A 72,089-nucleotide genomic window follows, 5' to 3' on the forward strand; every position below is an offset into this window, starting at 1 on the left:
ATGGCCCACCATACTGACTCATGCCCTATGTTGCAAGAAGATGGGGCTGAACAAGTGAACATGGCTGGAGGCGTGCCCGCGCTTCGTAGACCGTACGACCCATACTCCAACACGTACAATCCGGGTTGGAGAGATCACCCGAATTTCAGCTATGGTAATAGGCCACAAAATGCATTCTCCAATCATCCACAAGGATTTCAGCAACTTTGGCAACAGAAGTCTCAGCCCTCGCCCTCTAACTCAGGAAGTTCTTTGGAGGAAATTGTCAAGAGTTTGACTACGACCACCACTCAACTCCAGCAGGAGACTAGGACATTAGTCACGACTACTGCCCAACTCCAGCAAGAGACTAGGTCCTTAGTCGCGAGCACCACCCAGTTCCAACAGGATACCAAAGCGGGCATGAAAGACATGGAGACTCGCATGAGTCAGATGGCAACCGCCATTAATCGCCTGGAGTCCCACGTCTATGGGAAACTGCCATCGCAACCTGAGGCAAATCCCAAAAATGTGAGTGCAATGACATTAAGGAGTGGCAAGGAAGTGGAGGGGCCAAGGGTCACGGACTTGAAAAGTAAAAGTGAAGACAAGATCGAAAAGGAGATAGAGGAAGAAGGACACATTCGTGGAGGTCCTGGGGTAACTCTTACACCATCATTACCCGTTAAATCTACTTTACCCCCTTTCCCATGCAGGTTGGCAAAGACGAAGAAGGCAGAGAAGGAAAAAGAGATCCTGGACGTGTTCAAAAAAGTGGAGATCAACATCCCCTTGTTGGAAGCAATTAAGCAGGTGTCGAAGTACGCGAAATTTCTCAAGGATCTATGCACCCATAAAAGGAAATTGAGAGGGGATGAAAGAGTGGTGGTGGGAGAAAACGTGTCAGCCATGCTCCAAAGAAAGTTCCCACCCAAGTGTGGAGATCCATGTATGTTCACGATCCCCTGTAAGATAGGGAATACACCGATTAGAAAAGCAATGTTAGATTTAGGAGCGTCAATCAATGTGATGCCAAAGACCATTTTTGCTTCTTTAAATCTTGGGCCACTTAAAGAAACAGCCATCATAATCCAACTAGCTGATTGCACAAATGCATATCCAGAGGGGCTAGTTGAAGATGTTCTGGTTCAGGTAAATGAATTAGTTTTTCCTGCATATTTTTATATCTTGGACATGGGAGATGAAAAATCATTAAACCCGTCACCTATCTTGTTAGGTAGACCGTTTCTTAGCACTGCCAGGACTAAGATAGATGTGAATGAGGGTACTTTGTCAATGGAATTTGATGGTGAAACTGTGAATTTCAATATTTTTGAGGCGATGAAGTATCCAGAAGAATCTAACTCGGTCTTTGCTTTGAGCGTTATTGAGCCTTTTGTGCAGGAAACTTTCGAATTAGATGGCAAAGACGCATTGGAAGTGGCTCTAATCAAGCATCTGGAGTTGGGTGTAACTCTTGATGTGGACCTAAGGGAAGATTTGCTCCATGCTGTTGAGGCCTTACATTCACTACTCACCGTATCCCCAAGGTATGAACTTACTTCTCTTTTTGTGCCAGAAACTCAGACGAAGTTGCTTCTTTCAGTTGTGCAGGCACCGGAGTTAGACTAAAGCCTCTCCCGAAGCATCTAAAGTACGCATTCCTAGGAGACCGGGAGACACTTCCGGTGATCATCTCTGCACACCTATCTCCAAGTCAAGAGGACAGACTGGTACGAATCCTTAGGGAGCATAAGGAGGTAATTGGGTGGAGCATAGCCGATATTAAAGGGATTAACCCGTCCTTGTGTATGCACCGGATAAGACTCGAGGATGATGCAAAGCCGGTGAGGCAAGCACAGCGAAGATTGAACCCTCTGATGATGGAAGTTGTGAAAAAGGAGATACTCAAGCTTCTGGAGGTAGGGATCATTTTCGCTATTTCGGATAGTCCGTGAGTGAGTCCTGTCCAAGTGGTCCCGAAGAAGGCGGGAGTGACCGTGAAGGAGAACCAGGAGGGTGATATGGTCCCGGTCAGGAGAGCTACTGGGTGGCGTCAGTGCATCAACTACCGGAGGCTAAATTCTGTGACTAAAAAGAATCATTTTCTCCTCCCTTTTATTGATCAGATGGTAGAACGGTTGGCGGGTCGTGTTTACTATTATTTTTTGGATGACTTTTCAGGTTACTTTCAGATCGCGATCGCACCGGAAGATCAGGAAAAGACTACCTTCACATGCCCATTTGGTACGTTTGCCTACCGCCGGATGCCTTTCGGCCTCTGCAATGCTCCAGCAACCTTTCAACGGTGTATGGTAAGTATTTTCTCTCAGTATGTGGAAAAAATAATTGAGGTGTTCATGGATGATTTTAGTGTATACGGGGACAGTTTTGATGAATGCCTTGAGAATCTGGCTCTAATTCTGAAAAGATGCATAGAGACGAATTTGGTGTTTAATTGGGAAAAATGTCACTTTATGGTAGATCATGGCATTATCTTAGGACACGTTGTGTCGGCTAAGGGAATAGAGGTAGATAAAGCTAAAATAGACCTTATTTCTGCTCTACCTTACCCCGTATGTGTACGGGAAGTGCGTTCATTTTTGGGTCATGCAGGATTTTACAGGAGGTTTATCAAAGACTTCTCAAAGATAGGAGCACCCCTGTTCAAGTTACTGCAAAAGGACGTGCCATTTGATTTCACGAATGAATGTAAGGTGGCTTTTGATAAATTGAAGGAGTCGTTGACATCGCCGCCTGTCATTCAACCACCAGATTGGAGCGTTCCGTTTGAAATCATGTGCGACGCGAGTGACTATGCCGTGGGGGCCGTTTTGGGGCAAAGAATTGGAAGAGTGCCACACGCGATCTACTACACGTCGAGAGCATTAAGTGGAGCCCAACTTAATTACTCCACGACGGAAAAAGAATTACTAGCTGTTATTTTTGCACTAGAAAAATTTAGGTCATATTTATTGGGTGCAAAAGTAATTGTTTTCTCTGATCATGCAGCTTTGAGGTACTTGCTGGCGAAAAAAGATGCAAAATCGAGGCTGATTAGGTGGATCCTGCTCCTACAGGAATTCGATCTAGAGATCAAGGACAAGAGCGGAGCCGAAAATTTGGTGGCTGACCATTTAAGCCGGTTGCTCACAAATCAAGAAGATCTACCGTTGAGAGAATCATTTCCCGAGGAGCAACTTTTAGCCATTAATTCGTCGGCACCATGGTATGCTGATATTGTCAATTTTTTGGTAGCAAACCAATTACCTGCAGATTGGCCAAAGGCTAGAAGAGATAAATTAAAAAGTGACGCCAAGCACTATATTTGGGATGACCCCTACCTGTGGAGGCAATGCTCGGACCAAGTGATAAGAAGGTGTGTAAGTGCATGTGAGTTTTATTCTATTTTGACTTTCTGTCATTTATTTGCATGTGGAGGGCATTGTGGTCCAAAGCGGACGGCTCGTAAAGTGTTAGAAAGTGGTTTTTATTGGCCTACTCTTTTTAAGGATGCATATTTGTTCTGCAAATCTTGTGATAAGTGTCAAAGGGTGAGGAATATCTCTCGTAGAGACCAAATGAGTCAAACCCCCATATTATTTGTTGAAATTTTTTATATTCGTCTTTTGGTTTCTTGTACATTATACTTGCTGTTGACTATGTTTCCAAATGGGTGGAGGCAAAAGCCACCCGGACTAATGATTCTAGAGTAGTCGCAAATTTTATAAGATCTAACATTTTTGTCCGTTTCGGAATGCCGAGAGCTATAGTGAGTGACAGGGGCACCCATTTCTGCAATAAGACAATCACTGCATTGTTTCGTAAGTATGGTGTGCTCCATAAATTGTCCACTCCATATCATCCACAAACGAATGGGCAGGCCGAAGTGTCGAATAGGGAGGTCAAGTCAATTTTAGAGAAGATGGTGCGGCCTGATAGGAAAAACTGGAGTCTGAAATTGGAAGATGCTCTCTGGGCCTACCGCACCGCATATAAAACACTAATTGGGATGTCCCCATACATGTTAGTTTTTGGGAAGCCCTGCCACCTCCCGGTGGAATTTGAACACAGAGCATTCTGGGCGCTTAAGGGGTGTAATATGGACCTTATGGAGGCCGGGGGACACAGAAAGTTCCAATTACAAGAGTTGGAAGAGCTAAGGAATGAAGCCTATGAGAACGCTGCAATATATAAGGAGAAGAGTAAAATTTTTCATGACCAACAAATGTCGAGAAAGTCGTTTGTCATAGGGCAAAAGGTCCTACTTTATCACTCGAGACTTAAGCTTTTTCCTGGTAAGTTGCGTTCCCGTTGGATTGGTCCATTTGTTGTTACTAATATTTCTCATTATGGTGCAGTGGAAATCCAAAATCTGAAGACGGAGAAAAGGTTCGTAGTCAATGGTCACCGTCTAAAACCTTATTATGAAGGGTTTAATAGTGAGCAAGTGGAGGTTCTATTCCTTGATAATCCAAGTGGTGAAATCTAAACAGTTGAAGGCCATGTCTAGCCAAAGACGTTAAAGAAAGGCGCTGCTTGGGAGGCAACCCAAGGATTACAATATTTGTTGTGATCATTCTTCATTACTCTGCAATTTTTCAGTTTCCTTTTAATGTTTTGATTGTTTTTGTGGTGTTGGACAGAAGAATAGGGGTTCCAAGGCGTGCCCACGCCTTGGAAAGGTTGCGCCAGGTGCCCTGAGCAAATTGGAGACTAGCAGCTCCAAGGTGTGCCCACGCCCTGACAGAAATTCGTTTGGACATCATTTAGATACTGTGGTCAGAATACCATGCCCTCCAAGGCGTGCCCACGCCTTCCAACCCCTCCGATAGCGAAAGTAAAAAATAAAAAAAAAAAATTTTTGACCCAGACCCTCCTTTTTCACTTTGTCTTCTTCTTTGCTTAGTCCTGCCCAGTACCTCTGTCTAAGTTTTTCCCCGCTGAAGTTTCTTTTGTTGTTGTCTTAGTAGCCATTTCACTTCCTTCTCCCCTTGTGTTGTTGGTCGTCCTTCGCCGTGCGCCGCCTCTGCTAGCCGCCGCCGCCGCTGCCTTCCACCAGCAGTCTGCCGCCGCCCCCGAGGTCCAGCAGCTCCGCAGCGAGCAGCCTGCACGGCGTCAGATTCGCGGCCGCAGCAGATCCGCAGCCTCCGCACCACGCGCGACAGGAGCGCACCGCAAGCTTCTCCTAGCAGCGCGCCTGTGCGCCAAACCCCCTGTGCGCCAAACCCCCTGCGCGCCTGCTCCCTTTCCTCTGCTGCTCCACCCTAAGCCCAGCAACGCGCGCCTGCCGCGCGCGACCTCCAGCGCGCAACCCTCGCGCGCGCGGACAGTAACCGCGCCCACCCCACCGCGCGCTCCACAGCGCCTCGCCAGTCGCACAGCACCAGATCTGCGCAGCCCGCCTGCGCGGCCTTCCTCACAGCCGCGTGCCACCAGCTCTCCCTCTCCTCAATTTTTCGTCCCAACAGGGGCCAGGAAAAAGTGGTACCCCTATTTGCCTCTCTTGTTGAATTGGTGACTTCGATTGGGAATTTTAATTGCTAAATTTTCGCTTCCTTCGGGGTTAACAAAAAATTTATTCGGGTAATTGGAGGGACCGTTTGATTGTTGTCTGAAAGTGGGAGACCTAACACCTGCCTTTCTTTGATTATCTATTTTGGGACATCTGTGGGCTCTGGTTAATTTATATTTTAATTCAAGTGGTTAGTTCATCGTTGATTGTTGCCTGTTATTGACTGATATCTTGATTTGAGGGGAGTTGGATCGGTCTTGTTTATTGTTGTCGGCTAATTGGCGGCAGTGGGACATTGGTTGATGTTTGTTGTCTAGTTGTTGTTTAGTGGGGTAATTGTGTCCCCCTTTGCTGTTGAGCTGCTGAGTATTTAGTAATTTTGGTTGACTGTGGTCCCCTATCTGCTTTTGGTGGTTGGTTGGCTATCTTTGAGCTGATTTACTCTGTCTGTGGTCCCTGAATGCCTCCTAAAAAGGCAACCACTGCTGGGCCGTCTGGGTCCCAGCCTCGCAAGAGGCGAGCCCCGGTTCAACCCCTCATTCGGTCCCGTCTGGGCCTGAATAAGAGCACTATGTCTCCTGGGGGAGGGGGGAAACGGTCATTAATCTTACACCGGCACAAGTGGAGCGGTTTAATAACTTGGCACACCGTCCTTTTACTCCTTGTAAGTACTTCCATGCCCCAACCTTGGACCATTTGCGAATTGCACGGGAAGTTGAACAGTTGTTCTCGGCCATAGGTTGGCAAAAATATCTAATCATTAACTACCATACGTTTGAGGAGCTGTGTTGTGAATTCTACTCCACTTTCGAGTTTAACAGAAATGAATTCATCACTTTGGATGAGCCGGAGGTCATTAATTTCAGATTGGGAGGTACTCAGTTTGGTATGTCCATTAATGAGTTTAATCTGACTTTGGGGTTTGTTAGTGAGGACACCATTGCCTCCGGGGCATATATAAACAGTGCGTGTGACTACACCAGACCGTTCTCTACTGACTACATTGACATTTGGAGGGAGTGGTCCACGGATCGTCAGGTTTACAATCCGAGTCAGTCGAAGGCTTCCCATCTGAAGGATCCGGTCTTGAAGGTTATCCACAGGTTCTTAGCTCACAATTTCTCGGGGCGAAAGGATACCTCCAGCACGCTTACCAAAGTGGAATTTTATTTTCTTTGGTGCATGCGCAACAGGGTTCAGGTTAACTTTGGATGTTGGGTGGCCACCCAGATGGAAACGGTCATGCAAAAGCGTAATAAGCCGGTGATTCTGGGTTCACTCATTACTCACTTGGCCATTCGAGTGGGAGTGCTTGATCTGGACAAGGGGCACAACTACGCTCTAGCTCGAGAAATTGAACCCCTGGATTTGCGTAGCTTGGAGCGAATGGGGGTTATTTTCAAAGTGGGCGATATCTATCAGTTTATGCCCCCTGGCGAGGGCGGGGCACAGCCCCGGGTTCCTCCGACTGCCCCATCCACTGAGCCTCAACCGCATCCGGATCAGGCGGGCCCGTCCTCCTCTCATGCTCCCCCTGACTGGGAACCCCAATTTCACTCTCTCTAGAGGTCTATCCATGCACTAGGAGGGCGAGTTGAGGGAATAGAAGACCGGCTTCGAGCACTACAAGTCTTCGCCCGTATTCAGACAGAGAATCAAGCGACTTTCTATGCTCATATTGGCTTCCAGCCGCCGCATCCACCGCCTCCTTAGGCTCCAGCCGCACCTTTTCAGTAGTCAGGGAAGTTTTCGCTCCCTCTGTCCTTACAATTTATTTTTTCTGGGTTACATTGAGGACAATGTAGGTTTTAGGTGGGGGGAGTGGCTTCCATTAGTTCTTTTTCATTAGTTCTTTCTCTTTTTCATTAGTTCTTTTTGCTTTGTTACTCAAAAAAAAAACATGGGATGAATGAAAAAAAAAGGGAAAATGAAAAACATTGTAGTTAGTCGGCTTTTTGGTTTATTTCTATGCTTGTTAGTGTTGGGTCATGTTGCTGTGATGAATGACACAATCAAAGTGAGTGGGTATGTGGTCAAATATGCGAGCCGTGCATTTTGTTTCCCTTGACAATGTCGTTGAATGTTGAATATGTTGGAATTGACCCATTCTTGTAACTTTTGGGGAGCTTTTGAGCCTTGCTTGAGCATATTATTCTTGTTTGCTCTATTTTTGGTTGATTGAGTGGGTATCGCACATGGTATTGGCATTCTAGAACTTGCTATTTTATACATGTCGAGACCACATTTTGTTGAACTGGATGCATTTGAAATGATAAGGGCATTTAGGATTTAACCCTCTTTAGCTATCTAAAACCAAGCCCTCATCTTATTTCCCAATAGTGAACCAGTTTGAGCTTTTATCCTTCGCTTTTGGTTGTTATCCGTGTTTGTTAACCCGAGACCTCTTTAAACTCTCTTGTTTATCCCTGTGTTGTCAAGGGATGGCTGAAATCCATCATTTGTGCAAAGCAAACAAAATTTGGGGTTGCAAGTGTTGTTAGATTGGGAGCTATATGATGCTATCCTTGTATAAAGAGGGAGAAATTGGAAAAAGGCCACTAACCAGAAGACTTTGTCTTACAGGGCGTGCCCACGCCTTGCAGGACTTTCTCCCTTAAAAAAAAAAAATTCTGAGGAGACCTCGTGAGCAGAGGACTATGGGCTATAAGGCGTGCCCCCGTCTTGCGAGCCGTTTACTGCAAAAAAAAAAAAAAAAAGGGCACTTGCACAGTGTGTACAGCAAATGAAAATTGCCTTGTTTGTGATACTCCTCCGGTAAAGCACTGTGGTTATTGGTGAGTTTCGGACATTCTCTTGACACTTTACCCCCTATATGTACCTTCTTACCTCGCCTCTCACCTGAGCCCCATTATTACAACCTGTCCGGTGTGTTCTAATTTCGGCGATATTGTCAGGGATCTGAGGTGCTTGTGTCAGTATAGCTTATTGCATGACCTTTGCTCTCTCGGTTGCACTTCTGAGCTCCGAAATGCTTGAGGGCAAGCATTGTCTAGGTGTGGGGGGATTTGATAGAGCCGTTATTTGGCACGTTTTGCAATGTTATTTTGTCATAATTTTGGCTATTTACTGTGCTAAGTACTGAGGTTTAACTTATATTTCATATTTGTATGAATTATAGGTGGCCGGCATTAAAAATGATCTCTTGAGGCAAATTTACAGAAGATCTTTCGTCTCAGAGCGTGGCCACGCCTTAAAAGGTAGACGTTATCGAAAAGCCGGACCCTGGTCCACGTGAACCGCGAGGAGCATGGGATTAAAACTCCAAAAGGCTAGCTTTTGTTTCAATCAATTGGGTCAGATGTGACTTGGCTCCTGGCGGCTTCAATTAAAAAGAAACTCCAATGAGAATGAGGAAATTAGGTCCACATGGACCAGCTATGCGGGATAAAAACTCCAATGAAGAGAAGAGCTTTGCTCCGCGTGGATTTCCCCTGCGGCGCTATATAAGACAACAAGAAAAGGGACCCGGGGGGCGCTACTTTTAGCTTTAGATTTACTTCTGCAAGATTTGTGAGACGTTTGCTTTTTCTTTCTTTCTTCCCTACGGGAGTTTGAGTTTTTCCTTTTCCCAGGCGCTAGACGTCCTTGCCCCTTTTGACTTTTCACTGGATAATTTCTGCGTAGCTTTTGGCTTGTACTGGCGGCTTCAACACGAAGCCAGAACCACGCGAGCTTCATCGTGAGAGCTTTTGTCTCTTCTTAGTAGATAATTTGACTTGCGGCTTTGGCTCTGCGTTACTTTATTTCCTCCATCCTCTTCGGCAATTAATTGAATGAATTCAATTAAATCACGCGGGATTGACACGATGAGGAGCGGCTAATTTTCTCCTCTACCCAAAGGTTGACGCGAAGGCGCGGTCCATAATATCTGTGAGATCTAATCGAATCTTCATTATTTCTTCCAATTTATTGCTATTCGTACGTTTTCTGAATTAATTGTTCATGGGTATTGTATTAATTGAATATCAATGGCCGGGTATTTGATTTAATTTAATAGCCTACTGCCACGTTAATTAAATAGAATCCGTAATTGTTCATTTAGTTAACACCCCATGGCAACCACCATAATTGGCTTTATGATGGGAAAACGCAAGATCTAGCTTAAATAAACCCTCTTAGCGTGTTTATTGGTTAGGGTTGGGTTCTTATAGTTTTAATGCAATTGGGTAATTAAATTCCTATGGTCGTACCTGGGGTTGTTATCTGGTTAGGGAAGCAGTTAATGGTCGTACCTTGACTGTCGAAAAAGTAAGGAAGAATTGGTTGTCAGAGCTTATTGATAACTATAACCAACCTAGTGATGAATGGATGAAATACCTTTGCATCGATGAGCATTTAATTGGACCGTGCCTGAGCAGTTGAACCTTTGGGTAGAATTTTATTAATTGCTATTTTTAGTGAATTGTGCTTTGTGAGTTGGTTTTGAATTTAGTTCGCTTTATTTTTATTCTTATTTTTATTTTAATTGTTTGCCTCCCATTGAAAATCCCCCAATTCCATTCTACTAATTTGGAAAGAAATAATTTCCTACCCGCTCCCTGTGGAATCGACCCTACTTGCCATTGTACACAAAAGTAATACTCTTATGGACTAATCTGGTATATCGGATCAAGCAAACTCTTCGGGAATATGGTGAATCAAGTAACCTATTGCACACTTAGGGTCCCTGCTCCAGTACTTGGATTTGTTCTATAATTATTTGTGGTGGTAATTAGGACTTTTTAGTAATTATTATTGCACAGGTTCGGCACCTGTCAGTATCTGTAAAAATTACGAGTACATGGTCCAACAGAGGAGTAGATATTACTTACTGAGCGATTTGTCGCTTAACCCACTTTTTACCATTCTTGCAGATTTGAAAAAGTATGAGTTGGTTACGTAGAGGACCCCGAGGATGACTTTTATTAGCTTTAAAGGAATAGAAGTTGGCAGGCTAGCTACTTCTAGTTATCGGTCTTATTTATTTTCGATTCCGTTGTTTCCATTAGAAAATAAATGTACGAACGTATTGGATATTCGCAGACTACCTTTTATATGAGATTTGTACCGCACTTTATTTTAGTTATATTATTTCGTACTTTTGAAGTTTAGACTAGTTAAATTATGCCTTGTATTCTTGAACGGAATTCGAGAATATGGCGGATGCCACGTGACAAGCACGTGCGGGTTCGGGGCGTGACATCATCAATGCAGATCAACAACATGAAATGCTATTCTCTTAGAGTCCGTTTGAATTGCTATTCTCTGAAGTTTTTGTTGAAAAATATACTGTAGTGATTTAATGTATGTGAGATAAAAAGATAATTAGAAAATATATTCGTGGAAAACGTAAAAATTTTGTGAAGAAAAATAGCAATCCAAAATTATGAGTTCAAGCAAAAGATTTCACTTTTGACAGCCAACAATGATTAAGACAAATTTTCATGGATTCTATTTTTACCCCAGTGAGTTCTTGAGAAGTAAAATTTAACATATACTAGTTTTGTAACTTAATAGAAATAGCATGTAAAAATCGAAAAGCCTCTTGCTTCAACTATTTAGTTTTCTTGTGACTTATTATAGTTTGTTAATTATAAGCTAAAAAAGTTGTATAGAGAGCCTTTTCAATAAAATGAAAATCTTAATTTGCCTAAGATAGTTATGTTACTTATTTTTCTTCTGTATATAATTTTAACACCTATAGAAGCAAGAACTATTTATTTTCTCAACAATTCTTAACAAATCAAAATTTTTAATTTGCTTAAAGTAGTTGTGTTACTTATTTTGACTGTCGATCGCATTTTAACACTTAAAAGCACTTACTTTTTTGTTTCCTCACAAACTATTCTGATCACCTCCTTCACCCATCCTCTGAAGCAAACCATTTAATGATTTCCAGTGTGTCATTCTATATTATATTATTCATTCGACAGTTGTACTCTTTTTTTTTGGGAGATAGTTATATTATTTTTACTTATTCAGTGAATATTATTTCCATGTCTTAAATTTAGGGGAAATTAACAGATAAAAATAATCTACGCTGTTCTTGCCACCAATGAAATTAATCCTTAGCTCCACCACTGGAACCACCAAATAAAATTGATGTGAATTTCACCAATAATGAGAGTTTCACCAAATAAAATTTGGGCTTTGTTTATTTGTGCCTCAGTAAGTGTTCTCTGTACTTCGAAGAAAATGGCTAGTGCTGATTATTGATCTAAACAGGGATTTTGAAAACTTAAATGAGAACAAAGGTGGAGGTCATGGATGATATTAAAGGTGGAAATTTGGTCCAGGACGACCGAACTATTGCATGTTCTTCATGGTGCTGAATCGGTAGATTGCTTGCCATGTTTGTCCAACATGATGAATTCAATCTGCCGCTAGTCATATCTCCTCAACTATTAAAACAGATATCATCTTACAGATGAATCAGTAAAGAATGAGTTTCTGAAACGTTATTGTCTTGACTAGTTCATGGAAGAGTACAACATAATCCACAATCAAACTTGATGATCTCAGATACGAACTACTAATAAGGACTTTGGTATCCCCAGTTGCTTCAGCAATTCTTTGTGCAGACCCTTCTACAGATTGTCTGCACCAGTGCACTTCAATCACTTCCAGTGTACCTGTGTCTGCAAAATCATAGGGGATTTCCAAAGATCTCAAGCAATAATCGATAGTTGGGTATCCAGATTGAGCAAAACATTCCATTGCATCAATTAGTTGGAAGTTGAATTAAGAAACACATCATCTCACAAATGAATCGAGAGAAGAACAAGTTACTGAAATTTGATTATCTTACAAGTTCGGGGAGTAATACAACAGAATCCACAATCATACTCTTGACAGGTGCCGAACCTGTGCAATAATAAGTACCTACTCGAGAAAAATACAGATTTTGTATATAGCGGTGAGTAGGGTCGAATCCACAGGGACCGGGGATAATTCGTTTCTTCTAGAGTCCAAGGTATGGGGGGTTTTGGATTAAATGCTAACTAAATAAATTAAATGCAGAAAATAAATAAAAGAAATAATTATTGGAGAAACTCTAGCCAAGGGTACACTTCAGACATGGTTCAGGCACTGATCATTGATTCACAGATAATTCCACATTTATTAATAGATTAGTTATAGTTGTCATGCACGCGATAAACAACCAACCCTTCCTTAATTTCTCGATAGCTAAGGTACGACCGTCAACTATTTCTCTAACCAAAAAACAACCCTAGGTACGACCGTAGGATTTAATTTCTAGATTGCATTAATAATTAGAAAGGCCCAATCCTAACTAACAAACACGCTACGAGGGTTTGTTTAAGTTAGATCGTATGTTCCCCTGACGTAAACCCAATTACGCCAGTTGCTACTGAGATAAAGATAACGAACAATTACGGATTCAATTATCCCTATTTAGCAAAATAGCCTATGTGAATAATTAAATATTGCGCATCTATTCAATCACTCACACGAGCTATAGCAATTAAAAGCAGGAAACATATAAATACCAATAAATTAAGGAAGCAATTAAAATAAATTAGATCTCACAGTAATTGTTGAACCAAGTCTTCAGTTGTCCCCTTGACTAGAATTAAGAGGTTAGTCCTCCATTAATGGAGAACAACCATGCGAAAGAACTAAGAAAAGAAAAACTAAAACTATGCTAAAAGCCTAAATTAAAAACTATTGATTGATAAAAGTTCTCTGTACGTTTCCCCTTTTTAAAGCCAAAAGGAAGTCTAATGCTATCTCTAGTGGTCCCCACACCAAATTCAAAGTCTTGTACGTTTCTTTTCCTAGAGTCCAAATGACTCATGCTTCTTATCCGTGGTCCCCGCACATGTGGACAAAGCCTCCAAAGTACTTGTTGTTCCAAATCTCTCTACGTTGCTTTCTTTGAAAAGCCCAAATGACTAAATGCCTTGCACTAGCTTGTGGTCCCCACCAATTCAAGGACCCAAAGGTTGAAGCCCTTAGAAGTCTGCATTTTTCCATACAAGTCCCTCCTTTTTGGTAATTTTCTGCTTCACTCCTGAAATTGATTCCAAATACCAAATATGAGTAAATATCAGCAATTAACACAATATTTGTCAGGAATAGAAGGGGAAATCAATAATAAATTTACTAACAAATTATACCCTATCAACTCTTATCATCTCAAATATGAACTACTAATAAGCACTTTGATGTCCCCAGTTGCTTCCCTGATTCTTTTTGCAGACTCTTCTGCAGATTGTCCACACCAGTGCACTTCAATCAATTCCAGTGTGCCTATGTCAGCAAAATCATTCGGGATTTCCTCGAGGTCTTTGCAATTTTGCAAGACAAAGCCGTTCAAGTTTGGGAAGGTGATCACAAGTGGCATTCCATTGAGAAACGTTCAGATTGTCTAACTTCAAGAATTTGAGTTCCTTGAAGTGTTCTTCCTCCATGTCCCATATCAGCCCCTCAAAGGCATCACGAAGTAATTCGAGAACTTCCAGGTTGGGTAGTCTCCCAATTGTTGAGATCTGACTCCATGGTAGACGAAAGTTTGAAAGAGTCAATTTCCTCAGATTGGACGGGAGAATGAATTCCCTGGTAATAGCGCTCCCGTAGTAAAATACATTGAGTGACACCAAATGAGTTAGAAAATCTAATCTTGGAAACTGATAGGAATTCTTCGGAGAACCCTGTGGTTGAAAGAATATGCATCTCAGTTTCTGAAGATTTGGCAACCTCTTTATTATTGATTCTGTATCTTCACCACAAGAGAGAGAGAGACGGGAAAAGCTGACCAAATTTCCCAACTGAGAGCAGCCTTCAAGCCCTTCATCATCCAATGTGAAAGCAACATGCATATTCACATGAAGATGCCTCAACCTTGTCATGTGCCAAATAGTATCTGGTACGACATTTGCCAAATAGTACAAGGGGACACAAAAGGCATTTGCTTTTTTCCATACATGTGAAGAAATTCTCAATATTTAATGACTGCTATAAGAAGAAAATTAGCAAAAATCCTAACTCTCTAATTATCCAAATCGAATGGTAGATTAGGGCTATTATAATCTCTTAATTGGCATTGTTTGAATTGGTCTTGCTAAAGAAAAATTTATGTAATAGTACATAAAAACACTGCAAAGAAACTAGTCCCTTTTGATTATTTAGCTGCTGTAGATATATTTGATTTTTCAATAATTACAGAAGAATGCGTGGTTGAATTGTTATGAGTTAGCCCAGTGAAAACATTTTGATCGTGATGTGAATTGCTTTCAGATACAAAACTTTGGAAGAAGCTTGTTTATTGCTAATTCGATTTTGGTTAGCTTATAAGTAGTTGTTGGGAATTCACACTACTGGTTATCATTTATACATTTAAGAGTCAATTCAATATTGATATCTTTAGCTTACAACAAAATGGAGGAGATTTACATTGTTGATTACTATTATTACAAGTTGTAAGCCAGTATTACTCTAGTTGGTTTACAAGCAATTCTTGGACATTCAAATTAGTAGCTGCTGTTTTTACACCCAAGGGTTAAAAGTATTATTGTAGTTTGTTTAAAACCAATTTGTGGATATTTACACCAGTAGTTACTACTTTAAGTGCTGGCTAATCTTGTTACTCTACAACCATTTGTTGGACAGTGGACATTGGTTAATAAATCCGCCTTATGCATATGCAAACAAACTTATTAAAGATACACTTGCAAGCTAGAGTTGGCTTGATATTATGAAGGCATGCTCAAGGATTCTTAATTAGGTTCGAAAATTTTGCATTAAATTGGGTTAAATATAAGAAAGCCTTTTATCGTTTGTTGAATGTTTAACTTTAACCCCTTAATGTTTAGAAACCTACATTCTAACTCCTTATGATTTTAACTAAATTGAAAGTTGGATAGAAACTATCTAAACTAATGGTTGCATCTAAGATGTCAAAATTGTCCTTTATAAATAATAAGATTTAGTACAAAGATCTAATAATGATTTTCTTTGCTGGAAGAATGTAGTTGCTAAAGGAATCAATAAGATTGTTTACCACAAGGGGTAGGAATGTAGTTTTCGAATCATAAAGAGTTAAGAATATACATTAAAGGACTTATTGAAATTGTTTATCAGGAAGAGTTAGAATGTAAGTTTGTGAAGTTGTTAAAGGATTAATTGAGATTGATTACTACGAAAGGCAAGCATATAGGTTTCTGAAGCATAGAGATTTAAGAATATAGATAGCATGTTCATCAATTAAGGCATTGCAAAATAAATAAATAAATAAAATAATCATGCAATGTACCCTTCCATTGATATGCAGGCATGACAAGTAATTTTAGGTTAAGCATTTTGTTTGTTTAGCAATCTATTTTTCATTTGTATTGTTGAGAACTTCTTTCACATACGTAATTTGAGCATTTGCACTCTTTTTTAGGTGTGTAATTACCATTTTTTAGATGGCTTGAAAAGGTCTGAATGTTTGTCACTCTTTGTTATTCATTAATATAAGTGTAAAATGAAAGTCCATAAGTTGTTAGAGTCTATTTTTTTTATTTTGTTAATGCTAGAAATTATTTGACTAGTTGAGATTGTTAAGTAATTCTTGTAACAAGTTTAGTGCACTAAATTACTTACAATCTACTCTTTGTTTGATGGGCAATGAGAGTCAAGGGTTAAAGTTAATACTTATGTCAGAATATATGTTACCTACAACTGTTGATTTTCTTTTTAGGTGTTGTCTTTGTTTTCTTTTTTGCCTATCAAACTGTAGTTTGGGAAGCTATTTCTATTTGAAATTCTTGTTAGTATGCTTTCACAATATTTCATTTGCAACTCCGGAGCAAATTTGGAAATTTTTTTTTTTTTTTTTTTTAGCTTTAGTTGGAGTGTGAGTTGTTTACATTGGTTATTGCTCATGGTCTTATAATTGGTATTCGGCATCTATATATATTTGCTACGTATTATATATCTTTTTTTATTTCTAATTTATTGTCTTTTATGTTATTTTCAATAATAATACAGGAAATTTTTTATTTTACCGCATAGCTATTGAAATTGCATGCCATCCACATTCTTCAAGTCTATTAATTCAAGTCTTATTTATATATATATATATATATATATATATATATATATATATAAGTCTGTTCTTGTTTCGTTCTTATGTTCTTGATTTTTTTTGTCCAATTTTTTATCCAGTTAATTAAGTTGATGTTTTTCTTACCAAAGTATTCAATGATTAACCTTGGTACATTCATAATCTTTAACTCTTTTGTAACTAATATATATGGTTATGTAGTTGTAGATGCAAATTTGGAAACGTCAACTTCTCTAAACTTCAGGTGAGTTTCATATTGTCTTCTACACACAATCCCATTAAATCAAATCACTATGTTTAAGATAGACGCCCCCTACATTCTGCCAATTTTGATGTTGGAGTGTACTGAATTTCTCTAAAACTGAGTTGGGGAATTATAATATTGTAATAATTTCCTTTTGCACTTCTTCTTTGATTACTGGAACACTCCTGTTAGTGACGCTGCAGCTTCAATTCTCTAATGCATTACTGGATAGACTTAGTGACCGTTATTCATCATATTATGGCTTAATAAGCCATAATATGGACGAAAGGATGATGCACGGACTAAAATTATAATTAGTATCTCCACAGAATTCATGTCATGATGTACCGATTAATATGAGCATCTTGCTAGAAGTAAGGCTGCACACGAATCAAGCTACTCGCAAGGAGCTTGAGTCGAGCTCGGACAACATCGAGTTCGAACTCATCAAGTCGAACTCAAGCTCAAAAATACTCAATTCATTAGCTCCTGAGTCGACTCGAATTTATATGCATGTATATATATATATTATTTTAATAGTGAAATTATATATATATCCCTGATGCATTACCAACGAAACCAACTTAAAAATATTGAATTCACCTTTCCAAAGATGTCAATTAGCTTGAAGTTGAATTAAGAAACACATCCGCTCACAACTGAATCGAGGAAAGAACAAGTTGCTGAAATTTGATTATCTTACAAGTTCGTAGAGTAATACAACAGAACCTACAATCAAGCTCATCATTTCAAATGTGAACTAATAATGACTTTGATGTCCCCAACTGCTTCCCTGATTCCTTTTGCAGACTCTTCTGCAGATTGTCCACACCAGTGCACTTCAATCACTTCCAGTGTACCTATGTCTGCAAAATCGTTCGGGATTTCCTCCAGGTCTTTGCAATTTCGCAAGACAAGCCGTTCAAGTTTGGGAAGGTGATCACTAGTAGCATTCCATTGACAAATGTTCAGATCGTCTAACTTCAAGAATTTAAGTTCCTTGAACTGTTCTTCCTCCATGTCCCATACCAGCCCCTCAAAGGCACCAAGAAGTAACTTGAGGACTTCCAGGTTGGGTAGTCTCCCAATTGTTGGGATGTGGCTCCATGGCAGGTGAAAGTTTGAAAGAGTCAATTCCCTCAGATTTGGTGGGAGAACGAATTCACTGGTGATAGCTCTCCCAACGTAAGATACATTGAGCGACACCAAACGAGTTAGAGAATCCAGTTTTGGAAACTGACCACAATTCTGGGAAGAATCCCATGGGTGAAAGAATATGCATTTCAGTTCACGAAGATTTGGCAACCTCTTCACTATGTTCTCTGTATCTTCACCACAAGAAAGAGAGAGACGTGAAAAGCTAACCAAATTTCCCAACTCACAGCAACCGCCAAACTCTTTATCATCCAACTTGAAAGCAACATGCATGTTCACATGAAGATGCCTCAAACTTGCCATGCTCCACATATTGTCTGGTAAGACAACCTGACCACGTAACCCCTTCACAACAAAAGTTTCCAATTTTCGGAGATTGGCTATGGATTGTGGAATAGAACACATATACCCACTAACCGCCAAATACCTCAAATGAACCAATAGTCCTATTTCAACAGGAAAGGTAATACCAATGTTGATCATTTCAAAGTCCAACGTGCGCAGAAGTTTGAAGTTGTGCCAAATGAATGAGATGTCGGAAGGACATATAGGCTCTGAATCAGTTGAGGGAAAGAATATTATAGAGCGGGTGCCCAGCCCAAAAGGTACTGAGTCAAAAAAATGATCTCGCTCCAAAAATATGCACAACCGATAGGATTCATATGTTACGCGATCAGAATAATGGCCAAAATCGAATTCAAAACCAAAATCTGAGCTGGGAAAAGAAACATATGGCTCATCAGACCTGGTTATTACCTTGAAAAAGTTCTCTTCTTTGGCTTTTAACTGACAAAAATCACGTAACAGATCATGCAAGCGGCATGTTTTCACCTCTCCATTGGATTTTTTTTTGGAGATTTCCACCAGGCTTCTGCTAATCAACTCCATCAAGTAACTTTCAGCAATACCTTCCAAGCTCTTCAACTCAGAGTCATGGATGAACCCTTCAGCAAGCCAAAACCGTATCAACTTGCTAACAGGAATATCCTTGTCTTCAAGGAAAACTCCCAAGTAAAGAAAGCACGGTTTTAGATATCCCGGCAAGTGTTTGTAACTCAATTCTAAGATTTCCATGCACCGAGCATTTGGATCTTCCATAACTTCAGCAATCAAGCTTTTTGCAATTTTACCCCACGATTCTGAGCTCTTTTCTATCCTCTGGAGGAGACCAGATATTGCAACCACAGCAAGAGGCAATCCTTTACACTTTTTGGCAATTCCCTTTCCAACAAGCAACAATTCTTCGGGACAACCTTTACCATGGAATACTTTCTCTACTAATAAGGTCCAGCTTTCATCATCAGAAAATAAGCGTAGAGAATGAGGATCACTATCTGGTTCAATTTGCATGGCCACATCACGAAGGCGGCTCGTAATCAAAATTCTGCTTCCATTGGCATCATCTGGGAATGAATTTCTTAGATCATTCCAAACTCCAGCATCCCACACGTCATCCATAACAATGAGAAACCTGTTTCTTAGTAAGCACTGATGCAATTTTAATTGGAGATATTCGTTAGTCATTTGACGAATTTCATCCGTAAGCCCGACAATGCCACGCAAAATCTCCAGCAACAGTTCTCTTCTTTCATATACGTGTGAAACAGTACACCATGCAAGGCAATGAAAGTGATCCCTAACATTTGGATGGTTAAACACTTTCCAAGCCAGAGTTGTCTTGCCAATACCAGGCATTCCAATAATGGAAACAATGCCACGCCGTGTGGATCCTTTGATGAGCTGATCAATCGCATATTGTTCTTCATCTCTCAGATCGACCACCGTTTCATTGCTTGCTGCCCGTGATATCATGTTGGGTGGAACCTGGATGATGTGTTTGCTACTTTGGACTCCGGCATCCGAGGTTGTCAACTGAATACTAGAGGCTTGCTTATTAACAATCCTCAACTCCTCTAGCAGATCATAAACCAAAAAGAAGTGCTGCCATTGAGCATCAACCTCAATTGAGTCAATAACATGCTCAATTTTATATGCTATATTGGCAGCATGAACACCGAAATCTTTCAGTTCTGGATTGTCCTCAATATCCGACTCTGAAACTTTCATGAGAAAGGAACCCAATGACTCGAAATGTAGATGAATCTCTTTTATGTAATTCCTGACTTGTTCAATTGATGCAGGATCATATTTCAGCAGCTCCTTTAGGTTTCTGACGAGGAAATCAATGAACCCTGGCATGTAAGTCTTGGGAATATCAGAAAATGGAAATTCGGGACTTCGCTCTCTAAGCTTAGTCCTGAGATGATTCTGCTTATCTAGCAGCTGAGAAGATGACATGATCATATTGTTGATGGGTCCTGTCATCCCTGCATCAAAAGTTTCAGTTTGTGGGAAGATCACGTCCACGTCCTGTGTCTCCTTCTTTAGCTGGTTGCAGAGAAGTGTGAAAAGATTAAGCCGCGCGAGTAGTGCAATTTGATCTTTGCGATGAGCCACGGAATTTGCTGCCCTACTACTCTCCAGTGGTAACTTCTCAAATAATGCTTCTGCTTTGAAAGCAACAATGTTAAGAAGCAATAGGAGAGTTGAGTTCCTCACCGTGGGTTCTGTTATCTTCTTCGCCTCAAATAACTGGTGGAGAGATGCGACCTTGTGGTCCACTTGTTGAATGAGAGCCGCGGTCTTATTCCCATATTCTGCATTATATTCTGCCTCTCCATGAGGATGTTCTCCCAAACGTTTTATCAATTCTTTTGTCATCCAATCAGCATCATCTTTAGCACGATTGAGCAGATCTTTAATTTGGAAAGTGCTCCCTTGAATGTTACGGTGAAGCATCCCCTTGAGGAAAAGCTCCGTCTGGAGAAGACAAACATGTATAAGTAGGTCAGGAAGTCTAGGCTCAGCTTTTTGACAAAGATGTATAAGCTTCGTCTGTTTGAGAGATCCCGTCTCCGTGAACACCGTATGAACTTCTGCAAAGAAAATTGGGATCGTTTGGTCCTCCTCTTTCTCCTCCAGTTTGGTGAAGACTAACATCTTTAACTGCTTGTAGATCACTCGATAATAGTTGTCTCCAAGATCTCCGATCCTCACCCTGGGGGCAACATAATTAAAATAAAGAGAGCAAAACTTGGGCTTAACTCCTCCAATTTTATGGAGAGCTACAAGGAAATGGAGATGGAACTCCATGAATCTGGGATTAGTTGGATCGATCTCTTGTTGCAAATCATCTAGCGGCATTAGCGTAATATTTTTTATTCGAAAATTCAATTTTCTGCGGGAAATCCGGTACTTAAAAATGTGGATTGCAATGCGTACCATTACAGATGCAACACGAGCCATAAAATCATTGATAATATTTACATCATCACCACCTCCTGCTGCTGCTGCTGCTGCTGGGAAGTCCAGAGCCCCGAATACATTTGCCAAGTATACTCGGATGAAGTCTAGCTTTTCCAGCGCGCCTGGGAATGGCAGGCCCGTCCTCGTACTCAACAAAGTATCGGCTAGAGGAAATACAAGTGAGAACCAAAAAGAAACATCAGATGGTGATTCCAGTTGACGCGACGACCTCCCGGATAAAACCAAAAGGTGTTCAACAGCTTCTCCGATCTCTTCGATCACATTGCAGGTTTTCTTGTAATAATCTCGGAGAATTTTGTCGTCCACCAGGGGCAGCTTCATCTTGTTGTTGTTGTCTATAATTAGCAATTCCCGGCCAATCTCCTGGGCTGCAGCTTCGATCTTGAATCCCATATTAAGCAGCACCCGCTCTGCATGTTCATCTCTTACAAGCTTGTGAATTGCTTCCCAAATAGAGCTCAAAAGCTCCCAATCCGAGATGGTTACAGGTCCGAGTGTACGTCCCGGTAACGCATGCAAGAAAAAATCTATGATATCCCAGCCGTCCCAGCAGGGAACACCCATCTCCAGGTCCAGGATTTTCATCTCTTACTTGAGCAAGGATACCAAGATCTGTCTATCAGACTGGTCTGTCTGTGTAAACAGAAATTCTTCAAATGGAGTAGCAGCTACGCAAGAGACTTCCGAATCGCATCGGGGGCCTCACAATTTTAGGCACTTTCCATTTCAAACAATTTCCACAAACAGCTGTACGACTGTTCAACTCCCCCAAGCATCGGGGACCTCGCAATTTGAGGCACTTTCCATTTCAAACAATTTCACGGCCAAGATTAGATTGGAAAATTTAGCGAATCAAGACTCTCACTCTTCCAATGCTTTACTTGTTGGTTGACAATTTAAAAAAAGAAAGAGATTTTCTCCTATCATCAAGGGATCAAGTATGTCCTTGGATATTCAGAATATTCATAGGTATTGGAAATTTTTTTGTCTCGTTTGTTGTGATAGCAAGGGGATACAAAAGGCATTTGCTTTTTCTATACTTGTCAAGAAAATTAGCAAAAATCCTGACTCTCTAATTATCCAAATCGAATATAATTTCTTAATTGGCAAATAAAACTTTTAGTTTGATGAGCAAAGATGCAGGATGGACTAAGATAGAAGTCCAATCAGACTGTAGATTTGTGGCGGATCAAATCAATGCAAGCAATATTCAAGACATTAGCATTGCAACAGTCCTAGAGGATATTGAGGAGATGAAGGAAGAAATTGAACAGTGTAATTTTTCTTTTGTGTACAGAGCAGGGAATATATGTAATCATGCACTAACTCAACATGCAATCAAATTAGTGCATGATACAGGATGGAATAATGAGTTTCGAGTATGGCTAATGGATATAGCAAGAAAAGATACGAGGGTAGTTGCCCATTTTTATAACTAATTCTTGTAGTATCAAGTGTTAATTTATGTAAGTACCGTTTCTGTTTTTGAAAAATAAATAAATAAAACTTTTGGTTTGAATTAGTCCTGTTCAAGAACAATTTAGAAATCGTTATGCCAGAACAATTTAGAAATCGTCATGGCAGTGTTGTGTGTAAGAGTAAGTAAAAACACTATAAAGAAAAATTGTCCCTTTTGATCGTTATTTAGCTGCTGTAAATATATTTGATTGTTGAATAATTGCAAAAGAATGCGTGGTTGAACTGTTATGAGTTCGCCCAGTGAAAACATTTTGATCGTGATGTGAACTGCCTTTAGATGCAAAACTTTGGAAGAAACCTGTTTATTGCTAATTCGATTTTGGTTAGCTTACAAGTAGTTGTTGGGAATTCACACTACTGATTATTATTTACACATTTAAGAGTCAATTCAATATTGATGTCTTTAGCTTACAACCAATTGGAGGAGATTTACACTGTTGATTACTATTATTACAAGTTGTAAACCACTATTACTTTGGTTGGTTTACAAGCAATTCTTGGACATTCAAATTGTAGTCCAGCAGGGAGTGGATCCTGCAGGCTATTTCCCACCGGACCAAATCCCGGAGGGCAATTTAACACTTTTAAGTGCTGCCAATCCTATTGCCTTACAATTATTTGTTGGACATTGAGCTTTTTTTTTCTCTTTTTTTTTTTGTGGGGCATTGGTTACCACACGGGCCATATGCGTATCCAAACAAGCTTATAAAAATCATTCATGACGCTGATCCTTGACTTTTTACCCCATGGACAAGAATCGGGTGGAATTCCATGTAGGTTTTGATAATACAAGATTAACGAGAGGGTGATAATTGTTTATGCAATACGGGGGATGAACAGCATTGGGAAGCAGAGAATGGATATTTCAATGATTTTTTTTTATTTGAATGATGTAAATTGTGAAACATAAGACACCCATTTACCATGGATTTGGAGCCCTCCGGTTTAAACCAGTTGTGCAGATCTAACAACATTTGGTGTAAGCTAGTACAATTTCAGTGAAATTATGATTTTTTTTACACAAATTTAGTTGTATAAATCACAAGCTCAAGTTTTACACTAAAGTTGTATGAATTTATACCAAATGGAGTAGTAATTACACAACTAATTTTTATTGGATAACAACTCAATTTGTAAAGTCTCGAATCCTGTTTACCAGTACAAGGATATGGTTCTATTGGTTAAAGTTAAATTGTAAGTTGTTGACATTCAAAAGATGAACTAGATGGTGGCACTGGAGCAGTCTAGATGAATTTTTTTGTTACACGTTGCAAGTTTTAAAACCCAAAAGATGTGCAATCTGAACTAAATTGTCTAGAAGAGGTTGGGGTAAATATTTTGTGTCATTTTTTCAACTTTTAATTTTGCCCTTAAAAAATTAATTTTTACCCTAATAATCTAATCACATTTGCTAATATAATCACTCATAACTCCCAGTGATAATGATACATTAAGTTTTTTTTTAATATAATTGAGAGGTTTCGAACTTGACATCTCACATAACTCTCATAAATATTGTAAATACCAAATTAACTATGACTGTATTAAAGAAAAAAAATTAATAATAAATTGTAATTTTTTTGAAGAATTTATGTAAAATTTAATTTTGTAAACATAAAATTAATATATTCATAAAAATTAAAAATTATTTCTAAGCTGCACACACATTGGGTGCTCTCTTAATGAGAAGTGTATGACTTCTATCAAATTATTAGGAAGGGAATGAATTATGATTATGCATTAAATCAGGCGCGACAATGTACCACTCTTTGTATTGAGCGTCATCACGCAATGTATGTAATTGCTTTTAACCATGATTCTACAGAACTTTCTCCTTCATTATTAAATTGCCTTTTCAACACTTTCCCAAAAATATATTCCTTGGTTTTTTGTTAAATAACATGCCGTCTGTGTCCATCCCATCCCATCCCAGCTTTAGCTTTTTCTTTTTCTTTCTTTTTCCTTCTTCTTTTTAAAAAGAGGATCAATAATTCCCAACTTTAGCTTTTTGTCTTTTCTTTCTTTTTCCTTCTCCTTTTAAAAAAGATGATCAATAATTCCCAACTTTAGCTTAAAGACGCACTATTTTTCAAAGGAAAATGATATTCAGTCCAATCGGATCAAGCCATCCAGCAGGCATGAAATTATGAAATTGCAACTTTTAAGGCTTGAAGAGGACATGGTGGCCGTGGTAGCTGGAAAGAGGAACAACTAAACTATACTCTTGTAACATTCATATATGAACCATTTGACAGGTGTTGAGATTGTACAATAATAATTATCTGCTCAAATTAAATACAAATTCTGTATCTAGTGGTAAGCAGAGTCGAATTCACAGGAACTGGAGAAATTCGTTTATCCTCAAGTTCAAAATATGGGGAGATTTTTATAAAAATATGAATGACTAAACAAATCAAATAAAAAGGCCTAACTAATAATTTACTAAAAATGAAACAATAATAAATAAATTCTAGCCAAGAAATAATTTTGGATGCAATAATAATTTCATTCACTCACTGATAAACAAGTTATAACTGCCAAACAAGCAATGACAATCAATTTCTCCTTACTGTATCGGTGATCAAGGTACAACTGTTAATCACTTCCCTAATCAAGAAATAATCCTATGTACGACCGTAGAGTTCAATTTGCCAATTACCTTAAGAATTAGAAAAGTCCTGTTCTAATCAAATAATACACTACGAAGGTTATTTTAAGTTAGCCTATATGTTCCCCTGACACAAACCCAATCATGCCAGTCACCACTAATTTAAAGCAATTAAATAATTATGGATTTAACTGCTCTAACTAGTTTTAGGTTATTAGATTAATTAAAGGGAAAATTGTTCAAAACGTCCCTCATATTTTGTAAAATAACTTTTTTCGTCCCTCACTTTTAAAAGTGTAATTTTATGTCCCTTACATATTCACATTGGTCAAATTTAGTCCATAACTAGATTTCCGATCATTTTTTGGCCAGAATCCATCATGTGCAAGGCACGTGATCATTTTTTAAGGGTAAATTTGTCAAATTATATTTTACATAATCTGATCTATAATCCTCCACATTTTATAAAATAAATTTTTTCGTCCCTCACATTTTATAAAATGATTTTTTTCATCCCTCACATTTCACAAAATGAATTTCTCCATCCCTCACATTTCAAAAAATAAAATTTTCATTTCTCACTAATTATGTGTGTGAATACATTTTTTTTCAAACACATGTATATGTGTATTTGATTTTGCTTAATAATAATAGCATAAACACATGTATGTAATTGGGCCCAACTTGTGGGCTATCTTCTCTTTTTGTATGATTATGATTAATATTTACCAATAGAATCTTAATTTACATATTCTTATTGTATTTTGACCAAAAATAGCTTTATTGCCAACTTGACAATGAATGCAAGATTTTTACTAGCTAATACCAGATGAAATCAAATGATCACGTATAATATATGGTATTCATATTGTTAAGTGAAATCAAATAGACACATACATATATTTATGCTATTCGTATTATTAAGCAAAATCAAATAGACATATACATGTGTTTAAACAAAATGTATTCACACACATTTTTTTTTTTTAGGGTTTCCCTCACACACATAATTAGTGAGGGATGAAAATATTCATTTTTTGAAATGTGAGGGATGGAGAAATTCATTTTGTGAAATGTGAGGGATGAAAAAATTATTTTATAAAATGTGAGGGACGAAAAAATTTGTTTTATAAAATGTGGAGGACTATAGATTAGATTATGTAAAATATAATTTGACAAATTTACCCTTCAAAAATGATCACATGTCTTGCACGTGATGGATTCCGGCCAAAAAATGATTGAAAACCTAGTTAGGGACTAAATTTGACCGATGTGAATATGTAAGGGACATAAAATTACACTTTTAAAAGTGAGGGATGAAAAAAGTCATTTTACAAGATGTGAGGGACGTTTTGGACGATTTTTCCTTAATTACATATCGAATGCCCTTGATATTCAAACAAAATAACAACCATAAGAAATTAAATCAGAGAATATATGAATATCAGTAAATAAAAAAAATAAAAATAATCAATTGAATCTCACAATTTTAGATGAACTAAATCCTTCATTGTTCCTTGACTAGAAAAAGAAATTTAGCTCCACATCATAGAAAAGAAACCGCGTGAATTCATCGAGAACCTTCGCAAAAGCGCTCAACAAAGAAAACTAACTAAGAAGAAAAGAAAGCCAAGCGGCTCCTTTTTCCCACAAGGGGTCACGGTCCTTTTTGATTGTTCCCTGGGCCAAGGTGGCCCAAGGTGGTAATCAAACGGGAAATCGGCTGTCTTTTTCTCTTTATTTCCTAATTGAAGTCTACTACTAAATAACAACTAGTCTTCTAAATAAAAAAATAAATCACAAAAGAAAATATTCGAAGTTTCCTAATTCAATCATAAAACTAATAATGAAAATTCAAATCTTCCTCTAAAATTGCCCAGACTTTGAATTGAACTTGGAAACAGGCTCCGAACATGTGAATCCCAAATTAATTGAAAAATTGTCCATTTTATGCATATTTTGCTCATTTTCCTACAATTAGCACCATTAACCAAATATAAGTAGAATCAATCAACTAAAACAATATTTGATTAAAATTATGGGAAAATAATCATAAATTAAATAGCAATTCTGCACCTTATCACCATTTCGTCAAAATTTTCGATGGTATACCACAAAGAAAATTATGCTGTCAATTTCTTAGGGACAAGAAAAGTAGATAAGGCAAGTGTTTTTAGATGTTTCGATCAGATAATTATATCATCAAAGCAGATAGAAAACATGAATTCTGTCCTCGAGTTCAGAATACTTAGAGCCCATTTAGATTATCATTTTTTAGAGTTTTTATAGAAAATATACTGTGACGATTTAATGTGTAAGAGATAAAAATACGATTAGAAAATGTACTTATGATAAATGTAAAAATTTTTTGAAGAAAAATAGCAATCCAAAATTATGAGTTCAAGCAAAAGATTTCCACTTTTGACACCCCAATGATTAAGACAAATTTCACTAGAGGTGGATTTACACGGATTTGCACTGGGAGGCACGGGAACATGGAAATTGTGTAATTGCGCTTATAATTTTCATGGATTCTATTTTTACCCCCACTAAGTTATTGAGAAGTGAAAATTTACATCTACTAGCGTTGTAACTTAATAGAAACAGCATGTAAAACTATCAAAAAACCTTGTGCTTCAACTATTTAGTTTCCTTGTAACTTCTTATTGTTTGTTAATTATAAGCTAAAAAAGTTGTATAGAGAGCCTTTTCAATAAAATGAAAATCTTAATTTGCCTAAGATAGCTGTATTACTTATTTTGCTTCTCGATATCATTTTAACACCTATAAAAGCAAGAACTATTTATTTTCTCACCAGCTCGTAATAAAACAAAAATCTTAATTTGCTTAGAGTAGTTTTTTTTTTTTCTTTTTTTTTTCGGAGACGATAAACCTATTCTATCCTACACCAAGAGGGAGGGGGCGGACCTAAGGAGGTCCAGGGGTAATTCGGAGGGGATTGAACCACCACCGGACTAGACGGGTGCACAGCACACCCGCCTGAATTTTTTAGAAACAAACCACTTAGATGTGGCATTTTTTGGTGGGAGGCAAGATTTGACCCCACCCACTTAGGTAGTGGCCACCAGCCCAAAGGCTGGTGGTTGCTTAGAGTAGTCGTGTTACTTATTTTGACTCTGGATCTCATTTTAACACATAAAAGCGCATACTTTTTTGTTTCCTCACCAACTCTGCTGATCACCTTCTTCACCCATCCTCTTCTTCTCGAACAAATGCAAACTTTAAAAAAACTTATCTACAACAAATGTAATAGGTTTGATGTAATTTATGAAGCAAACCATATAATGATTTGCAGAATGTCATTCTATATTATATTAATCATACGATGGTTGTATTATTTTTTTCCCTTGGAGATAGTAGTATCATTTTTTATTTATTCAGTGAATATTGTTTCCATGTCTTAATTTTAGGGGAAATTAACAAATAAAAATAATCTACGTCGCTCTTGCTGCCAATGAAATTAATTCTTGGCTCCACCACTGAAATCACCAAATAAAATTGATGTGAATTTCACCAATAATGTGAGTTTCACCAAAATTTGGGCTTTGTTTATTTGTGCCTCAATAAAGTGTTCTCTGTACTTCCAAGAAAATGGCAAGTGCTGATTATTGATCTAAACAGGGATTTTGAAAACTTAAATGAGAACAAAGGTGGAGGTCATGGATGATAGTAAAGGCGGAAATTTGGACCAAAACGACCGACCTATTGCATGTTCTTCATGGTGATGAATTGGTAGATTGCTTGCCATGTTTGTCCAACATGATGAATTCAATCTGCGGTTAGTGACGATCTTCCAAATAGCTCTTTTCCTAAGGATCATTCTAGGATTGGTCGTGTTTAGTTTTAGCTTTGCACAAAATCACTTACCTCTGCAATCTAACAAGAGATAAAATTCCTTTCTGGGAAAAAGTTTGACATAATCTTCATTGGGAATCTGCATAACTGCACAAGGGTATCTAAGGCATGTAAAATCCCCGTTTACCCTCATGTTTCTTGTCACCCATGTTGGCGTCTAAGGTGAATTGTGCATTTTCAGTTGACTGTAACAATACTACAGCCATTTCCATGCTGAGAACTTAAAAAGACTGGAAAACGTATTTCAGGGAAACAGGTATGAAGTTATGGAGTTGCAACTGCCTAGCGCTTATGGGGTGCAGCAACTGCGGCTGTCAATAGTTTATGATAGAAGGATAAAATGCAGTAAACGTCGAAACCAATCTGCAATACTCGAATTTCAGCATGCTCAAAAAAGTTAAGATTACGGTAGATGTAATCTAGAGGACAAATACCAACTTGAAGCAAAATGAATTCAACTGTGCAGATGTTTCAAACAAGAAGGAACAGATGACCTTGATATTTTTCAGCCAGTCGTCTGTCCTCAACTATTAAAAGAGATATCATCTCACAAATGAATCGAGAGAAGGATAAGGTACTGAAATTTGATTATCTTACAAGTTCGGGGAGTAATACAACATAATCCACAATCATACTCTTATCATCTCAAATATGAACTACTGATAAGCACTTTGATGTCCCCAGTTGCATCCGCAATCCTTTTTGCAGACTCTTCTGCTGATTGTCCGCACCAGTGCACTTCAATCACTTCCAGGGTACCTATGTCTGCAAAATCATACGGGATTTCCTCGAGGTCTTTGCAATTTTGCAAGACAAGCCGTTGAAGTTTGGGAAGGTGATCACAAGTCGCATTCCATTGAGAAACGTTCAGATTGTCTAACTTCAAGAATTTGAGTTCCTTGAACTGTTCTTCCTCCATGTCCCATGTCAGCCCCTCAAAGGCACCAAGAAGCAATTTGAGAACCTCCAGGTTGGGTAGTCTCCCAATTGTTGAGATATGACTCCATGGTAGACGAAAGTTTGAAAGAGTCAATTTCCTCAGATTGGACGGGAGAATGAATTCCCTGGTAATAGCGCTTCCGTAGTAAAATACATTGAGTGATACCAAATGAGTTAGAAAATCTAATCTTGGAAACTGATAGGAATTCTTCGAAGAACCCTGTGGATGAAAGAATATGCATCTCAGTTTCTGCAGATTTGGCAACCTCTTTATTATTGATTCTACATCTTCACCACAAGAGAGAGAGAGACGGGAAAAGCTGACCAAATTTCCCAACTGAGAGCAGCCTTCAAGCCCTTCATCATCCAATTTGAAAGCAACATGCATATTCACATGAAGATGCCTCAACCTTGCCATGTGCCAAATAGTATCTGGTAAAACAACCAGACCACGTAATCCCTTCACGACAAAAGTTTCTAGTTTTTGGAGATTGGCAATGGATTGTGGAATAGTTTGCATATATCCAGTAACTGCCAAGTACCTCAAATGGACCAGTAACGAAATGTCAGCAGGGAAGGTGATACCCAGGTTGATGCATTCAAAATCTAACACCCGCAGAAGTTTGAAGTTACTACAAATGAATGAGATGTCATATGGACATCTGGGCTCTGAATCAGCTGAGGGGAAGAATATCAAAGAACGAGTGCCCAGGCCAAAAGGTCTTGATACAACAAAATGAACTCGCTTCAAGAAAATGCACAATCGGTAGGCCTCATATGTTACAGGATCAGAATGATGGCCAAAATCAAATTCAAAACCAAAATCTGAACTAGGAAAAGAAACATATGGCTCATCAAACCTGGTTACTAGCTGGAAGAAGTTCTCTGCTCTGGCTTTTAACTGACAAAAATCACGTAACAGATCATGCAAGCGACATGATTTGACCATTCCGTTGGATCTTCTTTTGGAGACTTCCACCAGGCTTCTGCTAATCAACTCCATCAAGTAACCTTCGGCAATACCTTCTAAGCTCTTCAACTCAGAGTCATGAATGCAACCTTCAGCAAGCCAAAACCGTGTCAACTTGCTAACAGGAATATCCTTGTCTTCAAGGAAAACTCCCAAATAAATAAAGCACGGTTTTAGATATCCGGGTAAGTATTTGTAACTCAATTCTAAGATTTCCATGCACCGAGCTTTTGGATCTTCCATTACTTTTGCAATCAAGCTTTTTGCAATTTTCTCCCACGATTCTCTGCTGTTTTCTATCCTTCGGAGGAGACCAGATATTGCAACTACAGCTAGAGGTAATCCTTTACACTTTTGGGCAATTTCCTTTCCGACTAGCAACAATTCTTCCGGACAAGATTCACCTTGGAATACTCTCCCTACTATTAAGTTCCAGCTTTCATCATCAGAAAATAAGCGTAGAGAATGAGGATCACCATTTGGTTCAATTTGCAAGGCCACATCATGATGACGGCTGGTTATCAAAACTCTACTTCCATTCGCATCATCAGGGAATGAAATTTTTAACTCATTCCAAACTCCAGCATCCCACACGTCATCCATAACTATGAGAAACTTGTTTCTCAACAAGCACTGACGCAATTTTAGTTGGAGATCTTCCTTACTCATTTGACAAATATTCTCATTAAGCCCATGAATGCCACCTAATATCTCAAGCAACAGTTCTCTTTTCTCATATTCTTGTGAAACTGTACACCATGCCCGACAATGAAAGTGAGACAGAACCTTTGGGCAGTTAAACAGTTTCCAAGCCATTGTTGTTTTGCCAATACCCGGCATTCCCACAATAGAAACAATACCCAACCGTGCGGATCCTTTGGTGAGTTGATCAGTTATAACTTGTTCTTCATCACTGATATCCACCACCGTTTCCTTGATTAATGGGATACCATCCTGTGCCATCTTGTTGAGTGGAACCTGGCTAAGGTTTTGGTAATCTCGGTCTCCGTCATCAGAGGTTGTCAAATGAATTCCAGAGGCTCGCTTATTAACAATTCTTAACTCCTCTAGTAGATCAAAAACCAAAAAGAAATGCTGCCACTGAGCATCAATTTCAATCAAATCAATGACATATTCAATTTTATATGCTATATTGGCAGCACAATTAAGAAAATCTTTTAGTTCTGGATTCTCACTAATATCCGACTCTGAAGCTTTCATGAAAATAGAACTCAGAGACTTGAATTGTAGTTGAACCTCTTTTATATGATGCTTGACTGGTGCAATTGATGAAGGATCATATTTCAGCAGCTCCTCTAGGTTTCTGAGTAGAAAATCAATGAATCCTGGCCTGTAAGTTTTGGGAAAATCAGACAACGGAACCTGGGGACAAACCTCTCTAAGCTTAGCCTTGATACGCTTCACCTTATCTAACAGCTCAAGAGATGAGAGGATCATATTTTTGTTGCCTTCTGTCATCATCCCCGTAGTAAATATTTCAGTTTGTGAGAAGAACATGTCCATGTCCACTGTCATTAGGTGATTCGAGAGAAGCGTGAAAAGATTGAGCTGCTCAAGGAGTGCTATTTGACCTTTCCGATAAACCAAGAAATTTGCAGCATTACTACTCTTATTTAATGACTCTGCCTTCAAAATGACAATGTTAAGAAGCAGGAGGAGAATTGAGTTCTTTACCGTAGATTTGTTTATCTTCTTGGCCTTGAATGACCGACAGAGAGATGCTACACTGTAGTACAGTTGTTCAATGAGAGCCAAAATCTTATTCCCATATTCAGCCTTCCCACTTGGAAGATTCTTGGAATATCTTCTCACTTTTCCCAGCTTCTGACAGACCTGATCTTTCATTTGATCGAGCTGATCTTCAATTTGAAAAGTGCTGTTCTTAATCTTTGGCAGAGCAATCTCCGTAAGGAAAAGCTCTGTCTGGAGGAGACAAATCATCATAACTAACTCAGAATGCAGAGTCTTAGGACATTCATCCCGTTGTTTCTTGAAAACAGATGCCATTACTACGAGCACTGCATGAATTTCAGCAAAAAAAATTGGAAGAAATTGATCCTCCTCCTCTAGTTTACTGCTGACTAAAAACTTCACCAGCCAAGACACCTCGTCGAGAACTTGTTCAGCCCCCGATTTCGTGGCAACATAGTTGCAAAATTTGCGGCAAAATTTCACCTGATGTTGTCCAGTTTTATAGAGAGCTATAAGGAAATGGAGATGGAACTCCATGAACTTGGGATTGGTAGGATCAATCTCATGCTGCAAATCCACCGCAAATTTAGATAGCTTAATCCATTTTTCCTCTTGGATTGGGCCTGGGTTTGTCCTGTAAGAAAACCAGTAATCACAAGTGTGAATTGCAAGGTGCACAATCTCAGATGCAACACGATTCATGGAAGCATTGATGTCAATAACGTCATCACCACCTGCTGCTGCCACTGGGTAGTCAACGTCACTGCATAATACATCATTCAAGTAATTCTGCAGCGAGCGCATCTCACTGGCCAAAGCATCGAGCGGTTTCCTCGCATTGAAATCCGTAGAAGTCGGTTCGATAGAGCCCATACGCGATGCTACAGAGGATACAAACCTTGACCAAAACCAAACATGGGGAGAAGGGCGGCGCAGTTGAAACGAAAATCCTGACAAATGCTGGTCAAGATCTTCTCCGATTTCTGCCATCAAATTCTTGGTTTTTGTTTCGTAATCATAGAGAAATTGCAGATCCACCCTGACCATCTCCATCTTCTTCTCGTCTATGAGTACAACGTCCTGAGCAATCTCCTTGGCTGCAGCTTCAATCTTGAATCCCAAATTAAACACCTTATCTGCCTCATCATCACCGTTTCTCAGCATGTCAACAGACTCCCAAAGCGTCCTCAAAAACATCCAATCCTGATTGACATCATCGAACCTGTCAACATCATTGCCAAACTCATCAGTCCAGTGATATCTATCAAAACTTCTCCTTAGCCCTTCCAAGGTAGAATGTATGAGATCAAAGCTGGAACCAGCGGCAGCCATCTGCAGAATTTTGATCTCTTGACTTTTGGATACAAGTACAACTATCTACCAGATTTGTCTATTGAAGCATAATTACTACTCATGGTTCAAAGTTGCGAATTTTAAAACATTTAATATTCTAAAAATTATGAATAATATAAAAAAATATGATAAATAAAAATAATAAAAAATTAATAAAAGTAATAAAAATTTGTGTTGATTTGAGATGATTCGGAGTAACTTGGGTGATTGAACCATTTCTATCCATCTCGAAAATGTTTCGATCGAATTCTCGACGATCCATTATTTTGGAATTATCTCGTCTCGGTATAAGAAGAAGGAGAGCCCTGTTCGAGTGATAACGCCTCCTAGTCTAGCTTTGAACCATGTCACTGCTAGCAATAATTTTATGTAGGTGGTCATAGTCAAAAGAAGGCCTTCCCCGGTACGCACTGCTAGTAGCATTCTTTTATTGAATAGTACACCGAGCATTATTGATTAAAGTACTGCAAATACTAAATACAAATCCATACATAAATAAAACGATAAAGAAAGTTATGGTTATGCAATTGATTGATGTTATATACGTATTAGGTTGGATCTTGTCTCTTCTTGATTTCATATTATTAAAAAGGGAAAATGACCGGTTTCATCCCTTACATTTCACAAAAATATTCTTTTCGTCCCTCACTTTTAAAACGAAGCAATTTGGTCCTTGACATTTAATAATTAAACCTATTACATCCTTGAACCCAATTATCAATCTGAATCAAATCATCTATCAACTTAATTACAAATTTTGGGGGGTATAATTTGTAGATCACTTGACTAACTCAACTTGATATTCACGTGAATTTTAATGAACCCAAAAATAAAAAATAAAAAATTATAACATCTAAAAGAAGAATTAATCTTTCTTACAATGTCATTGTATACACTGATGGGTTTATGTACCTGCCACATCATTTCAATTTAAATTTAAACGCCACATTTTGTATTTGTGATATACATCTAGACTCGCAAGCGTATATACTAACGGTACATGAAAAGATTTACAAAAAAAAAAAATTTGTAATTAAGTTGATAGATGATTTGATTTAGATTGATAATTAGATTCAGGGATGTAATAGGTTTAATTTTTAAATGTCAGGGACCAAATTGTTTCGTTTTAAAAGTGAGGGACGAAAAGAATATTTTTCTGAAATGTAAGGGATGAAACAGGTCATTTTCCCTATTAAAAACGATAAAGAGTGTTAGTTGAAATAATTTTATAAGATGGCGATTTTATTGTGATTTAACAAACTCTCAATAAATGCTTGGTTAAAGAATTAATATTCTCGTGTTAGTCTACTTGTTTAATTCATGTTTTAGATTTTAGTCTTCAATTTGTTTTAAAAGACAGAGTGTTATTCATTTTGTAACTTACATATGTCAATTATAATTATAATTTTAATTAGAACTGAGTTTCATTTTTGTTAGAAGTCTACGTTTGTTAGATTTTTACTACCATATTTAATTCTCTTAGCCTGAAGAATATTGATTGATTTAAGAATCTTTAAAAAAATTCAGTATGGATTATTAAGGAATTGAGAATTTCATACTTTGACTTGACTGGTCCATTTTTTTCCTTTAAAATATCTTTTTTTTTTTGACTTATTCTTTTGTCATGACTATACTATTACTAAATAATTGCTATTGGTTTACATTAATGGCTAGTGGCTCATCTCACGGATCATAGAAATAACTTTTATATTTCTTACTTATAATTTGATGAAATTATATTTTTGAAATATATCTCAAAGTTTTTTTTTTTTGAGCAAAATGTATTTCAAAGTTGGTATTACCTTACGTGAAAATTCCAAAGAAATCATTTAAAATATGATCTCCCTTTGTGTGTCTTATATTCTAAGAGCAATTCAAATGAATCTAGTGGTTTGCAATAAACGATTTTCCATCATTATTGCATAATTCCATGCTAAACCAAATTCCATTGGAGGAAGTTTACTTTAATAGAATTTTATTCTTAACTAAAACATCCAAGTCAATATTACAGAAAAACCTCCAAAAGTTGTTTAGGCATTAATTGTTGGAAAAAAAAAATCTAATCCACCAAAGTACCAAATCATATTGCTGATTCATTCAATCGGTCTAGGGATGGCAACGGGGCGGGGGACCCCTCCCCCATCCCCCGCCCCGTTGCCTATTAATTCCTCCCGACCCCCGCCCCGTCCCCCGCCTCCCACTCCCCCCGCCCCGCCCCGCCCCGCTTCTCCCGCGGGGTTAATAAAATTTTATTATAGTTAAATTTTAATAAATAATCAAATACTAAAATATCAACACATCATCAAGTTATTATTCATTGTAATTTTACAATTAAAACTCATAAAACAATCAAGCAAAAGTTATTTGAATACAATCCAACATGTTGAAATAAATACAACTAAAATAGTTAAATTTTCACTTTTGGTACAAATACAATCACTAATTCATTATTGTGTTTGTGCTTTTTTTGAGAAAAAAGTGTTATTCTATTAAGTGTAATTAGAAATTTAGTATAAATGTATTAGTACATTTAGTATAACTAATTAATAAATTCTATTAGTAGACATGTCTAATTATTCGTATAATTGATAATATAAATTATATTACATACACTAATATACATTATATAATACATCTATCTAATAATATCATTATCATAAGTTTATAACTAATTAAATTACGTATTATATATAATTATATTTATTTATTTATATATATAATTTCTAAACGGGGGGGAAAAAATTCCCCCCCCCCACCCCCGCCCCAACCCCAGCCCCGAGTTCCGCCCCCATTGCCATCCCTAAATCGGTCCTTCTTTTTTGTCTTTTTTTTCAAAAAAAAAAAATTCTTTCCCTTTTTCTTTGTTTTCTCACAATTGGCGCCTATTCAGTTTGGGACTTTGGGAACACAACGTAGTCATTAATGGGCGACAATCGCCTTTTTTTTTTTTAATCTTTGTTCTTTTTTTTCCTAATTCATGTTTAGTTTCTAAATTATCCAACTAAAGTGTTTTTTTTTCTTGTTCTTCACTAATTCTGGAATCAATTTTTAAAACTCTATTCAGGATAAAAATTTACATCAGCAAGTTTATTTTTCTAGATGAAATTTAAAGGCCTATATTTTATGAATAACGACAAAAAATGAGAAAAAAGGACCTTGGGAGCATGACGTAGCCATTATTGGAATAGAAAAAGGACCTTGGGAACATAATTGTGTTTGGATTGCATTTTTTTAGATTTTTTTTAGAAAAATTACTGTAGCGATTTGGTGTACGTGAGAAAGAAATGTATTCATGGAAAATGTAACAATTTTTCGACGGAAAATGGCTGTCCAATCACGTCATAAATGGGTCACTTATTCTATCAATACTGATTTAGAATTAGATATATGTCAGCAATGTCCTCCTTTGGATGTATCTTTTGAAAGCAGTAACATCACGGAAAAGAAAAACAAAATCTGATTCTGAGGGATTTGAACTTTGAACTAAATTTAGCTGTGTCTACGTTCCTTGTATAACTATCTTAAATGCCTCCACTGATATGGTGATAGGCAACTTGTTTAATATAATGTTAAGTAATAAGACAGCGAATTTATAAAAGTTTCTAATCAACTTGGTAGGAATTTATAAAAGTTTAAGAAGGTTGATATACATGAAGTTAGCCATGATTTTGAAGAATATGGCCTAACTAATGCCTGATCACTAATTTTAGTGGAAAATTTTTCAAGTAAATTAACCTATTGTGAGGAGGCCTTGGTCTGATTGTTAAGGTTGCGACCTCAGGAATTAGAGGTCTTAGGTATCTAATCCCCCGGTTTTGAAATTCCACCATTCTTCTGCTAAAAAAAAATTTAAAAAAAAGGTGAATTAACTTATAACCTTTAACCTTTCCAAATCAATTTCTATTCCGCAAGAGATTCTACTTCTAAAACAAAACTTAAAGGTTGGTATTACATAAAAAGCTCCAATAATACTTAGAATTACATTATTGTTTGGAAATAGATTAAAGTCTTTAATATTACTAATAAGGGCATTTTAGGAAAGAAAAACTAAACCAGCAAATCACCAAATCATATTGGTGGTTCTAATGTGTGTGTGTGTATGATTATGTGTTGTGTCATGGGTGACCTTTTTTGCCCATGAATTGCAATCATATCAGTACAGTTTATGCCATTTTGAAAAACTTGCAATTTGTGATTGCCACTTTCAGGTGACTTCTTTCGATGAGGTTTTTCATTAATTATACTCCTCCTTTTCCTAAAGTAAGTTAGAGTAAATTATAGGGATAATTTCAGAAACCTCCCCTGAGGTTTCTGACATTTACACTTACCTCCCCTGTGGTTTGAACAATTACACTGACCTCCCCTAAGGTTACTAATCCTTTACAAATTCAGTCCAAATGATTAAAATATTGTTTTAGAGAGTGAAATTAGAATTTTGTACCTGATTTGCCATTTGTGCTACATGTCCAATGAATGACAAAGTATTACAAATTAATTAATAATTAATAAACTTTAAGGAGCGTAGTTTATAGGCAAATACGTATTACTTATTTAAAGTACCAACTCTTTACGGATATTTTACTTTCAAACATTTACTTTATTACAAATATTTATTCTCAAATATAGATTTGTATTTACTCTCAAATATTTAATTTTCGTTAAATAAAAAACCTACCAGTTTTTCTTCCGTAGAAATATTAATATAACACTTTTTCAATTTTAGTTATAAATATTTATGTATTTAGCATAAATTAAATGATTCAGGATAAAATACTCATAAAGAGCTAATACTTTACTCATGTAATGGATGAAAACCATAAAAAAATTAATACTTTATGGGCCATTTCTTTTTTTTTAAAATATTTAATTTATATCAAATAGATAACCTACTGATTTTCTTTTTGCGAGAATATTACTGTAACACTTTTTAATTTTTAATTACAAACGTTAATATATTTATCATAAATTAAATATTTGAAAATAAAATATCTGTAAAGAGCGGGTAATTTAAATAGCTTATGTTTATTTGCCTATAAACTATGAGTACAACGTCCTGAGCAATCTCCTTGGCTGCAGCTTCAATCTTGAATCCCAAATTAAACACCTTATCTGCCTCATCATCACCGTTTCTCAGCATGTCAACAGACTCCCAAAGCGTCCTCAAAAACATCCAATCCTGATTGACATCATCGAACCTGTCAACATCATTGCCAAACTCATCAGTCCAGTGATATCTATCAAAACTTCTCCTTAGCCCTTCCAAGGTAGAATGTATGAGATCAAAGCTGGAACCAGCGGCAGCCATCTGCAGAATTTTGATCTCTTGACTTTTGGATACAAGTACAACTATCTACCAGATTTGTCTATTGAAGCATAATTCCTACTCATGGTTCAAAGTCGCGTTTGCGCACACGGTCGTGGCTCGGATCATTTCACATAGGTCAATATGGGCTCGGATCATTTCACATCGGTCTTGACATATTGATTGCAGTATGATGAGATGCAAATTTGAAAATATTTAATATTCTAAAAAATTATGAGTAATATAAAAAAATATGATAAATAAAAATAATAAAAAAGTAATAAAAATTTGAGTTAATTTGGGATGATTCGGAGTGACTTGAAACGACTGAACCATTTCTATCCATCTCAAAAATATCTCGACCGAATTATCGGCGATCCATTATCTTTGAATCATATCGTCTCTCGATATCAGAACGAAGAGCATGTTCCGGTGATGACTCGTCCTGGTCATTGTTTTGAACCATGTTACTGCTAGCAATAATTTTATGTAGGTGGTCATAGACAAAGAAGGCCTTCCCCGGTACGCGCTACTAGTAGCATTCTTTTGTTGAATAGCACACCGAGCATTATTGATTAAAGTACTGCAAATACTAAATACAAATCCATACATAAATAAAACGATAAAGAAAGTTATGGTTATGCAATTGATTGATGTTATATACGTATTAGGTTGGATCTTGTCTCTCCTTGATTTCCTATTATTAAAAATGATAAAGAGTGTTAGCTGAAATAATTTTATAAGATCGAGATTTTATTGTGATTTAACAAACTCTCAATAAATGCTTGGTTAAAGAATTAATATTCTCGTGTTAGTCTACTTGTTTAATTCTTGTTTTAGATTTTAGTCTCCCGTTTGTTTTAAAAGACAGTAGTGTTATTCATTTTGTAACTTACATGTGTCAATTATAATTATATTTTTAATTAGACATTTGTTCCACAATCCTACCAAGCATGTTAAAACTAAAACAATCAAAAGAACTGAGATTCATTTTTGTTAGAAGTCTACGTTTGTTAGATTTTACTACCATATTTAATTTTCTTAGCCTAAAGAATATTGATTGATTTGAGAATGTTTAAAAAAATTCAGTATGGATTATTAAGGAATTGAGAGTTTCATACTTTGACTTGACTGGTCCATTTTTTCCCCTTAAAATATCTTTTTTTTGACTTATTCTTTTGTCATGACTATACTATTACTAAATAATTGCTATTGGTTTACATTAATGGCTAGTGGCTCATGTCATGGATCATAGAAATAACTTTTATATTTCTTACTTATAATTTGATGAAATTATATTTTTGAAATATATCTCAAAGTTTTTTTTTTTTTTTAGCAAAATGTATTTCAAAGTTGGTATTACCTTACGTGAAAATTCCAAAGAAATCATTTAAAATATGATCTCCCTTTGTGTGTCTTATATTCTAAGAGCAATTCAAATGAATCTAGTGGTTTGCAATAAACGATTTACCATCATTATTGCATAATTCCATGCTAAACCAAATTCCATTGGAGGAAGTTTACTTTAATAGAATTTTATTCTTAACTAAAACATCCAAGTCAATATTACAGAAAAACCTCCAAAAGTTGTTTAGGCATTAATTGTTGGAAAAAAAAATCTAATCCACCAAAGTACCAAATCATATTGCTGATTCATTCAATCGGTCTAGGGATGGCAACGGGCCGGGGTTGGGGCGGGGGACCCCTCCCCCGTCCCCCGCCCCGTTGCCTATTAATTCCTCCCCCGTCCCCCGCCTCCCACTCCCCCCGCCCCGCCGCGCCCCGCTTCTCCCGCGGGGTTAATAAAATTTTTTTCCGCGGGGTTAATAAAATTTTATTATAGTTAAATTTTAATAAATAATCAAATACTAAAATATCAACACATCATCAAGTTATTATTCATTGTAATTTTACAATTAAAACTCATAAAAACAATCAAACAAAAGTTATTTGAATACAATCCAACATGATGAAATAAATACAACTAAAATAGTTAAGTTTTCACTTTTGGTACAAATACAATCACTAATTCATTATTGTGTTTGTGCTTTTTTTGAGAAAAAAGTGTTATTCTATTAAGTGTAATTAGAAATTTAGTATAAATGTATTAGTAAATTTAGTATAACTAATTAATAAATTCTATTAGTAGACATGTCTAATTATTCGTATAATTGATAATATCAATTATATTACATACACTAATATACATTATATAATACATCTAACTAATAATATCATTATCATAAGTTTATAACTAATTAAATTACGTATTATATATAATTATATATAATTATTTATATATATAATTTTTTTTTTGCAGGTGGCGGGGCGGGGCCCGTTTCTAAACGGGGGGAAAAAATTCCCCCCCCCACCCCCGCCCCGAGTGCCCCCCGCAGGGCGGTTGCCCACGGGCACCAGCCCCCATTGCCATCCCTAAATCGGTCCTTCTTTTTTGTCCTTTTTTCAAAAAAAAAAAAATCTTTCCCTTTTTCTTTGTTTTCTCACAATTGGCGCCTATTCAGTTTGGGACTTTGGGAACACAACGTAGTCATTAATGGGCGACAATCGCCTTTTTTTTTTTAATCTTTGTTCTTTTTTTTCCTAATTCATGTTTAGTTTCTAAATTATCCAACTAAAGTGTATTTTTTTCTTGTTCTTCACTAATTCTGGAATCAATTTTTAAAACTCTATTCAGGATAAAAATTTACATCAGCAAGTTTATTTTTCTAGATGAAATTTAAAGGCCTATATTTTATGAATAACGACAAAAAATGAGAAAAAAGGACCTTGGGAGCATGACGTAGCCATTATTGGAATAGAAAAAGGACCTTGGGAACATAATTGTGTTTGGATTGCATTTTTTTGGATTTTTTTTAGAAAAATTACTGTAGCGATTTGGTGTACGTGAGGTAAAAAAGTGATAAAGAAATGTATTCATGGAAAATGTAACAATTTTTCGACGAAAAATGGCTGTCCAATCACGTCATAAATGGGTCACTTATTCTATTAATACTGATTTAGAATTAGATATATGTCAGCAATGTCCTCCTTTGGATGTATCTTTTGAAAGCAGTAACATCACGGAAAAGAGAAACAAAATCTGATTCTGAGGGATTTGAACTTTGAACTAATTTTAGCTGTGTCTACGTTCCTTGTATAACTATCTTATATGCCTCCACTGATATAGTGATAGGCAACTTGTTTAATATAATGTTAAGTAATAAGACAGCGAATTTATAAAAGTTTCTAATCAACTTGGTAGGAATTTATAAAAGTTTAAGAAGGTTGATATACATGAAGTTAGCCATGATTTTGAAGAATATGGCCTAACTAATGCCTGATCACTAATTTTAGTGGAAAATTTTTCAAGTAAATTAACCTATTGTGAGGAGGCCTTGGTCTGATTGTTAAGGTTGCGACCTCAGGAATTAGAGGTCTTAGGTATCTAATCCCCCGGTTTTGAAATTCCACCATTCTTCTGCTAAAAAAAAAAAAATTTAAAAAAAAAGGTGAATTAACTTATAACCTTTAACCTTTCCAAATCAATTTCTATTCCGCAAGAGATTCTACTTCTAAAACAAAACTTAAAGGTTGGTATTACATAAAAAACTCCAATAAAATTTAGAATTACATTATTGTTTGGAAATAGATTAAAGTCTTTAATATTACTAATAAGGGCATTTTAGGAAAGAAAAACTAAACCAGCAAATCACCAAATCATATTGGTGGTTCTAATGTGTGTGTGTGTGTATGATTATGTGTTGTGTCATGGGTGACCTTTTTTGCCCTTGAATTGCAATCATATCAGTACAGTTTATGCCATTTTGAAAAACTTGCAATTTGTGGTTGTCACTTTCAGGTGATTTCTTTCGACGAGACTCTTCATTGATTATCTTCCCCCTTTCTCTAAAGTAAGTTAGAGTATATTATACAACTATTATCGTTACGACAACAAAAAAAAAAAAAACTTGCAATTTGTCATTCATTACAAATAAGTTATACAACTGTGTAGCAAACATCTAATAGAGTATTCCATTGCTGTTGATACCAACACGTGCACCTCACTTGTATCAAAATCCGAGGCGTTGTTTTGCATCATACATTTTGAATTTTGTTAGCCAAATCTTGGTCACTGAAAACTGAAAAACCATTCTTGCCCCCCGCTTTCATGCCCACGAGTGCTTTTGTGAATATGAAGGTACGGCATTAAATTTCTTTAGATAGTTATTTACCTTGATTAGTACGTGTTGATCAGTATGATAAATGAAGTACGTGCACTTCAAAGCTAATTTAAATTACCGTAAGACAGCATAAATCCCAAAAACTACAAAGCCATTCGTAAACAAAAAACTGGTTGCCTAGGGTTGAAAATTAATAAAATTTCTGCTTCCTTTTCTTTTGCATTTCAGTTACAAAAAGCATCAGCTACAAACTTTATCAGATTTATATGCTGTTGTTGCCTAAGAGGGATGTTTTTCATTTCCTTTTTTTTTTTAGATGGTTCTATCCAAAGTAGGCATTATAGTTGGAACGATTGTCATCATTGTACTAAGAAAGAAGGGTTAATTCCACTTTGTCCCCCCAAACTTTGGATGATTACTCACTTAAGTCCCTAAACTTCAAAATGAGACACTTAAATCCCTAAATTTATAAATACCTCCCACTTAAGAAAAAATATTAACAAATCCTGAATGCCGTTGGTGGTCGAAGTGTCTCATTTTATAAGGGTTTAGGGATTTAAGTGTCCCATTTTATAAGTTCAGGGACTTAAGTGGGAGGTATTTATAAGTTTAGGGACTTAAGTGTCCCATTTTGAAGTTTAGGGACTTAAGTGGATAATCGTCCAAAGTTCAGGGGGACAAAGTGGAATTAACCCAAGAAAGAATGTTAAACTTATTACCGCATAAAAGTTTCTGACTCTTTATGTCAGGACTGCACAAAATTAGTGCTACTAAAGGAGCAGATTACACAAGCCTTGAGCAGGTTTCCCACATAGAGACGGAGTTCTTCTGAAACCATATCTTGGAGCAGCAAGAAGGCAATGTCTGCGTATTTTTTATGGCCATTTGCCCAAACCTGACCTTTTCCCATGCTTCTTAAATCAAGAATAACTGGATCTGTCCCAGTAGCACATCTCTGCATTTTTATGAATTACAGGGAGAAGAAATCCAAGATCAGTTTTTAACCAAGTTATTTGACAAACTATATCATACCATTTGTATGATGACTTGTGGCAACAATGACATAAAAGTGAATTTGGTAAATCTTAGAATCTCAGCAACTAGGTTATGCTCTCCAGGATTCTAAAAGACAAGCTCTGTTACAAAATAAAGGTAAAATATAAAAAAGTCCCATGTGGTAAATCTAATACACAGAAAAGCCTTCCGTGATTTCAAAATATATAACACGACACCCCGTACTTTGAACTAAATTGTAAAGGTGACGGAATCCGTTAAAACTTAACGGAAATGACTTATTGGAATCTAAAAAAAAATTTTATACCTAATTTTTAACAAATATACCTGTTCTACCCCTTAACCCTCAATTCTCTCTATCTAGAGAATAAAACAAATAATTTTTTTGAGTTGTCTTTTGCTTAATTATATCAAGGCATTTTGGTCATTTCGTCCATTTCCGTTAAGTTTAACGAATTCCGTCACCTTTACAATTTAATTCAAAATACGGGGTGTCGTGTTGTATATTTTAAAACCACGAGGGGCTTTTCTGTGTATTAGATTTACCACAGGGAGTTTTTTTGTTTTTTACCCCAAAATAAATAGCATGTGATGAATCCCTCTAAATATGGGTAAAATAATTATGCTCTCCAGCACATCTCATTGTTGTCACCTTGCTTCTTGAGTATGGTTTGAGGACAATGTACATCATTTAGATAGTAACTGGGCAGTTTTCCCTTTCGAAATAAGAAAAAGGTAGCAACCAGATTTAAAGATAATTGAGAGCACAAAGAAAAGCTCAGAATTCAGATTGAAATTCTTGCCTTGGCACCCCCTCACCCCCTCATTAAGAGTCAATTGCATTTGCATATGCACTGAAACATTATTAGTCAATTCTACAAGTTCCTATAAACTTCTTCCCCTCATTAGTTTCAACTACTGCTCTAATTTTGATTACTCCACTCTTGTAGAGCAAAAAATGAACATTCTAGGAAGGGATGTTTTCTAATAAGCTTCTGTCTTGCATGCTTTTCACAAAATTCTGGACAGGAAAGACAAATAACTATCATGCTTTTTCTTTTGCAGGTTCAAAATAAACTCTTGATGCTCCTATTAAGTAACATCGGAACTGTCATTTCCAGGATCTATAGGAAGACATGTTGGATAAGGCGGCCTGAACAATGCTAACACTTGAACACTTGAGTCGTGCTTGAAAGCACTGTCCTAAGAAACTATTTCAGAGTATTGAAACGTTTCCCCAGGATTAAACAAGTCTTCCTCTAATTTGTAAGAGGGATGTAGAACCAGCAAAATATGAAACAAAACCAGCAGGTGAAATAAGAATATTAAGAAGAGCAGATGGAGAAAGGGAGGAGAGAATTTGCGAAGCATAGACTTCGTTCTTCGGTGTGTAAATTGAACCTGCCAAATGGTTCTATTTATAGGCTTCATGATGATACAGAATACGGAAGAGGTAAGCTGATTTCTCGTGAGAATAGGCGTGCATCCGTGCCAGACTTTATCCTTTGAAGTAGTCAAAGGTCTATCCTTTGTTGTGAGCTATTGGAAAAAGGCTATTGGAAAATGTCAGACCATCGGAAGGCTACTTGACCGAAGATGTCTCACAATCTGATTTCTTGAATTTGGCCTTCAGCAAAATCTTGTCTTTGACCAATTCTTCCCTCAAAATAGGAACAAATATTTCTGATGAAGTTTTATCAGATGAGACCGTAACAAACATAAAAAAAATCTTTTGGAATATCTATTTTTACAACAATCTCCCACCTATTTCAAAAGATTTTAGACAAAAGAGTATGAACATCTGCTGGATTTGTTTGAGCTTAATGTAATCAGTTTGGTGTCTTTTGGACTATGAACCAAACTTAAATTGATAAAATATGTCTTACAGAATTATTGGTGAAAAAATATCTTTCTATGAACCAATAATTCTTGTTGTATGACAGAGATCTTATCAATCACATTACAACCCATAATTTTGCTGTTCAATGCAGTTTTGCGCATTTAGGCCATGCGCCTGCCTGGCTATTCATGAGAGCTCTAAAGATTTGGCCAAAAAATCTTATAGGAGCGGCCCCACTCCACTCTCATATAGGTGAATTTATCAAGTGTATACTGCTATAGATACACCTCCCTAAAGAGACATAAATTCATTAAGAGTATTAAACTCAGCCTCACGATTGCTAGCAGTTAAAGCACTCATCTCAGAAGGGACTTAAATTTCAAGTGCTTTACTGTCAATATCGACTTGTTATTACCCATATGAACCTATTTCATGGGATCACCAATCACATAGGTTGGGTTACCATCTCTATTGACAACCGTTGGCCTAAGTCCCATCTCCCTTGTAGTTTGAAGAATTAATTTTCTTCCTACAGGTTTAGTCAGAGGATCGGCCAAATTCAACTCTGACTTCACAAAATCAATGGAAATAATTCCATCTCTAAGCAGCTGCTTTACGACATCATGTCTCAATCTCATGTGTCGACTTTTACAATTATAAGATTTATTTTTTGCAATAGCAATTGCCGCTTGACAATCACAGTGTATAGACACAGGAGGCAACAGTTCCTTAATAGGAGGAATATTGGCTAAGAAATTTCTTAACCAATCTGCCTCAGAACCAGTCAGCTCCAGAGCTATGAACTCCGATTCCATAGTTGACCGAGCAATGATTGTCTGTCTGGCTGACTTCCATGCTACTGCACCACCACCAAGGGTGAACACATAACCACTAGTGGATTTTGTGTCATTTGAATCAGAGATCCAATTAGCATCACTGTAACCCTCTAATACAGTGGGAAATCCACTATACAGGATACCAAAATTCATGGTACCTCTCAAATATTTCATTAGTCTGACTAATGCAAACCAATGCTCACGATTGGGATTGTGAGTATATCTACTCAGTCTACATACAGCATAAGCTATATCTGGTCTAGTGAAATTCATCAGATGCATCAGACTCCCAATAATCTGAGCATATTTAGACTGAGCAATTGGGTCACCATTATTTTTCTTTAACTGAGTGTTAGCGTCATAAGGAGTACTAACAGGTGTCACATCATAATTTTCAAACTTCCTAAGAAGTCTCTCTGTATAATGTTCTTGTGTCAACATTATACCATCACCTTTCCTTATGATTTTAACACCCAATATTATTTTGGCTTCACCCAAATCTTTCATATCAAAATTAGAAGACAAAAAATATTTAGTACTATTTACAATATCTAGACTAGTACCAAATATAAGCATGTCATCCACATATAAACTGATTATCACATATTGATCATTTATAATTTTGACATATACACATTTATCCACTTCTACAGATGAAAATCCATCTTTCATCAATACTTGATCAAATTTCTCATGCCACTGTTTAGGAGCTTGTTTTAGGCCATAAAGAGATTTAATTAGTTTACAAACCTTATTTTCTTGTCCAGATACAATACATCCCTCAGGTTGAAACATATAAATTTCTTCTTCTAAATCACCATTTAAAAAGGCTGTTTTGACATCCATTTGATGAATAACAAGTTTATGGATAGAAGCTAAAGCAAATAAAACTCGAATAGACGCAATTCTAGTTACTGGTGCAAATGTATCAAAATAATCAATATTTTGTTTTTGAGAAAATCCTTTTGCTACTAAACGAGCTTTGTACTTTTCTATAGAGCCATCAGAGTTATATTTTCTTTTAAAAATCCATTTGTAACCAATAGGTTTTGCACCAGGAGGTAAGTCTACCAAAATCCAAGTTTTATTTGACAAGATAGAATCTATTTCAGATTTAATTGCTTCTTTCCAAAATTTACACTCAGGAGAAGAAATAGCATCGGAGTATGTTAAAGGATCATTATCAACAAGAAAGGTTTGGAATTCATTTCCAAATGAAAATTCTTTTCTTGGCCTTTTGCTCCTTCTTAATTCCTCAATTGGAATAATTTCCTTACTTATTTCAACAGGTGCATGAGAAATTTTACTAGACAGTGGAAAAATATGTTCAAAAAATTCAGCATTCTTTGTCTCAATAATTGTATTACAATCAAATATATCACTTCTTAACACAAGAAATCTATATGCAGCACTATGTTCAGCATATCCAATAAACATACAATCAGAAGTTTTAGAACCTATTTTCCTTTTCTTAGGTTCAGGCAACAAGACTTTAGCAAGACACCCCCAAACTTTTAAATATTTCAAATTTGGTTTATAATTTTTCCATAACTCATAAGGTGTTTTGCCAGTCTTTTTATGTGGGATTCTATTTTGTAAGTGACATGCAGATAATATAGCTTCTCCCCATAAATTATCTGGAGCATGAGAACTAATTAACATAGAGTTCATCATTTCTTTTAATGTTCTATTTTTCCTTTCAGCTACTCCATTAGATTCTGGAGAATAAGGTGGAGTTATTTCATGTATTATGCCTTCCTGTTCACAAAGGTTATCTAAAGTTAAATATTCTCCACCCCTATCTGATCTAATTCTTTTTATCCTTTTATTAAGTTGATTTTCTACTTTAGACTTATAGGATAAAAAGGCATTATAAGTATCATCTTTATTTCTAAGTAAATAAACTTTGGTATATCTAGAATAGTCATCTATAAAGGTGACATAATACCTTTTCCCACCTCTAGTCATTGTTTGTTTTAAATCACCTAAATCAGTATGAATTAAATTTAATAACTCAGTTTCTCTATGGACAGTTATACAACTTTTCTTTGTTATTTTAGCTTCTGCACATATTTCACATTTGTCCATATTATCATTAATACCATAAATTAGACCACATGATTGCATTTTCTTTATATAACCAATATTAACATGTCCTAATCTAGCATGCCATAAAGAAATGGAATCAACAATATAAGCAGAAGAAGATGCATTTTCATTTATCACATTGGAAATATTAAGTACAAAAAGTCCCTGATTACAATAGCCTTTCCCTACAAACACATTATTTCTTGTCATTACAATCCTTTCAGATTCGAATGATACTTTCACCCCAACTTTTCCAAGCAAAGCCACAGAAACAAGATTTGCCCGAATATTTGGAACATGCAGCACATCATTAAGAGCCAAAGTATTTCCTGAAGTGAGTTTCAATAGTACTTTGCCCTTACCCAGAACTTTAGCAGTTCGTGAATCTGCAAGGTAGACTATTTTTTCATCATCCCCTATTGAAGTATAGGAGGAAAACGCTTCTCGATTTGCACTTATGTGCCGAGTAGCCCCAGAGTCTACCACCCATTCTTTAACATTAGCTGCAATGTTCACTTGAGAGATGACAGCAGCAATTATATCATCTCCTTCGGTTAAGTGCACCTTAGGAGGGTTACCATTTGCTCTGTCACCTTTATTATGTCTGCATTGGACTGCATAATGTCCTGGTTTTCCACAATAAAAGCAATTGCCTTTCTTCTTCTTAAAGTTGGGATTGTTAGGCTTGACATTAAAATTTTTGGGCTTGTAGTTCTGGGATTTATTGGCGTACCTTTTATTATTGCTTTGCACCAAATTGGCTTTGTAGGCCATCTCCTTTGCCTTGGTAGCTCTCAACTCCCTTTTGCTTGAATCCTCAATGAGGATGTGTTTCACGAGCTCATCCATGGTATAGTTTTTCTCCTTGTGTTTCAAGTTGTTTTTATAGTCGGCCCATGACTCAGGTAGCTTTTCAATCAGCATGCCAGCAGCGAATTTTTCAGGAAGATTGATGTCTTCATTTTTCAAGTCCTCTAGCAGCATTTGATATTCAGTGATTTGGATTTTCATCTCCTTGTCATCCGTCATTTGCCATTGGTTATATTTTCCTACGACGAATTTTTGCTTGGTTGCATCTTCGGCAGTAAACTTTGTTACCAAGCCTTCCCAAATTGCCTTGGCTTCTTTGCTGCTACAATAGACGTCAAATAATTCATTAGAGAGTGTTTGAAGGATAGTGTGTCGACATACCTTATTGGCATATTGCCATGCTTCTTGAGTCTTGGCATCCGCAGTTGCGGAAGGTTGAGATTCAGTGAGCGCATAAGCTACTCCATGAATGTCAAGTAGAGAGTGCACACGTTCTTGCCATCTTTTAAAATTTTCATTGGCGAAAATTTCAATTTTGGATACATCTGGAAAGGGCTTGGCGAATGGTAGTGCCACTGCAACAGTTGCTGATGAAGGCTGCGGGGTGCTAACATTGTCAGATGCCATAGTTTCTTAGATTGTTGGATAAGGCGGCCTGAACAATGCTAACACTTGAACACTTGAGTCGTGCTTGAAAGCACTGTCCTAAGAAACTATTTCAGAGTATTGAAACGTTTCCCCAGGATTAAACAAGTCTTCCTCTAATTTGTAAGAGGGATGTAGAACCAGCAAAATATGAAACAAAACCAGCAGGTGAAATAAGAATATTAAGAAGAGCAGATGGAGAAAGGGAGGAGAGAATTTGCGAAGCATAGACTTCGTTCTTCGGTGTGTAAATTGAACCTGCCAAATGGTTCTATTTATAGGCTTCATGATGATACAGAATACGGAAGAGGTAAGCTGATTTCTCGTGAGAATAGGCGTGCATCCGTGCCAGACTTTATCCTTTGAAGTAGTCAAAGGTCTATCCTTTGTTGTGAGCTATTGGAAAAAGGCTATTGGAAAATGTCAGACCATCGGAAGGCTACTTGACCGAAGATGTCTCACAATCTGATTTCTTGAATTTGGCCTTCAGCAAAATCTTGTCTTTGACCAATTCTTCCCTCAAAATAGGAACAAATATTTCTGATGAAGTTTTATCAGATGAGACCGTAACAAACATAAAAAAAATCTTTTGGAATATCTATTTTTACAACAAGACAAAGCAACAGCAACAGAATCAATAATGCTTGCCAAAATAAAAGAAGAATAGCACAACTGTCGATGGTGTCACTAGACAACTATGCATCCAATAAAACAACATTGTTGGTCCAATTGAATATAGTGTTACTAGACTTGATATGAGATACGCAATTTTATTTCAGACTTCTCGTAATTTCATCTGAGAAGAAAAGAGAAATGGAATCCTGCATCTGCTGCTTAAATAAGTTACTCCTGCTTCTCATTCCCACAGCAATTTTGAAAACTAAGCTTCTTGGTTTTGTAACTTATTGTCACAATAAAGCTACACCTGTGTCATGAGTTAGGCGAAGAAGTACCTGTAGGTCCCAAATTACTTTGTAACTGACTCCCCTATTTGTACCTCCAGTGCATTTCAACAGATCCCTAAACTCAGTCCCCTCTTTCTCAAGGAATGCCCAATAGTTCTGAGAAAATTAAGAAAATTTATATGAAACAATGAAACCAACAAACAAACAATGATGTAAAACTCTGAAAAAAGTTTAAACGAATAAAAAAAATGTCCAGATTCAACAAATATGCCACATTCTACAAATCTTGTCTGTTGAATATTTAAGGTTTTGCAGTTAATCATACATTCCTAGTAAATAGATTCAGAAGAAGCATATCTTAAAAAGTATTGATGAAAAGAATAAACACGCTTCTGCTTACATCTAAATCTTCCTCAACTTCCTGGACCACATAAGTATCTAGATAAACTTCAAGATCTCTTGATGACTTGACATGAATCTCCACAAAGATAACATGCTCTATTGGTTTTATTCTTCTCATTCGATTTGGTAGTTTTCATTTCCTGTTTTTAGGACCCTTTAGGCTCGCCTCCCCTTCTCAACATATGCTTACTTCAGGGAAGCATTGCTATAGAAAGACAGCTATATCCTGACAGTGAAAAGCAAGAATAATGAAGATTACCTCCAGGGTCATTCGCATGAAGCGCTTGGTTGCACTGGTGATTCAACAGAGCAGACTAGTCTGTAGTAGGAGACACTCTCAAGTTTCAATCATCGCAAGTGCACTTTTTTTGAAAAGATTATATCCGTCCGAGAATTACCATTGTCATTCTGGTGCTGCACGTTGTTACTGGAGCAATGCAACCAGCTTTCTCAGCTAACAACGTTAACTCTGTTCTCCATAACAAAACCTGCAGGTTCAAAATACCTGTTCAATTTCTTCCAACATGTATCTTCCAAGCCACAAGTTCTAGACTTGCTCTCACATAATTGACTATGAAATTTTTACAAAGTCCCGACCAGATCTATCTCAAGCACACATATCTAGGTTACATGTCAAAGATGTGCAAGCAAAAAATTATGATCCTCATGATTCGTTAACAATGTTAACCTGCAAGATTCACCAGCAGAAAAGAACTAGAAATAAAAAAACCCACAATCATTCTGCACTTTTGGTCTTTGCAGCAGAAACAAAAAGTTAACGGACCCCCAGCTCTAATTGTTGAACTTAGCATAGTGATGAGAAGTGAGTGTATAAAACCAAAGGAGAAGATGAAAACCAACTAGAAAAATGAATTTAACTGACTAAAGACGTAGTATCAGTAAGAAACAACAAAAGCCACTGACGTAAAACTGTCAAAGAAAAGTTAGTCAATGACCATCCAGATTGATCAAAACTTTCCAATTCATATTCTTTTGGTAAACTGAAGTTCTTAATACTTTTCAGCTAGTCACATTTCCTCAACGAAGAAATATCATCTCAGAAATGAATTGAAAAAACGAATAAGTTACTGAAAAATAGTGACATGTACTTGCAAATGAGTGGAAGATTGCAATGATGGAATCCATAATATGTTCACGATCTAACATATGAACTACTGATTAGGACTTTGATCTCCCCAGTTGAATCCCCAATCCCTTTTGCCGAATTTTCTGCAGATTGTCCGCACCAGTGCACCTCAATCATTTCCAGCATAGATATTTCTGCAAAATCATGGGGAATTTTCTCAAGTTCTTTGCAATTTTGTAAGACAAGGCGTTCAAGTTTGGGAAGGTGATCACAAGAAGCATTCCATTGGGCAACGTTCAAACTGTCTAACTTCAAGAATTTAAGTTCCTGGAACTCTTCATCCCCCATGTCCCATATCGGCCCCTCAAAGGCACCAGAAAGTAACTTGAGAACTTCCAGCTTTGGTAGCTTCCCGATTGCCGAGATACGATTCCAGGGTAGGTGAAAGTTTGAAAGAGTCAATTTCCTCAGATTGGACGGGAGAATGAATTCAGTGGTATTAATAGGCCTCCCATAGTAAAAAATATTGAGCGACTCCAAATGAGTTAGAGAACTTAATCTTGGAAATTGATTGCAATTACTGGAAGACTTCCGTGATTCGAAGAAAATGCATTTCAGTTTGCGAAGATATGGAAACCTCTTCATTACTTGTTCACTATCTTCACCACAAGAAAGAGATGGACGGGAAAAGCTGACCAAATTTTCCAACTGATACCAGCCTCCAAGCTCTTCATCATCCAATTTGAATGCAACATGAATGTTCACATGAAGATGCCTTAAACTTGTCATTTGCCAAATAGTTTTTGGTAGGACAACCTTACCACGCAACCCCTTCACAATCAAAGTTTCTAGTTTCCTGAGGTTGGCTATTGATTTTGGGATATACTGCAAGTACCCACTCACTGCTAAATATCTCAACCGAACCAGCAGTCCAATTTCAACAGGAAAGGAGACACCAATATTGATGCTTTCAAAATCCAACACCCGAAGAAATTTGAAGTTGTGACAAATGAATGAGATGTCATAGGGACATCTGGGCTCTGCATCAGTGGAGGCAAAGAATATCAAAGACCGAGTGCCCGGGCCAGAAGGTCTTGATTCAACAAAATGATTTCGCTTCAGAAAAATGCTCAATCTATAGGCCTTATATGTTACAGGAGCTAAATGATCGTGAAAATCAAATTCAAAACCATAATCTGAGCTAGGAAAAGAAGAATATGGTTCATCAGACTTCATTAACAGCTGCAAGAAATTCTCACTTTTGGCCTTCGATCTGCAGAAAACAAGTATAAGATCATGAAGGCGACATGATTTGACCTGCCCGTTGGATCTTCTCTTGGAGACTATTACTAGGCTTCTGTTAATTAGATCCACCAAGTATGCCTCGGCAATATCCTCCAATCTCCTTGATTCAGTGTTTGGAATGAAACCTTCAGCAAGCCAGAAACGTATCAATTTACTCACAGGAATATCTCTTTCTTCCAGAAAAACACCCAAATAAAGAAAGCATGCTCTTAGATGTCCTGGCAAGTGCTTGTAGCTCAGTTCAAAGATTTCATTGCACCGAGCTTCTGGATCACTCATTATTTCGGAACTCAAGCTTTCTAAAATGTTTTCCCAAAATTCTTTGCTCTTTTCTGTCCTTTGCAGAAGACCTGAAATTGTAACAGTTGCTAGAGGTAGCCCACCACACCTTTGAGCAATTTTCTTTCCGATTGGCAACAATTCCTGGGGACAACCTTCTCCTTGGAACACCTTTCCTTCTAACAAAATCCAACTTTCATCCTCAAAAAGTGAGCGAAGTAAATGAGGATCACCATTTGGTTCAATTTCCAAGGCCACGTGACAATGACGACTCGTCATTAGAATCCTGCTTCCAATGTTGTCATCTGGGAATGAATTTTGCAAGTCATTCCAAGCTCTAGCATCCCACACATCATCCATAACTATGAGATACTTGTTTTTCAACAAGCATTGACGCAATTTTGATTCAAGATCTTCGGTAGTCATTTGGCAAATCTCATCAGAAAGCCCATGCATGTCATGTAAAATCTTGAGCAGTAATTCCTTCTTCTCATATACTTGGGAAACATAACACCATGCACGACAATGAAAGCGGCGTGTAACATTTTGATTGTTGTACACTTTCCTAGCCAATGTTGTCTTTCCAAGACCTGGCATTCCAACAATAGAAACAATACCTCGCCTTGAGGATCCTCTGGTAAGTTGATCAATTATAACCTGCTCTTCATCACTGAGATTTACCACCATTTCTTTGATTACTTCCCTTGCACGCTCCTGCGATACCATATCGATTGCAACGCGGGAGACAATGCTTTTTGGGACTTTGGCATCAGAGTATGTCAAGCGAATTCCAGTGGCCAGCTCATTAATAAGTCTTAACTCCTCTAATTGATGATGAAACCAGAAGAAATGCTGCCATTGAGCTTCATCCACAATCGAGTCAATAACATATTCCACTTTATATGCTATCTCAGTAGCACGATCACCAACATCTTTCAGTTCTGGATTCTCATGCATATCCGACTCTGAAACACTGACAAGAAATGAACTCAATGACTTGAGATGTTGTTGAATCTCTTCAACATAATGCTTCAATGGTGCAATTGACACAGGATCATATTTCAGCAGCTCCCCTAGGTTTGTGTATAGAAAATCAATGAACCCCAGTTTGTGAGTCTTGGGAAACTCGAACAAGGGAAATTGGGGGCCAATCTCAATAAGCATTCGCTTACGATGCTTCAACTTGTCTAGCAGCAGCACAGATGAAAGGTTAATTTTCTTGATCATCTCTTTTGCGTCTCTTTTGTTGGCAAGATTCAAGTAAGATAAACTTGTTATCTCCCTCAAAAGTGATTCAATTTGTACAAAGCTTATGTCCATTTCCTCTCTGTCCATCACATTCTTAATTGGTTTCAAAAAAATGAGCTGCTCAAGAAGGAGTGCTATTTGATCTTTCCCATCAGCCACGAAAGTCTCAGCATAATTACTCATGAATGGTAGTGACTCCGTTAAGAATGAATCTGCCCTGAAAATCACAATCTTAAGAAGCATTCGGCGAATAGAGTTTTTTAACATAGATTCTGAGATCTTCTTGGCCTCAAATGACTGACAAAGAGATGCAACCTGGTCGATCACTTGTTCAATGACTGCAAAGGCCTTTTTCCCATGTTCTAACTTCTCGTCAAGTAAATCTTGGTGATCCCTTCTGAGGTTTTGGAGGATCTGACTGAATTCATGTTTGGTTTGGCTTTTCTGAGCTGAAATCAAGGACAAAGTGCTGCTGCTGAGAGATTCATGGCGGAGTAGCTTCTTCAGGAAAAGCTCTGTCTCAAGAAGACAAATTTCAATAAGCAACTCAGAACATGGAGGAACAGGAAGACGAACATCCTCCTCCGAACATGGAGGAACAGGAAGAAAAACATCCTCCTCCTCCTCCACCTCCATTCCCTCTTTCCGTGCTGCCTCAAACAGAGATGCTATCCATAGTAGCACTGCAGTAATTTCTCCACAGGAACTTTGTACTACCTCCTTCTCTTCCACCTCCTCGTGTAACATATTGCCAAGAAAACAGGTTAACAAGGAAGACACACTGTCTCGAATGTCTCCTACTCTCCAATTGAAATAATATTTACAAAAACAACAAACAAGATCCCCAACCTGATATCTTCCTATTTTACAGTGAGCTATAAGGAAATGGAGATGCAATTCCATGAAGTAGGGATTAGTAGGATCAATCTCACGCTGCAAATCCTCCACCACCAGAAGTTCAGCAAACTTGATCTTTTTCCTCTCTTCAAGTGGTGAGTCTGTTGTTGTTGTTGTTGTTGTCATTTTGTAATGGCACCAGTAATTACAAGACTGAATTGCAGTGCGCACAATCACAGATGCAACATGATTCAGGAAATTATCAATAACGCTTCCATAGTTATCACCAGCTGTTGCAGCGAGAAAGTCAAAACCACTACCACATGCACCAACAATGTAATCACGGATCCAGTCTAACTCTTTGTACCAGGCATACACTTGTTTTCGAAAATGCATAGATTCTCCATCAGTAGAATCAATAGTCAGCAACATAAACCGCAGATTCCATATTACAGAGACGACAAAACTTGTCCAAAACGAAAAACAAACGTCACCACCTCCATCGGGAAGAGGACGAGTACAGTTTACCTGGAATGAGCATAATGACAAATGGTCGACAGATTCTTTAATTTCTGTCATCAAGCGCTGAGTTTCTCCTTGGCAACAATGGACTAATTCCAGGACTTCCTCATGATTCAGGTTCTTTATCTGCTTCTTCTCTTCAAGGTTCTGGGCAATCTCCTCAGCTGCAGCTTCAATCTTGAGCTCCACAGCACATGACACCTTAGCAGCATCACTCCACTGGTGAATGGATTCAAGAACTGAGCGCAAAAAACTCCAATCCCTGTTGAGTTGATGGATCCCATCAATGAGGGAGGCTGAGCGGGTGGATTGCAGTGGCGAGCTCAACAACTCCCAATAGTATCTGATCCCATAGTTGACACAGCTACAATCAGCACCTTGCAGCAGAATTTGATTTAGTAACTCCTCCAACGCCATAGAAATGCGAGCAGCAGCCATGATCTCAATCTCAATGTCGATCTTTAGATTCTTGCAAGTACGTATCAGCTTTGTTGCAATGATTGCTACTTCACTTTCTGAATTATTAGGGTACTTTTCACTGTACACTTTTTTTTGGCTGACGTCCAGTTGGCTCTCTGTGTTGGACAAGGGGCAAGGGTCCTGAACTCTATAAATTACATGTTTACCATTATAATTAATCAGAGTCTAAACCATCCAAATTTTTTTTTTTTAATATTTACCATTGTAATCAATTTTTGGCAAAGTCTGAGTCATATAAATCGGGTAAACATTTGCTTGCACTATTCTATTAGGTGAGTCATATAAATCGGGTAAACATTTTGTAGTGCATTCTTTAAAATTGAATTTTGGGCCAAAGTTAGCCCTTAACGGTTTGGAACCATTGCTGCTATAGTGGTCCTGTCCCCCATTCCTCACCACTGGCAATTGGACCGATCTCTAGTCATTGACATTTTTTTGGTCAAAGGACCAAATCTATTTTTCAGAATTTTTAAGAACTAATTTGGTTAAAATCTGAGACATTATGGACAAAAATCAAACTAAGCTGCTCAAAACTTAGTTGGTTTCGGCTCGATTAAAGTTTGTTTGAATTTTGTACGCTAACTAATCAAATCAAACATGAATAACATTTTTTGTTTGATAAACTTTCAAATTCGACTCAATCTTGGCTCTATTAATATTAAATAAAAATTTACATGATTGAACTTAACAAAAGGTTGTTTGAATTTAGCCCAATAAATAATTAATCCAAGTTTCAACAAAATTTCAAACTTTGCATAATAAACAGACAAACTTGAACATTAAAGCATTGGGTATTATTATGTATGTTTACACTCCCAGACAAGATTAATTACCACAATAATACTGTACAGAAATTTTAAAGTTCAAAACTATAGGGAAGGGACTTTAACTTATGGCCCTAGTACTAAACCCAAACCAGTGATGAGTCCAAACTTCTAATGCATAATTATCGAGGGTGCAGAACGCAATTATCTTCAAACAAGTTCACAAGACAGGTGGGCCCACGACCACTAGCTTTTTTTTTTCCAGACACGATAAATGTTATTCTGCACCTACTCCTACTCTACACTAAAGGGAATGGTGGATCCAAGAAGGTCAATAGGGAATCCGGAAGAACTGAATCGCCACCGAATCAGACGAGTCCCTTTGCATCCGTCGATGAAATTTTTAGAAAATTCTGGATTAGAACTAAGGATGGCAACGGGGCGGGGTTGGGTTCCCCCCCCTCCCCCGGCTGCCTACAAATTCCCCTCGCCCCCCTTCCATCTTCCGTCCCCCGCCGGCCCCACCGCGCCCCACTTCCCCTGTGGGTGCCCCCGCAGGACTAATAAAAATTTGTTATATAATTTTATTATAGTTAAATTTTAGCAAATAATCAAGTACTAAAATAACAACATCACCAAATTATTATTCATTGTAATTTCACAATTGAAACTTATAAAAACAATGAAACAACAGTTATTTGAATACAATCCAACATGATGAAATAAATACAACTAAAATAATCAGGTTTTCACTTTTGGCACAAATATAATCACTAATTCATTATTATGCTTTTACTTTTTTTTTGAGAAATAAATGTTATTGTATTAAGTGTAATTAGGGATTTAGTATCAATGTATTAGTAAATTTTGTATAACCAATTAATAATTTCTATTAGTAGACATATATAATTATTAGTATAATTGATAATATCAATCATATTACACATACTAATATACATTATATAATATATATAATTAATAATATCATTATCATAAGTTTGTAACTAATTAAATTATGGGTTATTATCACTTTACCCCCTTAACGTTTGGTGTTACTATCAATTTCCCCCTTAACGTTATCTTTTAATCACTTTATCCCCAAGACTAATGGTCAAACTTAACAGAATTTGTTAATTAAAGTGAAAAAACATGTTTAACCCTTAAAATTATTATTACTTTACCCCCATAAACTATAATCTCATTATTAATTTACTCCATAGAGTTATTTTTAGGCAATTTATTCTATCATTAAACCAACTTAGCAAGTTAAAAAATTTTAAAAAAATATCCTCCTTTTTGTATAATAAAAATAATAAAAAATTTAGAGTGGTTATTCTCCTTTTTAGTATCAAGAAAAAAAAGTCAAAGTATTAATTTATTTCTTCTTGTCAATCTTATTAATGTAAAAATAATAGAAAGATGGAGAAGGGGAGGGGGAGGGGGAGAAGGAGAGAGGGAGAGAGGGAGCTCAATTCTTTTTTTAAAAATTACAAATAAGAAAGAATTAAATACTTTTATTATTTTAAAATTATTTCACTTTTCTGTTTACCATCAAATTTCAATTCTAATCCTGATAACATTAACATAATACGATAATGTTAGACTTTTCTTTATTTTTTTCTTTGCAAAATCTAATTTTCTGTATTCTTCTTTCCTATCTCCTTTTCTTTTTCTAGTATTAATAAGTGTGAAAAAAAAAATTCAAGAAAACCCTTTTATTTTTTATGTTTTTTGATCTCTTAAAGTGAAAAAAAGGAAGAATAATCATTCCAATTTTTTGTACTTTTAATTATATATAAAAAAGGTAAATATATTTAAAAAATTTTGGGTAAATATAAAAGGGTATTTTTGTCCAAAATTTCTTAACATATTGAGTTGAATTATTTATGGGAGTAAAGTGACTAAAAGATAACGTTAGGGGGTAAATTGATAGTAGTGATATAGTTTAAGGAGGTAAAGTGATAATAATCCTTAAATTATATATTATATATAAAAATATATTTTTATATATTTATTTTTTAAAAGCAGGTGGCGGGACGGGTTACACTCCTCCGTCTCGTTTCTAAGCGAGGGGAGGGGGGAAATTCCTCCCATCCCTGTCCCATTAGCCCCCCGCAGGATGGGTGCCCGCGCCCACCCGCCCCTATTGTCATCCTTAATTAGAACTTTTCTAACATGTGGCCCTCAATTCTCATCGTTAAGTATTTCTAACATATTACATACAAAAGATGGGGCAAAGTTGAAAATACTAAGTTCTGGGAACTCCTCTTCCCTCATGTCCCATCTTTGCCCATCGAACGCACTAGAAAGCAACTTGAGAACTTTCAGGTTTGGTAGTTTTCCAATCTGAGAAATACAATCCCATGGTAGGCAAAAGTTTGAGAGAGTCAATTCCTTGTGTTCAATATCTGCCATGGCCTTTTTCCCATGTTCAATCTTCTCAAGGGGGAAATCTCAGACCTATCTTCTCAAGTTTTAGAGGATATGATTGAATTCATCTTTGGCTTAGTCTTCATGAGATGAAATCATGGACAAAGTCCATCTATTGTTGCTAAGAGAGATGTGATGGAGTAGCTTCTTCAAGATAAACTTTGCCTTGAGAAGACATATCTCAAAACATGGAGGAAAAGGAAGATAAACCACCACCTCCTCCTCCATCTTCTCCTTCTCTCTCTTTGTACTACATCAAGCAGAGATGTTGTCCATAGTAGCACTACTTTAATTTCTTCATACGAACTTTGTTCCATCTTCTCCTCCTCCTCGTGTGACATACTCTCAAGAAAACAAGTTAACAGGGAAGACACCTCATCTCGTAAATCTTCTTGTCTCTGTTAGAAATAATATTTGCAAAAACTATCCACAAGATTCCCACCCCTAACATACTCCAATTTTAGACAGAGCTATACAGAAATGGAGGTGCAACTCGATGAAGTAAGGATTAGTAGGATCGATCTCATGTTGCAAATCCCCCACCACTGGAAATTTAGCAAACTTGATTTTATTTCCCTCTTTGATTGGAGGGTTTGTTTTAGTTGTTTTTGTGCTGTAGTGCAGCCAATAATTACAAGACTAGATTGCTATGTGCACAATCACAGATGCAACATGATTAAAGAAGTTGTCAATATTAATTACATAGGGCTCACCTCCTGCTGCTAGGGGTGGGCAAAAAAATCCGTCGATCCGAAAATCCGATGAACCCGATCCAATCCGATTCAAAAAATAGGATATTCGATTCGATTTTTCGTAGCGGGGCATATGAGAGTCGAGTACCCGCAATAAATGGATACAAATACAGAGCAAAAAAATAAAAACCTGACAAGTGTCGAGCCTATACAATAATAATATTTACTCAAGGAAAATATAATTTTTGTATATAGTAGTGAGTATGGTCGAATCCACAGAGATTGAAGATAATTTTTTTCTCTTCAAGTTCAAAATATGGGGGGATTTTTATAAAAATACAAATAATTAAACAATTCAAATAAAAAAACCTAACTAATAATTTACTAAAAATGAAACAATAATAAATAAACTCTAGCCAAAAAATAACTTCGGAGATGGTTCACTCAATTGATTATAGATGCAATAATAATTTCATTCACTCACTGATAAACAAATTATAACCAATGTTGTCAAAATCGCAATCCGGATCGTAGGATCTTACGATCCAGATAACTAAAATCGATCCGGATCCTATTCGGAATCGTAAATTGCATTAATCTACATAAGATCAAGTACGATCCTATGATCCTACCTCGATCCTACAAATTTTTGTAAATTTCTGAAATGCGAGATTCTATTTTGCAAGTAAATGAAAACATTTGGGGTGGGTTTGTAATTTATCAAAGAATTGCAAACTTTAATGGCAATTTTTTAACAATTTGTGCCTCAAAAAGTCAAAAAAAGCTCCTATTCTTCTCATCGTCTCCTCTCCTCAATCCTTTGTCATTTCTTCAGTCTTCAATCTTCACTTTTCACTTCTTCTCCACCACTGTCTGAAACCCTAGTTTATCCATGAAACCACCACCGTTGCAGCTCCTACCAACAAGACGAAATCTCTACGACTTCTACCAAGTACTAACAAGCTACAGCTTCAAGGCTTCAAGCCAGATTTTGGCGGCTTCAAGACAAAATCTCCTCTGTTACCGTTTGATTTTGGCAGACTCAATTGTAGCTCTAGTTTTGATGCTAACAGGGAAATGTCTAAGGTGTTGACTTTTGTGGCAGTAATTCAAGCCCACAATTGTTGACAAATTTTGACAAAAAAATTAATTCCACATCAGTGGCTTAACTTTGAAGAGAGGTACTTGTTAGCTATAAATAATCACTCCCTCTCCTCAATTCAAATGTACCAAAAACACCAACAAAAAAATTACCCAAAAAGGATTTTTTAATTCTTTTATAAATCTTTCTTCTCCTAAATTATAAAAATAGGCTGCTTGAGTGGTGTTCGGAGAGTAAGTAAAATAGGCTGAACTCCGTTATCAATTTTCGGGTGCGTTCTTTCCTTATCTCTTTTTATTTATTCTGCATTTGTTTAGTAGTTTCTTTTTTATTGTAGTATAGTATTCAATATATATTTGTCGGGTATATTTGTAGTGTTTTATACAGTTCATTTGGGTGTATTTTTCTTATTCGTTTATACGTATTATTTATGTATACACGGGTCTAGTTGTCATAATATACCTTGCACTTAAATTCTGTCTAGGAGACTGGGTTTTAAATGGGACCGCTTGTGACCCCTCCAGTCTTTCCTGAAAATTTACTTGAAATAGTAATTCTGTCTAAGGAGATTGTTTTAACGATCTTTCTTGGGAATTACTGAATCGGTTTAATCACTAGTTGAATCAGTTGAGTGGAAAGTTACCCGGTTTCCCCAACAAGTAGTATCAGAGCCGAAGGTTCGTCCTTTGGTTTGTTTGTAGTTTGTTATATTGAATACTATCATTTGAGTCTGTAATGGCATCTAATAATTCCATGTCAAGAATTACATCTGAGGCATTGGTTTCCTCGTCTACATGATCGAGAACTCCAATGTCAAGTTCGAAGTTGGCGGTGGAGATATTTGACGGTACTGGCCATTTGGGTATGTGGCAAGGCGAAGTCATTGACTCTCTTTTCCAACAGAGTCTTGACATTGTCATTGAAGAAAAGAAATCAGATGACATAGAAGAAAAGGAGTGGAGTACCATAAATCGGTTGGCATGCGGAACTATTCGATCGTGTTTGTCCAGAGAGCAAAAATATGCTTTCAAGAACGAGACTTCTGCATGGAATTATGGAGGGCATTAGAGGAGAAATTTCTGAAGAAGAGTGGTCAGAATAAACTCCTAATAAAGCAAAAATTGTTCTGATTTGATTACTAACCAGGTACTACTATGAATGAACACATCACTAATCAGTTAGTAGCAGACCTATTAAATTTAGATATGAAATTTGAAAATGAAGATTTGACTTTGATGTTGTTGTCATCCCTTCCTGATAAATTTAAAAATTTGAAAACTGCGTTACTTCATGGGAATGAGAATGTGTCTTTTGATGCTGTATGTTCTGCTTTGTATAGTCATGAATTGAGAAAGTAGGATAAAATGAAAAAGAAAGTAGCTGCAGCAGATGAAGCATTAGTGGCAAGAGGTCGTCAACAAAGCCAATCAAAGGGGAGAAGAGGAAGGTCCAAATCGAAAAGCAGAGTTGCAAAAAAAGATTGTGCTTTCTATCTTAAGAAAGGGCACTGGAAGAAAGACTGTCCAAAATTAAAGAAGAAAGGAAAAGCTTCGCAAGACGTAAATGTTGCAAAATGCAAAAGTGATGCGGAATCAGATTTCTTTTTGGCTGCATCACCTTTAACATCCCATCCAGATGAATGGATTTTGGATTCAACTTGTACCTACCATATGTCTCCCATGCAGGGGTGGTTCTTTGAATTTGAAGAACTTGATGGTGGAGTTGTGTGCATGAGAAATGACAATCCATGTAAAACAGGTGGGATAGTTCAATCAAGCTGTGTAATCATGATGAATCCACTAGAATCTTGAAAGATGTTCGGTACGTGCCGAATTTGAAGAGAAATCTCATTTCCTTGGAACTCTTGGAGTCAAAAGGTCTGGAAATGAAGATGCGAGATGGAATTTTTAAAGTAATTTCGGAAGCACTTGTGATGTTGAAAGGTGTGAAGAAGAATAATCTGTATTACTACCAAGATAGTACAGTTTTTGGGACAGCAGCAGCAGCAAAATCTTCCAGTAGCAAGAAGGATGCGGAGGCAACAAAGTTGTGGCACATGCGATTGAGACATGCTGGTAAAAAATCCTTGCAAAATCTTGCCAATCAAGGATTATTGAAAGGTACGAAAGTTTGTAAATTAGAATTTTGTGAGTATTGTGTTCTGGAAAAACAAAGAAGAGTGAAATTTGGCACTGGTATCCATAATACCAAGGGTATTTTGGATTATGTGCACTCAGATGTGTGGGAACCTGCCAAGACTCCATCCCTCAGTGACAGGTATTATTTTGTCACTTTTATTGATGATTTTTTCAGAAGAGTTTGGGTGTTTACTATGAAGAGCAAGGATGAGGTGCTAGGGATTTTCCTTAAATGGAAAGCTCAGGTTGAAAACCTGATAGGTTGCGATTTTATCATTTATTTTATTATTAATTTCTCCTATTACCTGACCCAATCTGGATTAATTGTTAGATTCTACTCACTTTTAGTATTTTACATATATTTCAGGGAGTAGAACGAAAATACCATAATAAGTGCCGATTTGACAGTTATCAGGAAAGAGTTCAAGTAGCAGGCATCCAGGGCATTTTTGGAACAAGGAGATACAAGTCCTTTTTGATAATTCGCAGAGGGCAGCATTAAAAGGAGGAACGAAGGGCTGAAGTGGGAGTCTTCTTCCCCCTGGGGGAGCCGCCGCACATAAGAGAAAAAGAAAAGAGAACGGCAGCAGAGGAAATGATGGCTGGCTTTGCTTAGTCTTTCGTCTGTAGCTTAGGAGCTTCTTGTTGACTTTTCCTTTGGGTCTTAGTACGCATGGCAGGAGCAAAGAGGAAAGCTTTGACTTTTCTTCCCCTTTAGTTCTTGCGAATTGAATTCTCCAAACATCTGTGATAATGGCCGCGGCTCTCTTTACAATTTCTTGTGGGCTTTGTTTAGCCACAATGAACTAATTTCCCTTATCTAGTCAAGGGACAACAGATGCTTTGAGTCACCTAAAATTGTGAGATCGATTTAATTTTATCTTTTCTTTTTATTTATTGGTATCTGCATATTCTCTGATTACAGTGATTATGATTATTCAATTAATTGATTGTCTTGGATCCGGATAATTAATTGATTGGGTAATCTATTGTCAATTAGGGTGTTAAATCCGTAATTGTTTAATTATCTTGAAATAGTGACAACTGGCATGATTGGGTTTGTGTCAGGGGGATATGCGGGCTAATCTGAAATAACCCTGGTAGTGCGTTATTTGGTTAGAATAGGGTTTCTCTAATACGTAAAGCAATTGGGAAATTAAATCTTACGGGCGTATCTAGGACTGTTTTCCAATTAGAGATGTGATTAACGGGCGTACTTTGATCACCGACACAGTAAGGAGGGGTTGACTGTTATCGCTTGTTTGGCAATTATAACCTATTTATTAGTAAATAATTGGAATTGCCTTTGCTTATCGATGATCAATTAGGTAAACCATTGCTGAAGTTATTCCTTGGCTAGATCCTTAATTATCACTCATTAGATTTTAGTAAATTGTTATTTAATTTCTAGTTGACTATTTTATTTTTATTATTTTACTTTTAGTTGGATTGCTTAAATTGTCACCCCTGAGATAAAAACATCCCCCTTTGTCACTGTGAATTTAAAAAGAAACAATTACTCCCAATCCCTGTGGATTCGACCATGCTTACCACTATCTACAGAAATTAATTTTGGTTTGAGCAGGTTTTTATTATTGCACAGGCTGACAACCTGTCAATTTTTGGCGCCGTTGCCGGGGACTGGTGTCAGATTAATTTGTTTCTTTTTGAGTTCATCTTGTTTTCATTTTTTTTATTTATTTTTTCTCTTATTATTATTATTATTTTTTATATATAGTTTATGGCTTCTAACACTTCGTACTTTGGTGAGATACTGGGTTTTGTTTCCGAGAAAGGCGATGCGACTAGTTTTTTCGCTAAGTCTGCATACTCAGAGGCACTAAACTCTATTAGAAAAAGAATGGCTGCTGCAACCTGTAAAATTTGTTATGCCAGGAATCATTCAACAGGTATGTGCCCCGAGTATCAAGATAATCTGAGTATCCCATTCAATAATTACGGAGATTTTTTACCCTGATCTCAAACGTTGACCCTAATCCAAACGGGTATGATCAAGGATGGTGGGATAATTCCGGTTATAATTATACAACGGGGCCAATGAATTTTCAGCAGTATGAGTCTCAAGAATCGTCATCTATGTCAGGTATGTCTCTTGAAGAAATAGTTAAACCAATAGCTACTAACACATACCAATTCCAACAGGAGACACAAATGAGGGATGAGATGATGAAGGATGCATTAAATTATCTGGTAGATCAACTATGTCTATTGACATCCAAAATGAATCGATTGGCTTCTCAAAGGGAAGGATTGCCCTCGGAAACCATTGTTGATCTAGAAGAAAATGAGAGTGCAATTTGCTTGACTGGTGATGAGGAGATGCAAGAGTGTCAAATTGAGAAATCTACAGATGCAGTTGAAAAAGAAGCCGAAAAGGAAGAAATGGAACCCCAACCGCAACCCATTCAAGTGAACGAATCCAGTGAACAATCTCCAAATGCGATGACATCTCCTCCACTCCTTCATCAATATTCTCCTGACTCTTACTCTTCAATTCCTGTTAACGAAATTGACTTTATTATACCAGACAATTTTAAATTTCATGACAGGAATAAATTAAGAGTGGCGATGACGAGATATCTTGAACCAATAAATGCAAGTGAGGGAGGAATGATTGGAGAATGCAAATTATCATCGACTCGTTTGGCGCCATTCACTAGTCCATGGAAGCCCATAGCTCGTGTGCTCAAGGATTATTCTATTTACGAGGGTTATCAGGACTATATAGAGGATGAAGCATTAAGACGAGCTACAAGATTTTATCCACCATGAGCAAAACGTGATACTGTCTAGCCAAAGACAGTAAAGAAAGGCGCTCATTGGGAGGCAATACAATTGTTTCTTGAATTGTTCGTTGGTTTCGTGTCATAGTTTAAATCTGTTTTCCTTGAATTTGACTGATTTTGGGTGTTAATTTTCGTTTTTGCTGATTTGTAGGTGACCTTCAGTCATGACGCGCCCGCGTGATGACGTGCAGGAAGCTCACGATCAGAATCGTCCGAAAGCCCTCTTGCCCTCTTGACGTGCCCGCGTCATGTTCACGGGAAAGGTAAGGATTCAACAAAAAAAAAATAAAAATTAAAAAAAAATAAAAATAAAAATTTCTTATCACCGTAGCTTTAGTTTTCAAAAAAAAAAAAAAAAACGTATTCCCCAAAAAAAAAAAAAAAATTCCTTGTTTCACCTTAGCTAGGTAAAACATTAAAAAAAAAAAAAAATTTTTTTCCTTGATTCACCGTAACTTAGATTTTCAAGATACGAATTTTTTATTAATAATAAAAAAAAACATTTTTTTTCTTTTCTCTTTTCTTCTTTCTTTTCTTTCTTTTTGTTTCTTTCTTTCTTCTTCTTTCTTCTTTCTTTCCTCTCCCCTGCTCTCCTCTGTGTTGGCCGAAGCTCCCTCGCTCGCCACACGCCACGACTGTCGCCACCTGCCGACGCTGCCTCCTTCGCGCCTCGCTCTCTCCACCACCAGCTCGACCTCACTCCAGCGCCGCCACCACCTGTCCGCCACCCTTCCTCACGCGACGCAGGCTGCCAGACGCCGCTGCTCGCTCTCGCCGCTCGCTGCTGCGGCGCCGCCCCGCTGCCCCACGCCATTGCTCTGGACGCACCAGCCCCCTGCGCTCTCTCACCTCTCTCTCCGCTGCTGTTCACCACCAGCTCTGCACCGCCAGCTAACTCTCCTCTCGCCGTGAGTTCAGCTTCCACCGCCAACAGCTCCACCAGCTCGCCACATCTCCGCGCGCAACTCCAAGCGCGCCGCTGCCTCCTGAGCTCGCGCCACCAACAGTTCGCCCAAGCTCCGCGAACTGCCACCCAGCTCCCCCTCTGCTCTCTCTCCACTTGGCGAACGAGCTGCACTTCAGCTCACCTCCACCAGCTTGGCGCCCCTCTCCGCTGAGCTGTGCGCCGCCGCCTGCTTAAGCTCCACAACCACCACCACAGCAGCCCCGCGCGCCACTGCCTGTCGCCCAGCCGCGAGTCGCGCTTCCTCCCCCCTGCAGCTCGTCGACGAAGTCCACCAGCCCACCACCAGCTCGTGAGCTCTCATCTCCGCCAGCTCTACCCCAGCTCGTTACCACCTGTCAATTGTTGGCAGGTGGAGGTATTGCGATTCCTGCCTCAATTTGTCTTATTCTGAACCCTAAATTGCGAAATTTTGCACCTTTGCTTGGGCTTCTTGTTGGAAAACAGCGGGCAGTAATTTTGGGCATTTTCTGGTCTAATTTTGGGTAGAGTTGAGTTAAACTGCTGCGATATTTGGGGGTACTTTGGGAGTTAGTTGACCATTGCTTCTGGCTTTAATTTCCGCTCATTTTTGGCGCTGTTTGGGTGTTCGAATCTATTTTGTTCACTGGATTGGTTATTTGCTTTAATTTCTCCCTATGCACTCACCAGTGGTACTGGTGATGGTAGTTGTTTAACATCTGATAATCCTGTGTTCTGGATTGCCTAATTAAGCTAGTTGTGCCTATTGGGCGTTTTTGGTTGAGTCGTTCCAATCCACCCTGTGTTTGAGTTTCTTTATAGCTAATAGCAGGGGTGATTTAGGCATATTCTGGGGGTGCTTTTTGGACAGAATTGGGTTTAATTGCTGCCATAGTGGGGGTATTTTCTGTTATTTATTGAATTATTGGCCGCTTGATTATTTTTCCCTGTGACCCACCAGTGGTACTGGTTGATTAATTTTTCAGTTTAAGTTCTTGCGGTTGAGTTGCTGCCATTGAATTTAATTCTTTCCTGTCTGTGCACCAGTGGTACTGGTTGGAGTGTTGCTTTCCATTTCTTAATCCTCTGTACTGGCTTGCCTATTTGATTCTTGGGTTTTGGTGCCTGAACTGTTCTCGAATTCTAACCATTGGTTGTTGCCATTGCCTGTTGCTTGGCCGAATTGCTAAGTTTTGATCGTTTGAGTTGTGCAATTTCTTGTCCAATTGGAGCCATTTGGACAGATCTTGGGTGGGCAAGTTTTGCCGCTCTCTGTTGATCTTTGGGAGGCATTTCTGACCGTATTCTACGTATTCAAATTGGTTGAATTCACTGCTTTGTTAAGGTTATTTTTGGTATCACTTGGGTTCTACTTTGCTGATTTCTGTCTTGCGTCCCTTGAAGTGCCTTTGGTTGGGTATTTTCTGCATTTGTTTGTTGAATTGGAAGGCTACTGTGCCACTTCCATTGCTTATTGCTGTTGGTGGCGTCTAATTGACTTGCTGGGAGTATTTTACCTATTGATTTCAATTGCTAAATCTTTAGAGCATTTGTTGCGATTTTGGACTGCCTGCATTTGACCCAATTGAGGCCACCCGTGAGTATTGATTGGAATTGTTGTATTGTTGGGATATTTGTCTAGTCTCCGGGTGCCTGGGTTGTGCATTTTGTTGATTGGGTTGTCTACTAGGGAGGTACCGGTGGCTATTAAATTGTTATTGCTTTGAATTTGCTGTTTACATTACCTGTGGGCAATTTTTGTCTCTTGTTGATTGAAATGACATTTGGAGAAAATGGTAAGACCCGAGCCCTCTTCTTCTGCGCCTCCCCCATCGATGGCCTCTGATGTAAGTCGCACCACTTGCGGGCTCAGATTCACAACGTAGATGAGCGAATAACGAACATCACCGGCCAAGTGGCAAGGATGTCTCAGAACTCGGCTTCCCTCCACTGTTCCCTCCTATCCCTTAGCTGTTCAACAGGGAAGTTTCATTGTTCTCTTCGCTTTCATTACTTTATTACCTCCATTGAGGACAATGTAGGATTTAGGTGTGGGGGGAGCAGTTATGGTGCTAGTGTCTTTCATTCATTTTTTTTTTCTTTTTAGTGATTGGCTCGTAAGTGCATGCCAAGGTTTGATGTTGGATTATTGCCTCTATTTCTACTATTGCCAATTTTAATAATAAAAGGGTATCAAGTTAATATGGTTGAATCCAAAAACATTTCTTTGGTGAATATCAATGATTGTTTTACTCTTATAATTTTTGGTTAACTTTCCTAGGCATAGGGAATGATTATTGGCATTTTCATGTGAATTGGTCCGGTTATTAACTTTAGTTCTCCATGTTTGAAAATGAGACTAGCAGCTGCAAAGTTCCTTTTGATTTTTGTGTTATTTTGAATTTTTGGTATTATTTGGCTGTGAATAAGAGTTGACTGTACTCCGCTAGTATTTACTACCGAGTAACCGGGGATCTTCACCAAAAGTGTCGATTTTCGCGTCAAAAAGTAGTAATTACTATGAGTACGTGGTCACGTGGCGATAGAAGCTGAGTAACCGGGCTCCTTCATCTGGCCAATGTTGGAGTTCGCGTCAAAAGGCTCAAATGGCTAGCGACTAAGTCTTTTGTTACTATTGAAAAAAAAAGAATAAAAAAAAAGAGAGAAAAGTAGGAAAAAAAATGTGAAAAAAAAGTGAAGGTTGTGTTAGTGTGTAATAAAAGTCAGCTTGCCGAATTATGGATTTAATGTTGAGATTTTGGTTAATAGTTGGACCATTTGTTGATAAATGTTGTGCGTCATTCCTTTTTCTTAGATTAGTTAACCTGAAATTAGAGGAGTTTGTGGTTTAGAAGCTAACCGAAGTGATGTTTCTTGGATCTTGATCACCCATGCTTGATATATATTTTTCTTGGTATTTTGGCAATATGGTAGATGGAGCAATGACCATTGTCAAATATTGGTACTTGTTTGCTGTTCTCATGCTTGAGGACAAGCATGGTTTAGGTGTAGGGGAAATTGATAGGTTGCGATTTTATCATTTATTTTATTATTAATTTCTCCTATTACCTGACCCAATCTGGATTAATTGTTAGATTCTACTCACTTTTAGTATTTTACATATATTTCAGGGAGTAGAACGAAAATACCATAATAAGTGCCGATTTGACAGTTATCAGGAAAGAGTTCAAGTAGCAGGCATCCAGGGCATTTTTGGAACA

At 37.3% G+C, this 72,089-nt stretch overlaps 3 protein-coding genes across 3 annotated transcripts; all 3 read right to left on the minus strand.

Moving 5' to 3' along the window:
* Positions 1-17,424: 17,424 nt before the first annotated feature.
* LOC113736344 (putative late blight resistance protein homolog R1A-3) lies at positions 17,425-21,364 on the minus strand. Its single transcript, XM_072084644.1, has 2 exons — positions 21,247-21,364; positions 17,425-21,022 (listed from the first exon to the last, which is right to left on the minus strand). The coding sequence occupies exon 2, from the start codon at positions 20,962-20,964 to the stop codon at positions 17,554-17,556; it is 3,411 nt and encodes a 1,136-aa protein (XP_071940745.1). The 5' UTR covers positions 20,965-21,022; positions 21,247-21,364; the 3' UTR covers positions 17,425-17,553.
* A 25,627-nt stretch (positions 21,365-46,991) lies between these two features.
* Positions 46,992-50,927, minus strand: LOC140038346 (uncharacterized). Its single transcript, XM_072083679.1, has 2 exons — positions 49,351-50,927; positions 46,992-47,994 (listed from the first exon to the last, which is right to left on the minus strand). Exons 1-2 carry the CDS (start codon positions 50,925-50,927, stop codon positions 46,992-46,994), a joined length of 2,580 nt encoding a protein of 859 aa, XP_071939780.1.
* Positions 49,597-58,064, minus strand: LOC140003902 (putative late blight resistance protein homolog R1A-4). Its single transcript, XM_072084645.1, has 4 exons — positions 57,021-58,064; positions 53,362-56,903; positions 52,512-52,740; positions 49,597-52,006 (listed from the first exon to the last, which is right to left on the minus strand). The coding sequence occupies exons 1-2, from the start codon at positions 57,966-57,968 to the stop codon at positions 53,406-53,408; spliced, it is 4,446 nt and encodes a 1,481-aa protein (XP_071940746.1). The 5' UTR covers positions 57,969-58,064; the 3' UTR covers positions 49,597-52,006; positions 52,512-52,740; positions 53,362-53,405.
* Between the last annotated feature and the right edge of the window lie 14,025 nt (positions 58,065-72,089).

The sequence above is a fragment of the Coffea arabica genome, chromosome 3e, assembly GCF_036785885.1.
Source record: "Coffea arabica cultivar ET-39 chromosome 3e, Coffea Arabica ET-39 HiFi, whole genome shotgun sequence".
Taxonomy (NCBI): Eukaryota; Viridiplantae; Streptophyta; class Magnoliopsida; order Gentianales; family Rubiaceae; genus Coffea; species Coffea arabica.

Coding starts and splice junctions, on each gene's coding strand:
- LOC113736344 (XM_072084644.1), bottom strand. CDS start 20,964: ATGTTAGTCTTCACCAAACTGGAGGAGAAAGAGGAGGACCAAACGATC.
- LOC140038346 (XM_072083679.1), bottom strand. CDS start 50,927: ATGGCATCTGACAATGTTAGCACCCCGCAGCCTTCATCAGCAACTGTT. Junction 47,995..49,350: donor ATGACTAGAGGTGGGAAAAG/GTATTATGTCAC, acceptor TGTGATAATCAG/TTTATATGTGGATGACATGC.
- LOC140003902 (XM_072084645.1), bottom strand. CDS start 57,968: ATGGCTGCTGCTCGCATTTCTATGGCGTTGGAGGAGTTACTAAATCAA. Junction 56,904..57,020: donor GTAAAATAGGAAGATATCAG/GTTGGGGATCTT, acceptor TTACACGAGGAG/GTGGAAGAGAAGGAGGTAGT.